The sequence below is a fragment of the Pteropus medius genome, unplaced genomic scaffold (genome assembly GCF_902729225.1).
Source record: "Pteropus medius unplaced genomic scaffold, Ma_sr-lr_union100, whole genome shotgun sequence".
In the NCBI taxonomy this organism is placed as follows: Eukaryota; Metazoa; Chordata; class Mammalia; order Chiroptera; family Pteropodidae; genus Pteropus; species Pteropus medius.
In genome coordinates, this window is record NW_024342471.1 from 5,689,250 (window position 1) to 5,743,561 (window position 54,312).

General features: G+C 38.1%; 1 protein-coding gene, 1 long non-coding RNA gene and 1 pseudogene across 2 annotated transcripts; 1 reads left to right on the plus strand and 2 right to left on the minus strand.

The window, feature by feature from the left end:
• The first annotated feature begins 10,701 nt into the window (after positions 1-10,701).
• Positions 10,702-22,115, plus strand: LOC120603509 (uncharacterized). The gene is made up of 2 exons (XR_005653030.1): positions 10,702-12,179; positions 21,997-22,115. It is a non-coding gene; the product is annotated as an uncharacterized LOC120603509 (long non-coding RNA).
• Positions 13,645-13,763, minus strand: LOC120604002 (uncharacterized; annotated as a pseudogene).
• A 13,098-nt stretch (positions 22,116-35,213) lies between the features above and the next one.
• Positions 35,214-37,563, minus strand: DEFB129 (defensin beta 129). The gene is given in 5 exon segments (XM_039863707.1): positions 35,214-35,293; positions 35,296-35,320; positions 35,323-35,548; positions 35,550-35,709; positions 37,506-37,563. Coding segments are annotated over 5 exon segments (549 nt in total).
• Positions 37,564-54,312: the final 16,749 nt, after the last annotated feature.

The following is a 54,312-nucleotide window of genomic DNA, read 5'->3' on the forward strand; positions in this document are numbered from 1 at the left end:
GACTCACATAGACTTCATATAGACACATACAGACTTCAGAATTGACCTCTTTGACCTGAGTAGTGAAACCAGAAAGCCATCCAGTCACAGCAGCTGCTCTGTCCGTGCATATCCTGACGAAATGACCAATTCAGTTTTGTGACTCATTAATCCTCTCTAACAATTGTGCCTCAGTATCCTCTGCTGTTTCATCAATTTGTCTAGTTATGGTGGTAGCAGAAAGAGGAACACGTGCCATCTTTTGAGCTGCAGCCTCTCCTAAAAGTTGATGAAAAATGTCTTTAGCACAGGCAGGATCAACTCTTCACCAACAGTAAAGGATTCTTAGCTTTAGCAATGCAGTTAGCCACTAAGAATGATGCTCCCAGTGCAGACATATTTGATGAAGTGGTAGCCTTAAGTAATTGCTTCTGTTCTTCGTGTTTACTTTTTTTTTCTTTTGAAAAACTCCAAAGGCTTGTCTTTTAATGCAGGGTGCTTGGTCTCCATGTGGCGAAGCAGTTTTGAAGGTTTCATGGCTTCGTTGGATAGCCAGTCACCACATATTATACAAAATTAACTTGGAGAATGTGAATCACCTGTTGCAATGAACCCATAATTTAAGTAAGATTCTTGGCATTTTCTTTTAAATGCAGCTTTCTTTTTGTCTTAGAAGTCTTAGAGTCTTCTGCTGTTTCATCATTTACCCCTTTTCAAAGAAGCTTTCCAGTGATGTTTGTTTTTCACTCATTTTGGCTAGAGTTAGCTTGTGGGCTTACCAAAGAGGCGTGGAGGGAAGTGGTCAATAAAATAATGTGTGGGCATGCATGGACTAAAATAAGTGTTGGATTCTGACTTAAAGCCTGCCACCAGGTGCAGCTGAACAATTGAAGTACATCAACTCACTTGCCACTATAAAGCCTGCCACCAAATGCAGCTTAATTGTCACTTGTCATTCACTGACAGGGTTTTGATATGAAGTCTGCAAGCAGTTGATTTATTATGGTCTCTGTGCAGTCAGACCTCTCTGCTAATGTTAATCTGTACTTGCAGCCGCGCCCCAGCACTAGCATCACCGCCTCAGCTCCATCTCATCGTGAGGCATGAGATTCTCATAAGGAGCGTGCAACCTACAAACCTGTGTGCACAGTTCACAGTAGGATTCGCGTTCCTATGAGAATCTCATGCCTGATGATCTGAGGTGGAGCTGAGGCGGTGATGCTAGCAGGGGGCTGGCTGCAAATACAGATGAAGCTTCGCTCGCCAACCCGCTGCTCACCTCCTGCTGTGTGGTCCAGTTCCTAACAGGCCACAGACCAGTACTGGTTTGTGGCCTCAGGGGTTGGAGACCACTGCTCTAGAGCATGTTTCCCTATCTGTGACTCTTTTATTAGCACCCTTTGTCATTTGAGTAGCTTGAGTATTTCCCAAACCTTCAAGTCCTGGTGCTTTTGGGTTAGTAGCTCTTCCCTCAGTTTATCTCGCTTTTTTTTTTCACATTTTGCTATAAGCAGCAAGAAGAAATCTGGCTTGGCCTTCAACACTTTTCTTGGATATCTGCTCAGGTGAATATTCAGGTTCATCACTTGTAACTTGTACTTTCTACATAGCAGGGCACAATTCCCCTAAGCCACTAGATTACACGATCTCTTTTCCTCCAGTTTCTAATAGCATGTTTCCCATTTCCTTCTGAGTCCTCACCAGCAGCACCTTTAACATCCACATTTCTACTAATGGTCTGTAAATGAAAATGTAGTATTCTTAAGGTGATTTAGGTTTTCTTTGCTTCCTCCCTCTTCTACTTTTAAGGATACTTAAGGATACATCAGGCCCACCTGCATAGTCCAGGATAATCTTTCTGTCTTAAAGTCAGCTGATTAATAACCGGAATTTTGTCTGTAACCTCAGTTTCCCTCAATTTGCCATGTAACATAAGATATTCAGTTTTCAGGGAGTAGGATATTCAGTTTTCGAGGGTATTCTGTCTGTCACACTCCCTTTCACATTGTAACTTCTGAGAAGCCCCCTCTTCTTGACACCAGTGGTCTTGTCCCTAACGCCCTCCTAGCACTCAGGCAACCTCTGGGGGACCTCAGGGCCCAGGCTTACTTGTTCATGAGACGTTGGACCGTATCTGGGGCACCCTTCCCTCCTCTCGTTCTGCAGCAACCCTCATTTCCAACATGGTAGAAACAGGAATTCACCCCAGATAGACCATATTTAGACAGCCTTGTTGGATGGAGTTTGTTTTCCAGAAGCGTCAGTCTTACACATCTTCTGACACAGAACTTTCTAGTGTGGGTGAGAAGAGCCCATCTACCTGGTAGATTTGGTTCCAGAGGGTGGCAGGCCCAATGAAACCTGATGACCATGAGGATGAATAATGGCCCCATGGCCTTGGAGGTTGGGTTGGGAGTATCCTATTCCCATCCCAGGAGCCAAATGACCCCCAGTACAGCTAAGCATAGCAAAAGGGCCGTACAATGGCATTTTCATGTCTTGGCCATTATGGCTGAATCCCACCATTGTTGCTGTGTAGGAAGGGGGCAGTGGGTGACGGGAGTTGCCCATGGGTTACAAGGAATGTAGATCCTGGGTGATATCATTTTATGGGGAAAGTCCAGACCATATTATTTAAGGATATTTCTTGTGTGTCAGTTTTAAATTGCTTTGCCCACCAATCACTATCCACACCATATTGTCTGCTGAGCCAAGTAGAGTTATTTCCACCTTCTGTGAAAACATCATTATATTGGCTATGAGTTGGCCCTTGTGTCCATGGAATTTAGACAAAGCTATTGCCTTAGGCAAATTTGGATCATCAGGATTCCAAATCAGTGTATTTGGGGCCAAGAAGGGGCCCTTGATAATGAGAGGTTCCTGCCCTATTATCTGTCCTTAGTGCATTCACATTGGAGGATGGCAGGGGTGACAAAGAGCAGAGTTATGGGCATGTGGAGGAGGAGGGGAAAATCAGCACTTGGTAGCACCTTTAATAGCAAGAACAGGTGTTGCCAGAGCATTTTGCTAAGGTGTAGAAAGCCCCAAAGGTGAAGAATTTAGCATGAAAAGGATTGTGGGCAGGCATGACCTAGGCATTTTTATGTATGATCAGGCATTATTTTTCAATTTTAGTAGAGGCTGTTTGAAAAGATTTATTCTGGCATTCAGTCCAGCTAATCGAGTAAATGAAAGTGTCCAGTTCTAAGGCTCATCTCTGTGTATCTCGTGAAATGCATTGTGAACCTTGATCTAGATCTAATTTATGACAGCAGTAAGAATTCGGAGGGCTTTGGTAAGGCCCTGGACAGTAGAGTCACTCAGCATCGGGTACATGCCTGTATCAAGCCAGTGTGTCGACCTTGGCGTGGGCATACTGAGTGTCGCCAGGAGATGGCGATAAAGGGCCAATAAAATTAACCTGTCAATAACCTTAAGGGCTGGCGCCCAGCGAGTGGATTCCCAGCTTGTAAATTCCGAATGGCGCGTTTTATGGTAGAGGTCACAATTGGAGACGATCATTTTGGCCATTAGTGTGCAAGTGGGAGGCCTTTGTTGTGCTCCCATTGGTATTTCATGCTCCTTGCCACCCTGAGCTGGCCTCCAGACTCATCTCTCACCATTCTTTTGTTCTATTTCTAATCCCGTGGGCCTTCCTTCCTCCTGCCAAACAAGCTCATTTCCTGCTCAGCCTTTGCACTGGCTGGTCCCTTGCTCTGAATACTGTTCTCCAGGTCTTCGTGCAGCTGGGTCATCATGCTCTCTAAGTTCAGTTTTTTGTTTTTCGTTTTGTTTTTTCCTCAGTGAGGTCTTGCCTGACCACCATTTCTAAGGTAGTTCTCCTTCCCCATTTCTTTCCATCGCATTACTCTGTTTTATTTTCTTTATAGCAGTTATTACTGTCTGATATTACACATTCATTTTGGCTATTTATGTTTGTTATTTGATTCCCCCAACCATAATGTAAGTTGCAGTCTGCTTCCCGAGTGTGGGGCGTGGTTCCTGACACACAGTTGGTGCTCAATAAATAATTATTAAATTATTGAATCAATGAACTGGCTCTACCTATTTTAAAGCTAGATTTCAGCAGTGACACTTGTATCACCATGGAAACGAAGCCCCCACATAAGGAAAATGATCTAATGATGGGGCAACATGGAGCATATGGCTAACATACTGCATGTAAGACTCTTGCCAGCCTGTGAGCTTGTGATGACAAGCCATGGTGCTCGGCCATGCCCTCTCATTGTGCTGAGGCAATAAACAGACCACTTGTGACCCTGAGTTGTTCTTCATCTTCACAGAGGCACGTCTCTGTGTTAAATATTGCAGCATCTTTTTGTGCAACTTTTTTCACAAAACCTGCAAATTGTCTTCTGAAAATTGTCTTCTCTGTGTTAAATATTGCAGCATCTTTTTGTGCAACTTTTTTCACAAAACCTGCAAATTGTCTTCTGAAAATGCAGAAGCTAGTACCCCATCTTCTCCTCCCACCCACCTGAGCAGTATCCATTTACCTGTTTCCTGTGAAAGTTCATCATTATTAGCTATGAGTTGGCCCTAGCACCCATGGAATTGAGGCAAAGCTTCTGCCTTACGTAAATTAGGATTTGTGTAAGGGAAATAAAATAGAGGAGATAACGTAAAATGGAAGGTCAAAAGGTACAAGCTCTCACTGCTTGAGGTTGTGGTTTGGCTATTATTAGTCAACATCTTGGGACTGGGATGGATTTTTTTTTAGTAGAGGCATATTAAAATATAGATTAAAAATAAGTTTAAATAGCTATATAAAAGTTTAGATTTGCATAGTTATGGGGAGAGTCATTTTGAACAAGTCGATGAGAACACTGGTATAACATAACTAGACAATTTAAAAAAATATTTGCTGTAGAAACAATTCTAAATTAAAAACAAATCCGAACAAATAGCACTCACAGTCCTGAATCCTTCTTGGGAACTGTGGGGTGTATTCCATCACAGTACATCTCAGTTTGACTCTAGACTCGTGTCTCTAAGGCTGGCTTTTGGCTTTGATTTCAGTTGTTTCATGAAAGAAAATAAAGGTGCTTTCAAAAAGTCAACTGGGCTTGAGGCCCAGGACGCTAAAACAGCCAGAAATTTCAGGATAGTTTTTGATTTCAGATCTCACCTCTAATAAGTTTCTGGGGACACAGTATGTTCTTGATAGGGGCAGCTTGCTCTTTGCTTATGATAGGCATGTGTTGCTTTTGCTATAGAACATCCACTCTACTCTTTCGATAACATTTCCAAATTTCCATTTTGGGAATCCATCCAGCCCCATTCTCAGTCTGTGAAGAGCTGATTCTATTTCTGGATTAGGGGGTGGGGTTTGTGACCAAGATTAAGACAATCAGAGCATTCTATCCTCGCAGCCACTGATTGGTTCAAAGATGGGCACATGACCTAAGTCAGGCCAATCAGGGCTAGTGGGGAGACTCAGGTCTTGGACTTCTATTTGTGCTACAGGGGAAGTGAGCTGTCTTTCCCACTGGATTTGGTGTTGGAGTTGATGTGTTCTTGTAGTAGCTTGAAACATGGTGTATAGCCTGACAATGAATCCAATACAGCTGGAGGTAATGTATTATCACTGGAGGTGATATGAAGATGGGTTCTAATGATACCATGTGAGCCCAGACCAGTTGTCCTTGAACATTGTCCCTGGCCTTTCAGTTGTATAGCCAATAAATTACCTGAAGAGCTCTGACTGATCCATAAATCACTTGTTTTTGTAATTAAGCCTGCACTTTACTCTGAAATACATACATCAAGAAAATGAGATGACTTGATAATGTAGGTATTTCTAAGGTTTGCATTCTTAAGAAAGGAAGATGCATAACTTTAAAATGTTATTCTTACCAAAATGCATGAATGAATTCTGGACATGTACCTTCATGGCTGTTAAATTCTATGATTAAGTCAACCAACATGGCATGCCTACTCTATGACAGTAGTAGGTGCCCATTCCAGCAAGGTCAGGCAGCTCAGCCTTGAGAAATAAGTGCAATCCCTAAATGTTTCCATTGGGTCAGTTGGCATGCCTACCTCACTCAAGTGAATGTCAGTACTCCCATGAAGAAATCAGCAATTCTCACCACTCCAACAGCTCTGAGTTCAGCTTATTCTGATGTTTTGTCCCATTAGTGAAGATAATTACCTTGTTAACCATGGGGGCTAGGGCTGGCTTCATGGCTGTGTGATCTGTGCAGTCACACAGGTCCCCATACTCAAAATAACTCTCTGTTGGGTTTAATATTTTATCATAGCCACCTTGAAATTTTTAATAATTTTTGAACAAGGGACCCACATTTTTATTTTGTACTGGGCCCTGCGAATTATGTGTCTTGTACAGACTGGAATCCAACAAGTTCGAATCTCATATTCCTTAAGTCCCCCAATTTTTGGATTTGCAGAAGGGGCTCAATGCATTCTTCATCAGATTTATGTCACCAGCTTGCATTTCTACTGTCTGATTCTATGAGAATGAATTTCCGTGTCGTGTATCATAGCCTCAGGACGCAAGAGATGATGATTAAGGGTACAAGCATGGAGAAATATCACATCTTTTACTTATTTCATCGTGTTTGACTGATAAATGATGCTGTGGGAGAAGAGCTTGAATAACTGCTGGAACATTCTCTCCTGGCTTGCGTTGCTCTAGTGAACTCAGCTTTTTAATGTTCATGCCAAATTTAAAAATTATTTACTGACATGCCCAAAGAGTTATGGGTGCTAAAATTATGCCCCAAATTTTTGTTAAAAATATCAAGAGGGACACACTGTGTCCATAGGTAACACGTAGGATGCTTCTCAGAGGGACTCTTTGTCTGAGTAAGAATGGCACCAAGTATGGGTCCTGGGAGAAAGGGTCTGTCTGTAAGGTACACAGGAGGAACTCCCCAGGCATCCTCCTCTTCAGAGTTGTTTTGGCAGTCACGACATCCTCAGATTAAACAAGGTTTTGTAGGGAACAATGACCAAAGGCAGCTGCCCAGGAGGCAGAGGGAAAGCACTTGGAAGTGCCTTAATAGACTTCAAATTCCCTTTGACTTGAAAGGAAAAGGTACTCTTGAGTGAGAAAAAACCTAAGTGATTAGTCATTCAAAGCCTTCATTTAATACCAGACTCTTTTTCTCCAACATTTTCTTTTGAAAATCATCAAACACACAACAAAGTTGAAAGAATTTTACAGTGAACACCTTTCCCCCAATCACCTAGATTCTACTCTTAACAATTTATTATGCTTGCTTTCATGAGTCTCTCCATTGGTCCATCATCCATTCATTCACCTTATTTTCATGATATATTTCTATAAAAAGAAATAGTATAAAATTAAGAATTTTATTTTTTAAACTGTGAGAAAAATAACAAAATTTACTATTTCAACCACTTCTAGGTGGATAATTTAGTTTTAAGTATATACACATTGTTGTGCAACTAACATCCAGAACTTTTTCAACTTGTTAAACTGAAGCTTGATACACATTAGGTTACAACATTCCACTTTCCCCTCCCTCCAGCCCCTGACAACCACTATTCTACTGTTTCTATGAATGTGACTAGATATCTCAGTTAAGTGGAATCACACAGTAGTTGTCTTTTCTATAACTGACTTTTTTCACTTAGCATAATGTCCTTAAGGTTCATCTACATTGTAGCATGTGTCAGAATTTCCTTTCTTTTAAAAGATGAATGACATTCCATTATGTCTGTATCACATCTTGGTTAACCATTTATTCATTGCTGGACGTGTGGGTTGCTTGTGAATAGGGCTGCTATGAAAATCGGTGTGTAAATATCTCTTCAAGATCCTGCTTTCATCCCGCCCCATCATTTTATTGAAGAATAATTGGTAAGTACAATTGTATATGTTTAAAGTATATTAAAGTACTATTTCTATTTCCTTCATATATCCACCACTTTATCTGGAAGGACCATGGCAAAGACCATGGCAAAGACTCTTTTCTTAGTAACAGAACCTCAAATTTTAGCTAGACACATTGGCTTTAGGAATTAAGACGTTTTTTAGCTTCCCTTGAAGCTGGAGTGGTCATGTTACTATGTTCTGGCCAGTAGTATGTAAGCAGAATTGTTGTGTGGGAATTTGGGGAAGGTCTCTTAAAGGGAGTGGGAGTGAGGGCCCTTTTGTCCTCTCTCATTCCTTCTGTTATCTGGAAAAAAAGCATGAAAGCTGGAGAGCCAGCTCCTATTTTGTGCCATGAGGTAACCCTGAGTTTGGAGGTTATTCGCTAGGGATAGTGCAGCAGCAAAGTAGCAACCTGTGTTGTTAATGACATGGTGGGTTTGTCAAATTATTCTCTCAACTACTTTCTACATAAGAGATAAATAAATTTTTGATTTTGGATTTCTTTATTATATGAAGCTGGATTTAATCCTAACAAAGGAGCTTTCCCACATTTTATCTATATTTATCTTTTTTCTAGCCTCATTTTTTTCCAAACACAAATCTGTAACAGATTCCATGTTTTAAAAATCTAAGGTTTAAAACATCATTTTTATTTTTTATAATGTCCAAGATTTTGGTATGTGAACCTTATGATAGTAATTATTGTTGCTTCTGGGTACATGGTAGGTTTTTACTTAATTTTTCCCTTGTGGTTGAGTAGAACCATGTGACTAATTCTGACAATGCATTGTGAGAAGAAGCACGTGCTGTCACTTGAGCACTGGAGCATTTAATTGCCAGTGTGAGTCCCTGCAGAGTTGCTTTTACTTCTGGAATGGTAGCTGGCAATATTAACATCCAACCTGGGTCCTGAGGACAACGAGGAGTAGAACATCCTATCGACATGTAATGGACAGGTAGCGTGAGTGAGAAAGAAACCTTTTTTCTTTAAGACCATTGAAATTTCAAGGTTGTTGTTCCTGCTACATACCCTAGCCTAGCTGTCCTCAAAGTGTGTCAGAGGACTCCTGGGGGCCCTCTAAAACCCTTAAGGTGGTCCTCAGAGGGAGCAAACTTTTCCTAATGACACAAGTACGTTATTTGCCTTGTTTGCTGTGTTGACATTTGCCCTCATGGTGCAAAAGTAATAATGAATAAAACCGCTAGCACTGTAGCAGGAATCAAGATAGTGGTACCAAGTTGTAATCTTCTTCACCTTCCTCTCACAGTAAAAACAAACCAGCAAGCAGAATGCCCACATAAAACCCCAAAACTAGTTTTACTTAAGACTATCCTTGCTTAGAATGATAATTTTTATCAAATTTCACCCTTTGAGTACATATCTTTTTGATATTCTGTACGACGAAATGGGAAATACATCAAAAGCAATTTTGAAGTGTAATGGTCCTCTTAAGGAAAAAGAACTTGTGTCACTGAGTTGTGAGCTGGACCAGCCACTCCTTTCATGAAACAACATTTTTACTTGAATGAATGACTTATAGACAAACTATGGCTATCCAGACTTTGGCATTTGCTAAACATTTTTTTACAAGTGCTCCAAGTGAGTCATTCAGTTAAAGGTAAACAACTGATAGTATTTATGGCAACAATAAAATTCAAAGCGAACCTACCACTATGAGTTTGAAGCTTCTCAGATATTAAAGCCTTTTCTGATAAGTGGTTATATTAATGAATATGGTATTTTTGTCTTGTATAATGAAACATGTCAAAATGTGGAAGGTCTGTACAACTGTGAACCAGTTTTTCTAAGGGATCAGTGCAGGAAGTGACCAAATCATGCATGGGTAACAGATCCGTTTAAAGAACAAAATAGACCAATGCATTTTAATGTAACAGAACACAAGAAATTTCTTTGACGTGGTTTCAGATTCCATCTTGCAACTAACCTTTAGGAAACTACCATTTGTTGAATTTTGGTGTAATATAAAAGAAGACTATCCATAACTATCTAAAAAAGCTATTAAAATATTCCTTCCTTTTTTAACTATACATATTTCAACAAAAACAACATATGGCAGCAGAATGAATACAGAAAAAATACGAAAATTCTGCTGTCTTCCATTAAATCTATGAAAGAGATTTGCAGAAATTAAAAAGAACACATTTTTCTTATTTGATTTTTTCAAAATATACTTATTTTTCATAACAAATATATTTATGTTAGCATATAATGAGTTTATTATTGCTATTTTTAAATCAATAAAGAAATACAATTATTTTAAGCATCTTTTATTTATTTTTAGTTAGAAAATTTTCAACTAGAGATGACAGTTAATATTATTTTATATTAGTTTCAGGTGTACGGCATAGTGGTTAGACATTTATATAATTTACAAAGTGATCCCCTTGGTTAATCTAGTACCTACCTGGCACTATACATGGTTATTACAATATTATTGACTACATTCCCTATGCTGTACTTCACATCCTCATGACTATTTTGTAACTGCCAATTTGTACTTCTTAATCCCTTCACCTTTTTCACCTAGACCCTCCATTCTGGCAATAACCAGTTTGTTCTCTGTGTCTATGTATATATGAGTCTGTTTTCGTTTTGTTCATTTATTTTGTTCCTTAGATTCCACATAAAGTGAGAACATATGGTATTTGTCTTTCTCTATCTGACGTATTTCATGTGGCGTAATACCCTCTAGATCCATCCATATTGTTGTAAATGGTAAGATTTCATTTTTTTTATAACTGAGTAAACATTCCATTGTATGTTATTAAAAATTTCTTAATTTTAACTTCAAATGTAGTAATTATTGATAAATATACTCCACATAAACAAAAGCTCTTTTAGGTCCTCAATAATTTTTAAGAGTAAGAAGGGGTCCAGAGACCAAAAATATTTGAGATCTGCTGTTCTAGCTTATCCTGACTGATAGAATTGTAATATTCAGGTACCTTTTTTAAATATTATTTTATTTGGTCGTTTATATACTCATTGAACAAATATTTATTGAGCACTACTACATGCCAATTATTCTAAGCCCTGGGGTTTCAGCAATGAATTAAAGACACAAGACTATTTATCTTTATGGAGTTTACATTCTAGTGTGTAGCAGGGAACAAAAAATAATCAAAATAAATATATAACATATCTAACATGTTAGACAGCATTACACCTATGGAGAATAATATAACAGGAAAAGGGAATAGGGAATTCCTAGGCTAAAGGTGTTTAATTTTAAATAGGGCAGTCAGAAAAGACCTCACCAAGGTGACATTTGGTCAAAGACCTACACAAAGCAAGGAAGATTCATTTCAGTAACAAGGAACTGTTACTGTGCAAAGCTCCTAAGAGCATGTCTGGGATATTTTCAAGGACTATCCAGGAGACCAATGGCAGCTGGATCGGTATATTGTGCTCAGCATTACAGGATAATTACCAGTATTACTAATATACTTTATGCAATTTTCCCTGGTCTTCCTAATAATCTGCTGGTCCTAGGGATGTATCCTAACTTTTTCTCTGGGGTAGTTAGGTGGATGTAAGCTATTTTGCTGAAGAATTTTGCTTGGCGTCATCTTTAGAATGTGACCTATAATGTTTATCTCTGGCTATTTAATTATTACTCATATTATCTTAGAAAGCAGGTACTGTCCTTATGAGGATTTATCCCGTAGTTTTTTTGAGGCAAATGAGAGCAGATCCAACATTTAGAAACATTGAAAGCAGTTTCTATACATATATTACAATTGGAACTCATTCATTCATTCATCTAACAAATACTTACTATTTGCAAGATCCTGTTCTAGGCTCTTTAGATATATCTGTAAACAGAACTAAGATTCCTGCCCTTGGGAAGCTGATTATTAAGTAAGGGGAGGTAGAGAATAAACAAACATCACAAGTAAGTAAATTATATGCTATATTAGAAAGTACTATGGTGGAGAAACATATGGCCTTGATTGTGGTGATAGTTTCTTGTGTGTATACTTATCTCCAAATGCATCAGGTTGTACACATTAAATATCTACAGCTTTTTGTCTGTCAATTATACCTCAATAAAATGATTTTTAAAAAGGTAATAAATGCCATGGTAAAAAAGCAGAGTAAAGGATTCTAAGTTACGTCTTTGTAATTTTTACATATAAGTACATAATTAAATAAAAATACCTTATTCTTGTAGTGATCAAAAATTTTTTGATTTTTGTGGCAAATACTTTTTTACTTTTAAATTTATAGGCTCACAGAATCTACCTACGTAGTAACCTAGGAAGATGCATGTGGCCACTGATGATCATCGAGGTAACTCTTTTCTTTTACATCTGGATTATCTTAGTGCCTGTTATTTGAAGACTCTCTTCTTTGACAGAGGAGAGGTTAGTATTGTAAAATATTTTGTCTCTATTTCTTGTCTTTTTTTTTTTGGTATTAGTCGTGGCAATGTTAACCCATTTAACAAACTCCCCAGTTCAGCAGTTTAACCTAATTTACTTCTCAGTACATCCCAATCCGTAGTGTTAGGTGTGGTTTGTTCCTTTGGGTAGTCAGTCAGGGACCCAAGCTGATGGAGGCCCTGTTATCTTCAACATGTGGCTACCAAGGTCACCTGGGGTATCACAATTCTCCTGAAGGATATTTGATGAAAGAGAGTGGGATACTCACAGAAGGATTTTACAGGTCACCAAGAAGTGGCATAATCACTTCCACTTACATTCTGTTGGCCGGAACTCAGTCACATGGCCCTCTTAACTGCAAAATAGTCCATGAGATGTAGTCTAGATTTACCGAGGAGGGAAAGAAATTCGTTTTGATGAATAGGTAGTTTGGTTCTGTCAGTTTTCCCATGGAAAAAGATAACTGTCATTTCTTTAGTAGGAAAAAGGGGCAGTGTGTTCTTTGTGTTCTAGAAGGTATAATCTCACATTCAGCTGCCTTGTGACCAAGGCCGTATCTGTAGAAACTGAGATATGGAGATGGTATTTCATGTGCTCAGAAGCTTCAGGTGGCTGTAGTTGTCCCATGTAAAAGGCTTGTCATTTTTTCCTTGAAAAAATGAATACTCAGACTATTGGTTACAGTTAAAAATATATTATCCAAATATTAAAGCTTTACTATTACTTTTTTCTTTTTCTGATTTTTCTCATTCTTCTTCTAACTCAAAACTTCTATGACAATCTTAAATCTTAGTTATTATCATATTACCATCTTAATATTATCTGTATTTTCATATCAAAGAATATGTTTAAGGTGTAACATTATTGAAACCTTGAAAACAATCTTAACTAAAAACAATTAAATCTAATTTAAGCATATTATTAAGATAATACTTACAATGCACTATTTCATTTTGGACTTTAGAAAAGTTAGAATGTTTACATTTACACTATAAGTATTAATAAAGCTTACACAAAGACTATGAGGTGACAGTATGTCCTTTTTTAACTTTTTATAATTTGATAGCTTTAGATTCCAATTTTAAAAAGTCTTTAGATATACATGGGTACTTATCATTGTATTAAAGTCTCAAAAGGCATTTTAAAATAGAAAATATAACATCAGTGCAAATAATATTAATGTTAAGGATTACTAGAGAGATTTTATTCTGTTAAATCTACTCAGAAAATATATATATATGGTTTTTTTTTTTTTTTTTTTTTTTTGTTTGTTTTTTTGTTTTTTTTTTTAGGGGAGGCAACTCTTGGTTGACCTCACAGATTGCAAGGACCTTGTCAGCTTAAAATCATTTATTTATTATTATTATTTTTTATGCCTACAGCACCTGGTCTTCCTAGGTAGTCTCCCATCCAAGTACTAACCAGGCCTGCCCCTGCTTAGTTTCCAAGATCAGACAGGATCAGGCATGTTCAGGGTAGCATGGCTGTAGACTGCAAATATTTTGAATCTATGAAAATCTAATAGATAAAAAATGAGATCTCATTGTAATTTTAATTTGCATTTATTTGATTACAATAAGACAGATTTTTTTTGGGGTGGCCCATGTTTTTGGCCATTCTAGAGGTTGAGTTGCTAGTTCACGTCACTTATTCATTTTCTCCTAGAGGTTTCATGTTTTCCTTGTTACTTTATGTTAACTTGCTGTATATTTTAGGGTATCAACACTTCATTATATATGTTTCAGCTTTTGTCTTAACTATTTAGGATACTTTAATTTTTCAGTTTCACTTTGAAATTTATTTTAATAGTTTTCTGAGGTACAGTTGACATACATAAACTGCATAAATTTAAAGTGTACAATTTGGTAAGTTTTCGACTTATGTATACTTTTGTTAAGCCATTACCACAATCAGATAATGAACACATCCATCACCCCTCAAAGTGTCCTCATGCCCCTTTGTAATTTCTCCCACTAGTCCTCTCTGCCCACCCCTCATATCCCCAGGCAACCACTGATCTGCCTTCTGTCATTAGAGCTTACTTGGATTTTCTGGAATTTTATATAAATGAAATCATACAGAATATATTTTTTGGGGGTAATTAGTTATTAAAGAAATACAAATAAAAAATACAATGAGTTATACTACAGCCTGTTAGAATGGTTAAAATGAAAAGGACTGATGATACCAAATGGTGAAGATGAGGAGCAACTAGAATTTTTATATACTGCTCGTGGGAATGTATAATGACACAACCATCTTGGAAAACAGTTTGGTATTTTCTTTAAAAAGTGAAGTATTTACTTATGATGTGATTCAGCCATTCCACTCCTAGGTATTTACCTAAGAGAAATGAAAACAGTTCCATACAAAGACTTGTGCATGAATGTTCACAGATACTTTATTTGTAACATCTCCCAACTGGGGACAACCCAAATGTCCATCAACAAATCAGCGGATAAATAAATTGTGGTATATTCATACAACAAAACAGTACTCGTAAATTAGAACTATTGATTTATGCAATAATATAGATACATTTAAAAATGATATCTTTTGACATTTTATGCTATATAATCAGTTTATTTTTACATGAGTTTTACCTTTATTGCCATACTTAGAACTTCCTTGCTCCCAAATTAAATATTAAACTATATAATCTTCTCATACTTTATTTTTCACTCTGTCATTTTTAAAACATCTGTAATTAATTCAGTCTAAGATATAAGGTAGCGAATTGACATTAAAATTTTTTTGTATGGGTAGCTAGTTTCCAAGATTGCTTTGAATTGTTTAGGCCCAACTGTTCTGGTTTGTTCTCAGGTCAAATTTGATACCTGTTACATAAATGTTATAAACAATTAATGGACATCAAACTGTATGAGGAAATTTATGTATGATCCTGCTTTCTAACCAAATAAGAAAGTCATAATTTTCATGAGAGTTTCATAGTATCATTTCAAGAGTCAATTTTGCCATAATAGCAACCATAGTATAAATGCTATTTTGAATAATGTTATTAGTATGTACTATTATTCTGTAAGCATTTTCATTTGTCCATAATTATACATGTTGTTAATATACAATATTTCATCATTTAGAGTGTTCTCATTTTCTTGCCATTTAAATAATATTGTATTGAAACCCTTTGTGCCCATAACATTTTGCTTCTTTGGAATAGCTTATGATGGATAGATTCCCAGAGGTACTGTTAACTGGATTAAACAATTAGAAGTTCTGTTTCTTTGTACTTATTTCCACTTGACTTTCCAACAGGGTTATGCCAATTTTATGTTGTTGGTGGGCACATTTGAGTCACCATTGTCTTTGCAGCTTTACTTTCAGAGAGTATTGCCAGTGTTGGATCTATGCATTTTCACCATTTTATTACACAAATGAGTAAATGAATACCTCATCAGTCAATCTATCTGGCTAGCCAAACATACACTTTCAGCTCCTTTCTATCTCTCCTAACAATTTGTGGCAGCCATGGGGTGCTCCACTCATATTTCCCTTCAAGAGAACCTACTGCCAGAGGAGAAAAAAATGGCATAGATGATAGAAGCTCTGTTCACTCCTCTGGTGACCAAATCAAAGTTGTGATAGAAACAAGGAGCAAGGAAAAATGTCCTGAGATCTTGATGAACAAGCCATACAACTAGGGAGAAATCCAAGAAATCACCCTGTGACAGCAGGAGGTAGGACAGGGGAGGACGCAGGGCTGCCGGGTCTCAAGCAGCTGAGCAGGATGGAGGCTGCGGCAGCGGCAGCAGCAGATGCCTCTTAAAGGGGCCACATCCAAAAGCGGACTTCTGCAGTGACGGACTTGCTTGCTCTGAGCACCAGTGCCCATTCGGCTGTGTGCAGGGGGCACCAGGGACTTACAGGGAGACATTGTCAGAGTGAGGGCCAAGGCGAGACTTGCTGGGTACAGAAGTGCCGGTGGTATCCATTGTTCCCTGTTGAGCCCTGCCCCCTACCAATGAACCAGACACAGCGCCGCTATAGCCCTGATGTCATCAAACTGGATAACAGAGGTTGCTCCGCTCAGGCGATTCCCTGAGACTCTGCCTCCCCCAACTTGTGGCCCCACCCAAGCCACATCCAGGTATATCCTCAGCGAGTCAGGTGCTCCTTGCTGAGCAGCGCCTAGACTCACACTGGAGGCAGCTGGCCTCAGTTTCTGGTGTGGCCTTGTGAACAACTGTAAGCACAGCATCTGTGGATTGCTTGTTGAATCTTAACAGGTGGCCCTGGATGGGTAGAGGCTTGGACTAAATTTAGCCTGCAGCTGAACCCCTCTCAGTGGCACAGTGACTGTGCCACTGGACACCTACTTCATAAATCCACACTAATAAGACCGGGAGACTTAGGAGCTTTGCTTAGTACATAGAAACAGACACGGAAAAGCAGCCAAAATGGGAAGACAATAAAGCAGAAACAATACGAGAGAAGAGAACAGGGATCCAGATATAAAGGAGTCAGGTAATCTAAGAGATGCAGAGTTCAAAACACTGGTTATAAAAATGAACTCAATGAACTTTTAGGAAATGTAGATGAATTCAGTGAGAACTTCAACGAAGAGATAAAAAACATAAAAATGGAAATGAAAATTATAAATGGGAATCAGTCTGAAATGAAGAACACATTATGTGAGATGAGAAGTATATTAAATGCAATAATCAAAGGAATAAACAAAGTGAATAAAGAAAAGGATTAAATGACCTATCTAGAGGACGGGAAAGCTAAGGACACTCAATCAGAATGGCAAGAAAAAAGATGCCAAGGCTATAAAAATAATTTAAGGAGCATATGGGACACTATTAAGGGTCTAAATATCTGTCTGATTGGCGTACCTGAAGAAAATCAAGATGTCGAACAGCTGTTTGAAGAAATAATGATGGAAAACTTCCCTAACCTGATCAAAGAAATGGACATAAACCCCCAGGAAGCTCAGAGAATCCCCAAAACCAGGGATCCAAAGAGGCCCACACCAAGACACATCATAATTAAAATGCCAAAGGTTAAATACAAAGAAAGAATATTAAAAGCAGAAAGAGAAAAGTAGATAGTTTCCTATAAGGGAACACCTATAAGATTGGCAACTGACTTCTCAAAAGAAACTATGCAGGAGAGAAGGGCTTGGCACAAAATATTCGATGTGATGAAGACCCAAGATCTACAGCTAAGAATACTTTATCCAGCAAAGCTATCATTTAGAGTTGAAGGACAGATAAAGAGCTTCACCACCAAGCCAGTATTATGGGAAATGTTGGAGGGGCTTCTTTAAGAAGAAAAAACATGTATCAAAAACAGGAATAAAGAATAGTAACAACTACATTCCTATCAATAAGCACCTCAAATGGAAAATAATTAAGTGCTCCAACCAAACGATAGAGTGGCTGAAAGGATAACAAAACAAGACCCCTACATATGCTGCCTACAAGAGGCTCACTTTAGATTAAAAAACACACAGATTAAAAGGAAGAGGATGGAAAAAGATATTGCTTTGATGGACCTAGAAGATATTTAAGTCAGACAGAGAAAGATAAACACTATATGATTTCACTTATATGCAGAATCTAAGGAACAAAAAGAACAAACTAATCAAAAACAGACTCACAAATACAGTAGGCAATTTGGTGACAGACAGAGGAGAGGAGGTTTGGAGGGCTGGGAGAATGGGGTGAAGGGTTAAAGAAGTACAAATTAGTAGCTGATGGATGGTCACAGGGATGGGGAGCACGGCATAGGGAATACAGTTAGCATTAATACGTTGGCGAGGTAGAGGGTCAGGGGACAAAGGGAGCAATTGGGGGGATTGTTTTATGAACTATATAGATGTCTAACCAATGTACTGTATACTTGAAACTAATTAAAATAAATTATAAAAAGAGAGAACCTACTGCCAGGATGTAATTGGTGGACAGCCTCCAGCTGCCATACCTCCAGGTCTATAGCAGCATTCATCCCAAGGCCATGTTCTCCAGGGGTTGCTCCAAGCCAGTGACTAAAGCCAGTGGGATGTAGAGCCTGTACATCATTGCTTCTGTGGTAGGGTTCCTCTGAGGGGCAATTCTTGCTTTGGCCGCCCCCCATCCCCAGTCTCATGGCTGAGACTTCCTTAGGTCTGTAGTCTCAGGCTCTATCTATCCAGCCCTCCTTCTATCCCTCTCTCATTATACAAGTATAAGACCAACATTGCAGTCTGAAGGCTCTCTCTCCTCCTCCTGCTCCCTTTCACCTTCGTCCATCATGGGGTTTCTCCTCAGTAAATTTTTTCAGGTCTAATTCTATCTTGGCATGGTTCTTGGAGGACCTAAACTGACACATAACCCATGGATGGAACCACATGGCATTAACTCCTGTAGGACAGATACGAACTCCAAATTATTTTTTAAATGAATGACAGACTGATGTAGAAGACAAGAGCTTGGTCTTAAGTTGAAATCCCAGAAGAAGGAAGCCGCAACAATTTATGGGGAGGCAATAGTGCGCTGAATCTTTGGAGATGATAGTGGTTTTGGTGTTATAGGTGTTACTGTCTTTTGTCTTTTTGTAGTTTTTCTGCATGGGTCCTTAGATTTATGGACAGGTGGTGGCATGATGGGCTCTGGTATTACATAGTTCTTGACACAGCATTGTTTGTATCTGTCACACATGAATATAGATCTTTCAAAGGAGCCACAGTGCAGTTTGCAGTGTCCGGGGACCTTAAGCCTACAGCTTGTCCTGCCCCCACTGGCTGCAAGGGAGGGGAAAAGACCAGAGAAGTCAAGGTTAGAAGCAGCAAAAGGGACTGCCAAATGGTCAGGGCCAGGTGGGAACATTTGGCTTTTTATTTTGAGATGTATGCTTGAGATGCTGGCAAATGAGACTTGAGAAGGATAATGAAGCACAGACACTATCTCCCTTAAATGACAGCCTCTGGGAACTCTGAGGACCGCTTTCTCTTTGCCAGTATCTGTATCTTTGCAGCTCTAGTGAAGGCCTGTAATTTTGCTGTAGTTGGTACTGCAGAATGTTTGAGTAAAAATAGGACGGGGAGCCAGGTCTTCATTGCATGAACACTCAAAAGGGGGAATTGAGGCTATTATTCTCTCCACAGCCTCCCCTTTTATGGTGTTACTGCTTCATTTGTTCTCAGAGAATTTAAAGCTGTAGATAACAGTGAACACAGGCAAAAAAAATTGTCACATCATCCCCCCAAAGTATTATTAACTAATAGTTGCTACCTACAGGATATTTTTTCATTCAGGCACTGCCCAGCACCAGACGCCATCTTCTGGTTAAATCTGGGGGCTTTATCTCGGCTCTGTGTCTGCCATCAGCTCACAGCACTGGAGACATCTGAGCATCCTTTCTTCTCGGGCTTTCTTCACACCCACTGCCTGCTACTCTGATTTCTTTCTCTCTCTGGTTCTTCATTCTCTCCTCCACTGTAGAGCTAAATACCTTATTTGCCATCTCGTGTGAACTTGCCTTCTAAGAGGTCTCATCACCCTGTCTGCCAGCCCTATGTTGGGCATGGGGATGAAACACCGACTCCTAAGTCACTTCCTCCCAGGCTCATGCTCGCCTCTGAGCACTAACCCGGTGCTAATCTCAAAGGATGAAAATGGTGAAGAGAGATGCCTTCTCAGCATCTTAAAGACTAAGATGTAGGGAGTTCATGTAAAATGACGGGAAAATATTTTGGACCAGGTTGAGGCTGACTTTCATTTTAGAACAGAAAAAAAATTTTTGGAACTGCTTCTTGTATATGGTTGTTTAAGGTGGTGGTTGTGTATAGGGTACAAGGCCAGTGGTAGATGTGGGAAGATCCCTACCTTAAGCTGGAATTCAGTGGGGGTGAGCCCTGCCGACTTCCAACCTGACTTGTCTGTCACCACAGTGACCAGATCTGCTAGTGTTTCTGGCCCATAGCTCTACTTTCCCCTTCTCCATCCAGTTTACCTGGGGTCACCAGAAATCCCAGGGCTGCAAAGACCAGGAGCAGGAGCTTCATGGCTGAAGGCATAGCCTGGGGTGCAGGTGGTGGGTTAGTGGAGACAGGGGACTCTGTGAAATGTGCTCGAAGCTGCTGCCTTTATAGGATCCACATGACACAGGATACTTGGCAGTGAATCAGAGGAGGAGTTCTCTGCCACCCGTATCAGTTAGATTAGATCAGAATGTCTACTAGACTGAAGCCTGGATTGATTATTGAGCACCTGTATTCTAGGCTGTTAGGAGGAAGAAAGGCATAACGAAGACAACATAGATTCATAGCACCCCATCTTTCCAGCCAGTCTTGGTGAGGGTGTAGGAAAACAGTTGCTGGGGGTGTTAATTGGTATAGTTTTGCTTTTGGAGAGCGATTTGACAATATACATCAGGAGTCTTAAAAATGCCTGCTAGAGGTTATTATGCTGAGTGAAATAAGTCAGAGATAAATACCATATGATTTCACTTATATGCAGAATCTAAGGAATAAAAAGAACAAACTAATTAAAAACAGACTCACAAATATAGTGGACAATTTGGTAACAGACAGAGGAGGGGATGGTTGGGAGGCTGGGAGAATGGGGTGAAGGGTTAAAGAAGTACAAATTAGCAGTTGATAGATGGTCATGGGGATGGGGAGCACAGCATAGGGAATGCAGTCAGCAGTAATGTAATGGCTGTGTGTAGAGCCAGAGGAGAGAAAGCGCAATGAGGGGGATCATTTTATAAACTATATAGATGTCTAACCAATGTACTGTATACTTGAAAGTAATTAAAATAAATAAATAAATTTATTAAAAAACCCAAACATTTTAAACACTTAAAAAAAAATGACTGCCTTTTGATTCAGAAACTCTGTTCCTTGGACTTTTGTCTATTAGAAATAATTGAACAAGTACATAAAGAAGTTTATCTCAACATTGCTTCTAATAGCAAAATATCAAAAGCAACATGAATAATGATAAAACATGAACACGATAAACTATAGAATATAATAGAACACTATGTAATTAAAAATTATCATAAAATAGAAAAATAGACTATAATATTTACATCTAGTATGGTATAATCTTTGAAAAAGAAACATCTGTTTATATGTCTGTATATAATATCTGAGTTTAGGGAAAGATTATGTGTACTTTGATTATTAGAAAAAGAGAAAGTATTTCTATAGGAAAATTACTTTTTGTTTGAGTTTCAATATGAATACTCTCATTCCCAAATATTTGCATTTTTCTCTTAGCTTAAGGTTTCTGGAGGATAGGAATTTGTCCTCTCCACATTCATCTCAAGGAATTTTTTTTTTACATTGAATGCATTCGAAGTCCAGGTTCTTTCTTTGTGTCCAAGTGCTAGTTTTCCTAAATCTTTTATCCAAAGAGGTGCCTATAATTGAAGAGAATTATTTGGTAAGTCCTGATATGGGCCAGCTGAGTAAAGCAGCTTTAGCATCACTTTTTCCTGATCAGAAAGATCCAGAATTTGGTAAGAAAATGACCCCAGACTTTAGAAGTTGCTCAAACTGGCAAATATCTTTCAGATTCTATAATTTCTTCAATTGAATATCATAAATTATAATCCTAAAATGCCTTTAATCCCCTTCAAACCCTTGATAAATCTATAAATATAGAACCAAAGATTTTGTGGGGTTTTTTTGTATGTTTTCTCCCACAAATTAATTGCCTTTTAATCTCACTTGTTAAGCAATAATGACACTTTTTTTCCTTGTTTCTGTTTAGCATGCAGAATCCATTGGATCTCATCATTCATTTGAGCCATCCCACTTTCTGCAACCCATTGAAAAATCTTTTTACTTGGGAATTATTTAAAGCCTACAATAAATTGTGAAATACAAATATACAAGGAACACTTTCTTATTATCTTCCCACTTTCATCTATGGTTAACATTTTATCTCTTTCGCTTTTTCATCTGCTCTCTCTCATTTTAAATTTTCACTTACTGGATTACTGATTTATTATTAAAAGGTATAACTCAGGAACAGCCAGATGAAAGAGATGCATAGAGCAAGTTATGTGGGAAAGGACACAGAGCTTCTATGCTTTCTCTGGGTGCACCACTCTCTAACGCAAAAGCTCTTTGAACCTCATTCTTTTAGGTTTCTACGGAGGCTTCATTACATAGGCATGGTCGATTAAACCTTCCACCAGCCTCCCTCTCCTCCCTGGAGTGGCCGTTGGCCATTGCCCATGAGTCAGTAAAAACTCAAACATGGGGGCTTTTGCATTGTTCAATTCTTCCATAACTGTGAGGAAAACAGCATGCAGTTCAGCCCCTTGAGCTGATTATTTATATGTTCTTCCCTGAGAATGGAGGATTTCCAAATGGGATATTGTTGTCTCACCTTGGAACTGCTGTCCACAAGCCAAGCAGCTCTTCTTGGTCAGTAGAGGGCTCTTCGTTAGGCACTGTCCAAGTGATGCTAGAATCTAGCGGCTCCTCACACAGCTCCAGAATCAGAACTAGAGGCAAAGAGGCTCCCTGCTTGTATCTCCTTGCATTCCCCAGGCAGCATGAATCTGTATAAACCATTTCCATTTTACTTTGGAACTCTTCTGAACACTGCCATTTGAGTGTTTCTCTGACATCGTCCTAGACATTATGATTTTAAGATCGCTTTATGTCCTTCAGTCCTAGTGGTAGCATCAATTAGTAATGTCCAGTAGCAAGGCAGCAAGTGCCCCTCTATTGGAAAATTTCTAGTCTGAAGTCCTGGTAAGTCTCTGTTGGGAGGGGGGAATAGGGTTTTGCTATAATCCCTAGTCTACTTTCCACGTAGGATTATGGCACAGAGAGTTTGTTCCGACCAACACTCCAGGTTCTTTTCTACACTGTGTGGGCTTGGGCAACAGTTCACAACGGTTCGAGTTCAAACTGACCAATCAGCTTGTGTAAAATCCTTGTATATAAGGAATGTTGCCACTGAGCACACTGCCCAGATCTTAGAGCACTGCGTGTAATAAAACTGAGTTCTCTTTCTCTCCAAGTTACTGCTTGGGTTTTTGCTGGACTGGTTTTGGGATTTTTCTGCAACAACAATAGGGAGAGACGAGGACAGTGAGAGAGACAGAGTCAAGACACTGAAAGGGACCCTGAGTATTAGGAGAATTCAGTTATAAATCATTCTTTAGAACCTGTGAGTTATAGTTTAAAAGACTTTGTTAATCCATTTCCTTTGATATGGACATATAGTGAGGAAGGGGAAGAGTGTATAGTGTGAAAAGGTAAGATTCTGTAGAGTGAAAGGCCTGCTGGCAGTTCCCAGCCTTTAATTCATAAGTTCCCCATGGTTTTAGCCATAGGGAATGACTCTTGGTTTCTGTTTCCCCTTCTCAGCTGTGGGGAATGGGTTGTTAGCAATCCCAGCAGAAATCTTCCTTTGTTCTGCAGGTGTCCTCCTGGCCTGGCTGCAGGGCTGATCAGTATATTTCAGTCTCTGAATGTGGCTTGAGTAACATTTTTAATTCTCTTGCCTCCTCCCTACATTAATATCATGGTTGACCACCTGGCCACCCAGGAGTCAAAGGTTCCTCATTCCCCATTCCTCATTCTTTCATGCTTTTTCTTTTAAAACCACATATGTTCATCAGCTAGGAAAATTCTAGCAAATCCTGATTCTGACACTGAATGTGTGTCTACCAGCATCACCAAGCAATCAACTCAATTCTGACACTATCTACCTAGAGATAGTATCGGATCCCACAGTTTAAGGACTCAGTTCTACAAGATTGCCCCTCCACACCCCCATCAGACACCAAACACAAGTCTAGGTTGTCACCTGTGCTTCTGTTCAACTGAGTGTACAGCAAGGGTTTCCACAATGACCTCCTCTGGTTCAATTAATTTGCTAGAGTGGTTCATAGAACTCAGAAACATTTTACTTACTAGATTATCACTTTATTATAAAAGGATACAACCCAGGAACAGCTACATGAAAGAGATACACAGGCAAGGAGAAAAAGTATGTAGAGTTTCCACGCCCTCTCCAAGCATATCACTCCGTGAATCTCAATGTGTTCCCCACCTTGGAAGCTCTCTCTTTCTTTTTTAAAAACAGAAATTAATTTTCTCACAGTTCTGGAGGCTAGTAGTCCAAGATCAAGGTGCCGGCATGGTTGGTCTCTGTTTAGAGTTTGTTCTCTTCCTGGCTCGTAAATGACTGCCTTCTCACTATGTCTTCACATGCCTTTCTTTATTTGGTGTGCATGCATAGACAGTGAGTGAGCTCTCTGGTGTCTCTTCCTTTTTTTTTCCCTTAAATGTAGAAATTTATTTTCTCACAGTTTGAGATCAAGTGTCTATAGGATTGGTTTCTTCTGAAGGGCCATGAAGGAAGAATCTGTTCCAGACCTCTTTCCTTGACTTGTTGATGGCTGTCTTCTCTTTGTGTCTTCTTATGATCTTCCCTCTGTATGTGTCTGTGGCCCAATTTCCTCTTTTTCTAAGGACAGCAGTCATATTGGATTAGGGCCTTCCCAAATGGCCCCATTTTAACTTAATTGCCTCTTTAAAGACCCTATCTCCAAATATGGCCACATATGAATTTTGTGGGGGGGACACATCTCAGCTTATAACAGCCTGTCCCCAGCGAATTCTGTTCCTTTGATATTGTAGAACCAATTCTAAACAAGTCTTGTAATAGAATAAGGACCACGGCCCTCTGATGTCTCTTCTTATGAGAAAATGAATCCCATCAGCTTAGGGACCTATACTTATGACCTCACTTTACCTTAATTACTTCCTTAGAGGTCTCGTTTCCAAATACAATCACATTGAGAGTTAGGACTTCAACATATGAATTGTTTTGGCCCTAATGCCACAGACTTCCATAATCTTACTGAGATTTAGTAGATTTTCTTGAATGAATGCTTCTTGATTTGCTGTATGCCCTTAGGTAAATTTCCAGACACTTTAAATGGTTGTTTTCAACCCCTCTCCTATAGCTGTCCATTTAAAAGTTTCCTTTTCTTTAAAAAATAGATATATCTAATACTTTTGTTTCAGTCTCCCCTTTCCTCTATCAGTCTCTTCTCAATATGGATGACTCCAAGTTATGTAAGGTTACTGAAGCCAGGAACAAGAGAACTGCAAAAGCCAGAAGCAAGAACTTCATGCCTGAAGGATGGGAACATGACTGGGGAGAGTGCAATGAGATGGATGGGACAGAGCTCCCTGTGTCACTTGCCTGGAGCTCCTATCTTTATTAGACTTCAAAAGAGATCAAAAGTAGAGCAGTAAGCCATATAGGATAAATAGATAAATTCACAAAGATATAAGTACTATATTTCCTTCTTAGCATTACTCATAACAAGGATTTGAAAATCTTAACGTCCATCAATAGAGAATTTGGTAATATATGGTACATAACACATCAGAATTCCATGATCTTTAAACAATGGTGATAATTGAGGATTTATGACATAAAAAGCCATCAATGATATATATATATATATATTAAGTATAAAAGGAGAATTATGAGAAAGTACGCATAGTATGAATAGTTTTTGTTACATATATATGTATATGTGTAAAATATTAAAAAATAATCTGGAAGGATATATATCAAAAATTTTAAGGGTCTTTATCTTTGGGAAAGATTATTTGTAATTTTAATTTTACCTTTCATTACTTTGTTTCATCTGAATGTTATAATATGACTGTATGTAACTTCATAATAAAAAAACTCAAGCTATCCATGTAAGGAAAACATCTTTTTTGAAAATTGTGAGATGAATATATGCACACAGAAGTATTGCTTTCTTTCCTGATTAACACAAAAGATTGATTAGATTCAAATCGGATTCACAGGATTCAGAGATCTTTCCCATATTAAGCTTTAGTAATAATTTCAAGGATATAAGTAATCGTGAAGCACAGGTAAAACATTCACACTGCTTCCTAGGTCTTTCTTTGCCTTTTTAGAATGATCTGTGGGTTGAGTTTAACTCCGGAGATCTCTAAGTGATGTCTAAGTGATACGTGAAAGCACATCACTTACAAAAACAAGACTACTTGCAGTGAGAACCATCTGCATTTTATTCTATAAAAATTAGGTAGCATGGTAATTACATGATATTTTTCAAGGAGCCGTGCCCTGTAAATCCATAGATTCTAAGTTTGTTTACCAGAGACAATTCTGAACAGAGCAGATGCATTCTGCTAAATAAAGACTATGCTAATATCATTAGTGAGTTCACCAGGAAGTCTGTCCTTAGAATGTTTATAAAAGGGATCTGATAGAATCAACTTTGTTTTTTTTTTTTTTCCTTTTCCTTCCAGGAGCATTCCTGGTAAAGGAAGAGAATCAATTGTAGGACTGTTATTAAACTTTTCTTTCTCATCTCTTAAAGTGAAAGCATTGAGAGGTATTATCACTGAATTTATGACTTATGAAGAATGTGTATGTTTCTTAACGGAATTTTTAAATACTTTCATTATCATGGCTCCTATTCTGTACTCTAATTCCATCTCCTCTAAATTTCTCTTACAGTGTGGTGGCCAGAGTAAAGGCAATAATCCAATTGTGAACTAACCAGGACACTTGAATTTGGCAATTGCAGTTGTCAAAGTCCTTAATGATAGGCATTTATTCCTCCTCCTCTTTACACTGGGTCACCAGCAGATGTAATAATCAAGTCTTCTAGAGCTTCTTTCAAACCATTGCTAAAGGTCTGAGATGGAATATCCATGTAGATGCCTTATTATATAATTGGCACTGGGCACAGGCTCCAAAGTTGTTGCAACTGGGAGTCAAGGTAGCTTGGCAACTAAGAAGCTTTGATATTTAATAGCCTTAGATTCAAGTCCTGGTTCTACTAATCTGTGACCTTCAGCAGTTCAACTTAATCCTTGGTTGTATTATTTATATAATATGTATGGGGGTTGTTGTAAGGACTAAATGAGATGTTATATTCAAAGTGCTCAGTACTGAACCTGGCACTTAAAAAATGCTCTATCACTTCTAAATATTCTTATTAATATTCCTTTTCTATAGATCTTCCTCCAGATTGCTGTTCTTTCTTTAATACTCTTTGGTATTGTGATGGAGAACTTATTAATTCATTGGGTTGCCTTTGAACTGAGCTTCTATTTATTGATCTGTTCAGGAGGATCAATTTTCAATTCTCAGATTCTCTGAGAGTTAGAATGCAACAGTGATAAGCCTTGGAGATACTGAATCCACTGTCATAAGAGGTTCTTTGTCGTAGATGCATAGAATTTCTGGAACCAAGGTGATATTAACCACTAGCATCAAATAGTACTTTCATTATGCTTACATGTTAATTTCTAGGATTGTGCTCAAAAGTTGAAATCTGAAATGGAGAACAGAAGGCAGGAAGCACAGTAAGTTATTTCCTTTCTTTGCTCAGACTCTCTCAAGAGAGGAAGCTGTCGCCATTAGTATCGATGATTACCCATTGTGTAGTTCTTAAGCAGTTTGTTTTCACCTAGTAGACATTGCAGTACACACGCATCATTTTGTCTTACAAGTCCTCTCTGAAATGTATTAAAGAGTAGAATTCTTTGGTCATAAGATAAATGTATGGTGAATATGACTAAGTAGTAACAGATTTTTCTCAAGAAAGATAAATTATCTATACTTCTACAAGAGGTGTTTAAGGTTTCCTATATTCTTACATCTTCCCTAACACGTACCATTCTTCAGCCTTCTAATTTTACCAATATTATTGTTGGTTTGATTTGTTTTTCTCTGATTACCAGTGAATTTGAGTATTTCTTCTTATGTTCTGTTGGCTATAGAGTCAACAGAATCCCTATTAAAATTTGAGCAGGATTTTTTGTCAGAAATTGACAAGCTGATCTTATCATTTATATAAGGCAAAAAATACAATAACAACAAATTCTTAAAAAGAACAAAGTGGAAGAACTTTCATTTTCTGATTTCAAAACTTAACTATAAAACAACAGTCATCAAGACACTCCTACCACACTAGGAATAGAATGCACCCTTTTTAACCTGATAAAGATCGGTCAACAAACTAAAACCATACAATCTTCTTGTTCCTTCCCCAAATAAAATTATTCTTAGTGTAATTCTTCCCCTAAAATATGTCTTGCCTCTCCTTTTCTTCTAAATCATTTCTTTAGTCTTTCTATGATCATTAAAAAAATCACCTATGTGAACATGTATAAGTTATCTAGAAAGACAAAACCTGCTGGGTGTTATCACGCCAATTCGAGAAACCTCAAGTTGATGATGACATGGACTTCAGATCTGTACAACAAACCCCAAGGCTCTGCTACCAGGGAGCCTTTTCGGAGCTTAGAGGAAGTCCTTTAAGTACCACTTACCAACATACTCTCTCTCCTCTCAAATTAAAACAAAATAAAGCTAAACAAAGTCAAAGCTGCTCTCTTTCCCAGAACAGGAGTTACTTAGTGGGGTCATCACTGCAGAGAAGGAAACTACTACTTACTAGAAAATGCTATTATGTGTGAAAATCAAGAGGAGTTTGGCTGGACCCATGAGGACAGTTCAGGGTTCTTTAGGTAGGTGGTTGCTAACTTTGGAGGGCCTGATGACACCTTTAGATGCTTCATCAGAGACATAGTTTTGGATTTAGGCCCATAAAACTATTCTGTAAATAAGCCTTTATGAGATTGGGCAGAAACAAATTACTCCTCAGCAGCAACAAATTCTTTCAGTGGGTAGTTAGATCATGGTTAGGATCACCCCCCTCTCTCCCATTCTTTGCTTGTTCTTATTCAGATATTTTTCTTACCCTAACCGAGCTTTCTAGGGCCCTGTCCAGAGGATCCGCCAAGATCGAGAGAGGAAGTTTTGTGTTGGAGCAGTGCTCAGAGAGACTGGACTCATGTGCATTTAGAGACACTTCAGCATTTATTTTTCTTCAGAGTTCAGGAGATCCATGGTTGATGGAGATACTGATTTCTTTTAGAGTGTGAAGCAGGTCAGCTCTGAACCCCTGTGATGTGGTCATTTATAGTAGGGATCCCCAAACCCTGGGCCACAGACCGGTACCAGTCTGTGGCCTGTTAGGAACTGGACCACACAGCAGGAGGTGAGTGGCAGGCAAATGAGCGAAGCTTCATCTGTATTTGCAACCACTCCCTAGTGCCAGCATCATCGCCTCAGCTCCATCTCAGATCATCAGGCATTAGATTCTCATAGGAGTACTGGTCCCTGGTGCCAAAAAGTTTGGGGACTGCTGCTTTATAGTACCCTGGAGAATTCTCAAGAGCACAGTGTCTTACATCTCTGAACTGAGAGTTCATGAAGGGAAGAAATGATATCTTTTCAACTGTGTTAGCCAACCTTGGCATAGAGTAAGCACATTTGACCCTGGGGAAAGAAGAAAGCTGTGTGAATCTGAGAAGGGGCCCCAGGCTACTTCTTACTGATGTAAATTGGAATGGTCAGGATGGCCATTGCTGGAGGGTCAGATACACTCCACTGGAGGACCAATGAACAGAGATGGAACAGAGAGTAGATGGAAGTGAACAGCTCCTTCCCATGGGAAAGAAATTCATGTCCAAGAGAACAAGGGTTCAGAGACCCAGAGACGGAAGGAAATGTTAAATGCTACCCTTCATAGTGTCATATTCATTATTTTATAATAGGCCTGCAGTAAACTGAAAACATGGGACCAGTTAAAGGACATACTTTATTTTACAACATATCAAACCAATTTGTTTTTAATTATGTCTGTCTTCTGTCTTTAGAATGCAGTCCCCATGGGGGCAAAACCTTGTTTATCTTGTTCACTTCAGAGTCCCAAGATTTAGCACTTACCTGACACATACTAGGTCCTCATTAAATAGTTGTGAAATGAGTGAATGAAAGGTCAGAAACTTGTAAGAGGAACACAGGGCTGACCTGATTTATGACATGAAAAGAAAAAGAACTATTTCTATTGAGTATAATTGTGGGCCATAGGTGTTTCAGTTATATTATTTAGTACTTTCAGCAATTATTCAAGGCAAAGAAAATTCTTGCCATTTTGTATGTTAAGAAGTGTAGGCAATGGAAATTCTAAGTAGAGGTCCTACAATGAGTCAGTGGCAGAGGTAAAATTTACACCTATGTCAATCTGACTCCAGGGGGGTTGTGTGTTTGAGAGGCTGGCACCTCAGCAGGAGGAATGATGTCAAGGCCATGATAGGGGCAAGAACAATAATGTTAGAAAGTGGTGCTGCAACCAGAGAATGAAAATCAGGAATCCTTTCTTATGAGGTAGCAGGAAGAGAAAGCAGAGTGAAGACCACAGAGGTAATTCATCTAGTTAAAGAAAGAACATGAAAAGCAGATCGCACCAAACAGAAAGGTAAGGTCTGCAGAGGAAGTGTGGACAAATGAGAGCCCCAGAGGCTAATGTGGGACATAGCGTTCCTAAAGATCATTTTAAATCAGGGGGAGATTGACATAGAATTTTAAGTATTTCCAGTCTTATTGGCAAGACAATCTTATTATAATATATGTTCTTTCATTCATTAATTCACCACATGTTTGTTGATCGCCTACTACTAGGCTCTGTACTAGGCACAAAATATATATCTACCCTCCAGGAGCTGACATTCTAGTGGATCCATAGGGCTATACTAAGCTCTTAACTAATTAAATTAATTTCCATTGTCCTGACTCAACACACTTCTAATTATGTCTGTCTTTCTGGATAGTCTTGGCTACAAGGAAAGAATTTGTTAATTATTTGGGATTCGAATACTTTGGTCTCTGTAATTTATAAAAGAGGAAGCTGATGGCTGATGCATATTTATTTCTCCTGAAATAGAGTCACTCTTAGAGTAATGACAGAATTGGGTTTCTGAGCTAATAGACTGGGATGAGACTTTGAGAAATTCATGAAGGAAATAGTTTCTCCTCCTCATCCCTGCCAAGTTGGGAGTCCTGGGAGAAAAAGGATGTTTCTCTTCTGTGTCTTTCTCTCTCTCTCCCTGCTGCTGAGGGAATAAGTCTTGTGCAAAGGGTTAATAGGTTTACTCAGGGGTCAGATAGCCTAAATAAGAGCTTTAGCTCTACCACTCTCTGGCTTTGTGATTTTAGGCAACTCAACTCCTTCAAGCCTCAGTTTCATCACCTGTCACATGGAGGTAATCGTGCCTTCATAATAGGATTGTTTAAGGATTAAATAAGATGATCTATGTAAATGATTTTTCACAGTGCTGGCTTATAGTAAGTGTGCAATAGTGATCACCTTTAACATTAAATCTTTTGTAAGATAGATAATCAATTGCAGCTGTCCCATCAACAATAATAACTGCTGTGATCTAGTCAACTCATAATCTGGAAGTAGAAGTTTGATTCATGATGCTGTCACTTGCAAAGTGTATGCACAGTACGCTGAGCGCAAATGTACTCTTTTTTCTTTTCCCCTGAAAATAGCAATTTTTGTATTTATTAGTAAATTCAAACTTAGTTTGTGTGCAAATATTCAAATTATTTGACAACAATTAAAAGTTATTCTGTGCTTGCTGCCTTCCACTCTGCATCTGTAGGTTTTATTCTCACGATTAACAATATATAGTGAAGGCTGACCATGACATCATATAAACTAATATCTTAGATTTGAGTATAAAAACCCTACTGTTTGCTCATCTTTTCCCAGGGCCAGTGATTGATAAACCCAGAACAAAGGCAGAGGCTCAGGGTGTTTTAGGAAGCGTCTATTGTTCTTTCCTCTTTTTACCTACAGCTCAGAAAGAGGGAGGAAAAGGATATCATCTCTTTTATGGCCTGTATTAATCTGCTGGGGCTGCTATAACAAAATATCACAGATCGGTGGCATAAACAACAAAAATGTATTTTCTCACAGTTCTGGGGCTGGAAGTTTAAGATCAAGGTATAGGCAGGTTTGGTTTCTCCTAGGGCCTCCTCCTTGGCTTGTAGATGGCTGTCTTCTCTGTGTCCTCACACAGTCTTTATTTCATGCACATACACCCCTGATACTTCTTCTTTTTACAAAGACACCAGTAACGTGGGTTAGGGCCCACCCATTAACCTCATTTAACTTTAATTACTCCTTTCAAGGCCTATCTCCAAATATAGCCACATAGAGGGTGAGGGCTTCAATTATGATTTTTTTTGAGGGACACAATTCAGCCCATAACATTACCCATGGTTCATTTAATTTGTTGTCAAAGGAAGTAGACAACCCTTATCTTCCACAGGAGCAGGACAGGCCAGAACAGTCTCTGGCTCTCTGAACAGATGAGTAGAGAACAGGGAAGCCATCAATGATGCTGTTTCTTGCTCACTCAGTTGGCTAGAGGCTGGAGCCTAGACAAGCGTGCCAGTACCTCCTTTATCCTCCAGGACCCTCCATACTCTATTCTTCTTTCTGAGACTCATCTATTGACAGATGGCTTTTTCTTTATTAAAATTAACATTTTTTTCTGGACATTATCTCCGGCTCCTATCTTTTAATCTATAGTTTTATTTAGTGCTCTTCTTCGTGTCATCTTAGGTTATTTACAAGCCAACTTAATTTATATATACTTAACAATTTTTATGGGACAATTCATGTTCACAAATAATATTTTCAGAGTAGTTCTGAATTGGAAATTGGGCCATTATAAGTAATGTGGATAGTAAAGGGAAGGTCTTCTCGTAAGTTAAGATTCTCCTTCAAACCTCTTTTCACCAGCTCTGCTCTCTTTTCTCCTCTGCCATATAAGCAGCAACATCATCATTATGTATGGGATTAATCTGCTACCTGGCAAAAGTAGGAAGGATTCAGCTTCATACATAGGGTAACAGTTTGTTTGTTTGTTTGTTTATACATTTATTTATTCATGGATGATTCATTGTGATGTGCAATACAGAAGCAGTGCTGGTTGGTGGAATGTTCATAGGTATCTAATTTGATTAGCCTGGGTTTGAATATTGGTTCTAAGAAGTTAAAAAATTCAGCGTCATGCAGCTTCTGACCGGTAGGGTTTTGGAGCAGCACTGTATGTACCATGGTGAACCTTAACCTCACTGAGTGGCAGAGTCTGGAAACTGCACTAAGATGTGCTAGAGTGAATCCCAAGGGAGAGCTTGTAGTCTCTGTGGGGCTCCCAAGGCTTAGACAAAGGTCCCTCTCTGCCTTTAAAATGAAAAATCTGATGTTTTCACCAAGTTATATTAATGCATAATTGCAAAGTTGGCCAATTGTGGTCTCTCTGCATTGAAATATGGCCAGTTCTATCTGGGAAACAAATGTAGCCTTTACTCTGGCAGGATTTGGGCCAAGCTGACATTAGAAGGGTTCTATTACTGTAGTGAAAGAGGAGAACATATATCAGAGAATTACCATATTTGTTATAGTGGATGTGAAATTTCTTTGAACTAAAAGGATATTCTTCAGTTTCATTCATCCTGAGAAGAGATGAATGAGATGAAGATTCAAAAGAAGGCCTTAAACTTAGGTGAGAAAGACACTTTCTCTTCTCTCTGTGCATAGACAATAAAAAGAGCACTCCAACTGTGGGAAGGTAAGCTGGACCTTTAAGAGTTTGGCAGATAGCTGTGTCAGGAAGAGAATCTACTATCCGTAAGATGTACTTGGGATTCTTTAGGGAACACATATATAGTAGGAATTGAAGTTATTCTTTGTGCAGCAACTCTTATCTTTTGTACTGAAACTTCCAGGAACATAATTTAAAAAGTTGTACTCTAGTGTCACTGGGAAAATCTTTGCCTTCCTTAGGGTGACACTGTAGTAAAGAACCAGTAGGTTAAGGAAAGATGGTCTTTAAATTGATGGAGGCGATATGTAGCAGAGAGGAATATGTTAAAAAACTAGAATAGGGGTCTGTGCCATTATAATTTAGCCAATAAAAGGAAGTGTGACCTGAAATATAAAGAAGTAAATTCTGGACTATAATAAAATGTTTACATTTCCGTTTATGAATGAATAAATGGATGCTCATATATGGATGAGTGATATGTTCAAGACCACACAGATAAAAAGCGCCAGAACCAGAATGCTAGCCCAGAAGCGTCAGACCTGAATTTCTATATTCTTAATTCTATACAGCCCTCAAAAATATGGCTGTCTTCTTTATATTAGCATTATCCCATTTGTCTAATAGTCCTATAGCTACCTGTGCCCTCAGAACTCTCTAACCTGGTGCTATCCACTATGCTAGCCACTAGCCACATGGGGCTACTGAGCACTTGAAATGTGGCTAGTATGAATGGAAATTATAGAACTGTTTGTAATTTATAACATACATATGAGATTTCCAAGTCTTAGTGCAAAAAAAAGAATACAAAATGTCCCAAATAATTTTTATATTGATTACACATTGAAATGATAATGTTTTGAATTTACCACATTAAATAAATGTATCATTAATATTCATTTCACCTATTTCTTTTTCTTTTTAAAATGTGGCTACTAGAAAGTTCAAAATTATCTACATGGTTTGCATTTGTAGTCTGCATTCTTTATCTATTGGAAGCACCTCTCTATTATACTTTTCCCCCTTCCCCTCCTCTATTCCCCCATATTCTTATCTTAAATGGCTCCATGAATTAGGTTATGTTCTTCTGTGGAGAAGTTAGATTGGTCTCCACATACTCTATTTTGCATATGGGCCTTTTCCCCTAAATCTAGGAAAAAAGAAAACATATCTTCTGATATTTTTCTTCCTGTTGCTCCAAGAAAAGACCACCATATGACAGCCGTAAATTCTTGTTACAGAGACCTAATCTGGATCATCCATGGGCCCAATTCAATGCTGTAGTCATCATTCCTGGTGCTTGCTTTCTCCTGGGCATGTAAACTAAAATTCCATCCCTTTCCAGCTCTATCTCCTCTGTGAGGCTCCTGTGAGAACATTATGTAAACTGTAGGTGCTTAAACAGTACTTATTGAATGACTCACGACTGAGGAAACAGTTTTATGTCTCATTTAAATAGATAACAAAGACAGAGAGGAACTTAGTGTTTTAAGAGAAAGACCCACATCCCTGCTCATCTCTTTCCTCCAGCTCCATTTGTGTTGTCGGCAGTGTCTATGGTGGTGGTACTGAGAGTCAGTGGCTGAATCTCTGCTTTTTCTTTGGTGTCACTCTTGGTAGAAGTAGCAGGGTATGTAATCTTCCCTGTGATCATAGGTTTGGTGGTAGCAGAGTTCACAGTGTTGGCATTTGAGATGATGATGGTGTTGATGTTAGCAAAATGGCTTTTGCTTTTTTTGAGATGAGATAAAATGTATTTTGTTTGTATTACAGCCCTAGATTTCTTGGTAGTTTTTAGTAGTTGTTGGGAGTCTTCTTCAAGTGTGAGACATTTCATTTTGCAGGTAGTTATTTATCAATTGAACCATTTTGGGCCCAGCACAACATTGTTTATTCTTGCATTTCTGTACCTCTTTTTCACCCACAGTGCAGTGGTCTTTGCATCTCCCCAAATCCATCAAACATCTTCTCAAGCCAAAGAATTCTGCACAAAAGAAATAGAAAACCACTGGGCTAAGGTTAATAACTAGATATGATCTTAAAACTGCTAGAGGGAGAGAAATAGAGTAAGAGAAACTTTGTTAATACTAAATTTTAAGTACAGGGTTTAAGGGTGTTGATGGAGGCACCTGGCAGGCCAAGAATATTTCTGTATACCTCTGAAATTCAGAATAATTCTCTCTAGTCTCCCTTCATTGAGTAACTTTAAAAATCTAAGGCACATAGAGGAAAGGGGAAAAGGGAACCCAGTTATTAGCTTTCAGATAGGATTTTCTACCTCCAACTTATCATCTTAGACACTTGTAGGGCATTGCTCTCTCTCCTGATGATTCTAGGAAGTACCAGTGAGAGTAATATCTGCCATAAAACAAATCCAAGAAAGAATTTCAAGAGAATCAATAAAACTTTCAGGAGTGCTGGCTTCTTTCCGAACCCAGTGGTCTATAACCTCACTCTCTTCAATAATCGCCTGACCTGTGGTTCCTGGAGCATGGTGTTCTATGATTCTCAGCCTCTCTGGACACTCTGTCCCTTAGTGGTCTTATTCATTATCATAGCCTTAACTTCATCTCTATCAAGAGAATTTCCACGCTGTCATCTATATCTCTGATTTCTCCGCTCAGTTTAGTACCTCATCTTCATCATCTGGATGATTTTTCTATTCCAGTGACTCACCTTTTTTTCTGAATTAAAAAAGTTCTCTCTTACTCATCTTAACAATTTGACTGATTTTCTAAAAATAACAGGAAATGTATGCAGCATCTAATGGTCACATACATTGCAATATTGTTTCTCACCAAAGACAAAACAGTAAACTTCTCATATTTTAAGCAGCAACATTGATTAACTCTATTACAGTCACGTGGAATTTGAGGCTCAAGGTGGCTTAGTGACTTTATGCAATATAATACAGTCGATGATTATTTAAAACAATTTTTTAAGTTAAATTTATTAGGGTGACATTGGTTAATAAAATTATATAGATTTTAAGTATACAATTAAATAATATATTATATGTATATTCCATTGTGTGTTCACCACCCAAGTTAAATTTTCTTCTGTCACTGTATATTTGACCCCCTTTACCCTTATCTATCTCCCCTCCCCCATTTCCCTCTGGTAACCACTTATATTCTGAAACAAGTCTCAATGCTTCTCTCTTCTTTTCAAGAAATGATGGCCATGCCTCTGGTTCAGCTTTTTGCTACAATGTATTCCTAGATGCTCTTATGGATCATTTAGGGGTTTCCAAGACAACAAAGGCTAATAGAAAGGATGAAACTCTGTAAAAATCTGAAAAAGTTTGAGATAGAGAACGTAGATCTGTTTACTGGATCCTAAAAAGAAATTTTGGGAGGCACAAGGGTAAAGACTTCTTCCTTATTACACCCAAGTACAAACTGACAGGAACCTTTGCTTCAAGAGATAGTTTAAATTAGAAATAGAGCAAAAATGAGGGAGACTTGGACTGAGTCCCAGATGATAGCTATGTAGAGGGTTGGAAAGCAGCTTTGTATGTTGGGTAGTTTCTGAGTGCACACACAAAAAGCACCTTGCTTTTGCTGTAGTGAGCTCTCGGTGTGTCTCTATCAGACAGTCTGGAGTTAGGGCCTATGGGGATGTATGGGGGATGATGCATGACTGATGCAACAGGTAGAGTCTTCAGCCATCTCTTTAGGCAACTCATCTTTCAGCATCTCTTTGGGTTCCCATTGTCATGGACAGCCAAGTCCTTGCTTCTTTACATTGACCTCTCTTAAACCCAGGATTCCACATTACTTGTGTTCACCTGGAACTGTGGCATGAAGCTGTCAAAGATTGGATAAAGGAGTTTCATTTCTGGGTGCCAGAGAGGAAGGCTTGGATCTGGGTTGGCATTTTTGAACTCCAGGCTTTATTGGCCTCTTCGCGGCCTTAGGCCATGATCAGTGAAGTATATCCAAAGCTCACAGCAGTGTGTTTCCTCTGATTCTATTTGAGAGCAATTTTTTCCTAAACACCTTTATCCAACACATTTCCTGCTCTTGATCCTGGGGAAATACAAGACATATAAGAAACGAAGAAGTGCAAGTCCTTTGCATCTCATTAAAGTTTGAGCAGGGCAAGAGTAATGTATTTTCTTCATTATTTGTCAGCTAATTATGCCTAAGACATTCAGTGTGTGAGAACCAGAAGAGCAGAAATTGCTATAACCATGGATTCCTGGAGTATAGAAACTGTTTTTTTTGTGCTGATGTCTCCAAAGGCCAGCATAGGTACTAGGTCAACATAAGAACTCAGTACATGCTTGTTGAGTGAGTTTGTGAAAGGCATCTATTGGCATAACTTTTTCTTTTTTATTGAGACGTAACATCTTTAGTTTCAAGTATGCAAATGGCGATTTGATATTTGTATATATTGTGAAATGATCACAATGTCTAGTTAACATCCATCACCACTTATAGTTGCAATTGTTTTTCCTTGTGATGAGAACTTTTAAGATTTACTTTCAGCAACTTTCATATATATAGTACAATATTATCAACTATAGTCACTCTGCTGTACGTTCCATCCCCAGGGCTTATAACTGGATGTTTGTACATTTTGATCACCTTCATCCATTTTGCCATCCACCTCTGGCAACCATCGATCTGTTCTCTCTATGAGTTTTTTTGGTTTTGTTTTGTTTTAAGGTGGACATATAAGTGAAATCATATGGTATTGTCTTTCTCTGTTTGACTTTTTTCACTAGCATAATGCTCTTTAGGTCCATCCATGTTGTTGCAAATGGCACAATTTTTCTTTTATGGCCAAATAATCTTCCAATATATATTTCATATTTTCTTTATCCATTCATTCATCAGTGGACATTTAGGTTGCTTTGATATCTGGCTATTTTAAATAATGGTGCAATGAACATGAAGGTGCATATATCTTTTTGAGAATGTCTTTATTTCCTTCAGAAAAATACCCAGAAGTGAAATTTCTGGATCATATGGTAGTTTTATCTGTAATTTTTTGAGGAAACTTTGTACCATTTTCCATAGTAGCTGCACCAATAGCATTCCCACCAGCAGTGCACAAGGGTTCCCTTTTCTCCACACATCACCAACGCTGAATATTTCTTGTCTTTTTGATTATAGCCATTTTAACAGGTGTATATCTTTGAAAAAATGTCTATTTAGATCTTCTGTCCATTTTTAAATTAGATTTTTCTTTCGCTATTGAGTTGTATGAGTTCTTTATATATTTTGAATATTAACCTCTTATTAGATTAATGATTTGCAAATATTTTCTCCCAATTGGTAGATTGCCTTTTCATTTTGTTGATGGTTTTCTTTGCAGTGTAGAAGCTTTTTGGTTTTAGGTAGTCCCACTTGTTTATTTTTGTTGCCTTTGCTTTTGTTGTCAAATCCAAAAAATTATTGCCAAGATCAATGTTGAGAAGCTTTCTACTTATGTTTTTTTCTAGGAGTTTTATGGTTTCAAGTTCTATGTGTAAGTATTTAATGCATTTTGAGTTAATTTTTGTGTTCACTGTAAGATAGTGGTTCAGTTTTATTCTTTTACAGGTGGCTATCCAGGTTTTCCAACATCATTTATTGAAAAGACTTTCATTTCCCCATTGTATATTCTTCGCTTTTTTGTCTTAAATTAATTAACCATATATGCATGGGTTTATTTTTGGGCTCTTTATTCTATTAATCTATGTGTCTGTTCTTATACTTGTACCATACTGTTTTGTTTACTATAGCTTTGTAATATAGTTTGAAATCAGAAAGCATGAAGCCTCAGCTTTGTCCTTTGTCAGGATTGCTTTGGCTATTCAGGTTCTTTTGTGGTTATATATAAGTTTTAGGAATCTCTTTTCTATATCTGTGCAAAAAGCCATTGGAATTTTGATAGGCTTTGCACTGAATCTGTAGTATGGACATTTTAATAACACTAATTCTTCCAATCTCAGAGCACAGAATATTTTTTCATTTATTTGTGTCTTCTTCAATTTCTTTCATCAGTGTCTCAGTATAGGTTATGAATGTATAGGTTATTTTTTTGATTAAATTAACTCCTGAGTATTTTATTCTTTTTGATGCAATTTAAAATGGAGTTGTTTTCTTAATTTGTCTTTCTGATAGTTCATTACTGATTTTGGTATATTAATTTTGTATCCTGCAACTTTACTAAATTTGTTTATTAATTCTATCAGTTTTTTGATGGAGTCTTTGGGGTTTTCTCTATGTATTATCATGTCACTTGTAAATAGTGACTGTTTTACTTCTTCCTTTATGATATGGATGCTTTTATTTCTTTTCCTTGCTTAATTCTCTGGCTAGGACTTCCAATATTATTTTGAATAAAAGTGGCATACATTATGTCATTTGATGGTGTCTCATAAGTCTCATAGGTTTTCTTCATTCTTCTCTATTCTTTTAAAAAATTTTTCGTTCTTTTGTCTGGGTAAATTTAAATTACCTGCCTTTGAGTTTGCTAATTCTTTCCTCTGCTTCATCAAGTCTGATGTTGAAAATGTCTACTGAATTCCCTAGCCCTACACAGGTGTAGTTTCTCTATTATTGACATACTCCACCAAAGCAGTTCTCTTGCTACAGTTGATGAATGTATGACATATTATAATCACCCAAGTTTATAGTTTATATTATGGTTCATTCTTGGTGTTGTGCTTTCTATGTTTAGACAAATGTATTGTGACATAATGATGATATGGATTCATCATTATGATATCATAGAAATATCCACTGTGTCCCACCTATTAATCCATCCCTCCACTCCAATCCCTGACAATGCTATTGTCTCCATAGTTTTTCCTTTTAACGAATGTCATAAAGTTGTAATCATACAGTTTGTGTCTTTTTGAGATTGGCTTCTTCCACTTAGTAATATGCATTTGCATTTTTCACGCTAACTGTGCTCCCTGGCCAAAGGGACTGCTGATTTGTTTTCACAGGTGGGAGGAGCCACTGACTGGCCTCTCTGGGCAAGGTTACTAGCTGGGATGTGCTCCATTGTCAAGATCCACTCACCGATTACTGTGAGACCTGCTTCCTTTTTTGTTCCAGTTGCCTTCATGTGGTCTACGTTTGTCAATTGCCCCAGGGTTCTCCAAGACAGAAGTGGGCCTACAAAGAGTGTTCAAGAAATGCTGGGAAAACTGAATGTCTTCCTTGGGTTCTTTTTTCTCCACTGGAGAAATTGTAGGCCCAGGGGATCACTCTTGGTATGGTGCCATCCTGGCCTGGGAGGGTGGGAGTTGTAGTCAAAGTGAACCTGCCCCTCTTACCCTTTTAATAAAGATTTTCTTGGTTTTTATACTCTATGCCTCACTCCATCTTCTGAGATTTAAAAAAAAATTTTTTTTCTGTGCATTGTTACTAATTTGTATTTCTGTGAGAACTAGATATAGATATAAGGACCTCCTATATCACCATCTTGCTTACTTCAACAGCAAAAGTGCATTTTGGGCATATCAGTATGGTTGCAAAGTAGAGACTGAATCTGAGTGGGTTCATAGGAGTGACAGTGGGCTGGAGAGAATGGCAGACCTTTGAGTAGAAAGAATATTCAGAACAATTCTGTGTAAGGTGTAAAGGAAGGATCATAGAAGTGCTGTTCAGTTTTCCTTTAATACTTTCCTTTCCACCTTCTCTCATGAACTTACTCCTACTTATCTCTCAAGTCTCTGCTTAATTGTAATTTCTAAAGCAAGGCTCTTTAAGCCCTGGATTACTGTTGATCCCTTTATTTTAAGCATTTAATTAATTAGTTAATTAATTAGATATTTATTGAGCATGTATCATGTTCTAGAAACTGTCTTAGGTGCTAGTAATATAGCAAATACCATAGGCAGTGTCTGCCATCATGGAGCTTACATTAATTGGTCTTTAAAATATGAGCAAAACCAGATAGTCTTATCTTCATAAAACTTTTGTTGAAGGAGGCATATAGGGAATCAAATCTCTGTAACATTTAGGAAGGGGGCATATAGGGAATCAAATCTCTGTAAAATTTAGATGCCACTAATGTGCACAGTTAGGTGATTTTCACCAGCATTGATGTTGGCCTTTTTCCATACAGATGGGCTCATAAAATAATAATATTTGGGCTGTTAAGATATTGACAAGAGGGTAGACGAAGTGATGAATCATGGAGTTGAGGTTCATAAAGAAAAGTGAGGAAAGATCTGTTTGGCACATGGAATGTATTTGAGTAAGGGAGTATGTCTTGATAAATTCAAAGAGAAGCTGTTTTATAATAACAAAATGAGGAAGCTGAACATGTGTGTGGGTGTAATCAGGGTGGTGTTAGGCAGAATGGGTTCAATTCAGCTTACACTGCTGACGCATTAATGAGACTCTCGAAAAGTTATTTCATACCTCTGAGCCTCACTTTTCTAATTTTAAAAAGGCTGAAAAAACAAAATTGTGGCATATTTATACAGTAGACTACTAATGAGCAATATAAAAAGGAGCTACTGATACACACAACAACAGGGATGAATCTCAATGATGCTGATGAAGGAAGCCATACGGAAAAGCGTACATACTATGCAATTCCATTTATATTAAATTCTTGAAAATGTAAACTAATCTCTAGTGAAAAAATACAGGCTATTCGTTGTCCAGGGCTAGAAGTCTAGGGTGGAGGGAGATGTGGACCGCAAAGGTACATGAGGAATATTTTCAGAGATGATGGAAATGTTCTGTACCTTGATTGTGGTGGTGGTTTTGTGTGTGTATACAGCTGCCAAACTCATCCAGTTGTATACTTTAAATGGCTGCACTTCAGTGTACATAAATTATACCTGAATAAAGTAGATATTTTTTAAGTCCAAAAAAGTGCTAGTAATGACACCAAACCCAAGTGTTATAAGTTTTAAGTGTGGTAACTTAAGTGGAAGTACTCAGGACTTGGTTGGTGCCCACAGAATATTAGCTCATCTCTCCTTGATGCCACCTTGCTTTCTGCCTTTATTCAGTCCCTTTCCCCGTCCCTATTGTTAGAGTCCTAACAGGGTTATTGTCCCATGGGGAAAAAAAGGAATATAAAAGTGTCCTGAAAAGATAGATTAAGGAACTAAAAGATAAGAGACATTAGAAGAAGGGCTTAGCAGTAAGGTCAGTTCCTTCCTTTAGGTTATACGACTCTAGGGTGATTTCAGTGATCAAGATAGTCCAGTGGAAAGTAAGATGAACTCTTTAAGGAGCTTCTAATAACCTTTCTTTCTGATTGGACAGATCTTAAACTACTTAACCTGTGACTTATCTCTCCTACTAATGGGCCCTCATCCTGGGCACAGCATGATATGCATGTAACCACTTATGTTTATACACTTCTGCTTGGTACAGAGAGCAAAGTTTTAGAAAAGATTTCCCCTAATCCCTCCAGCAAAGACAGTGGAGCATGTCTTATATGTGTTACTGAGATTATGCATAGGTAATTGTAGGATGGATGCAAATATAAGTTCCTGTAACTTCCCAGAGGAGAAAACTATGTGTATGTCAGAAACAAGATAGATTAATTTATAAAACTATGCAATAGCATCATAAGCAGTTGAATACATGTAATAGCTCTATTTGTTTTGGAACAACAAACTAGTTTTTTGAATTGCAATAGCAAATATAAAGAAAACATAACATTTTAGTACAATACAGTATATATTGGTACTTTAGTTCCAAACAGTTGGAGTCCTGATAGCCTAGCCACACAATTACTTTTTCATTCAGATTCTTGGATTACTTTGGTACAAAATGTTTTTTTTTTTTCTTCTCATTGAATGCTTGGGTATATCCAACAGAAATTGTTGTTCTTTCTTCTTGGAGATTATTTGTGAAACAACAAAAGAGTGTTTACTCATATATTTTTTGGTGCCTATTCCCCTTTGTAATAGACAATGGCACTTTTTAAAAAGCTGTCTAGCACCTTTCGACTCCCTCTATATTTTCAGAATGCTACATCTGTGGCAACTATGATCAATTTTCCTTTCAAATGCATGCTCCCTTTCCATAGTATAAAGTTGTCACTTGGAAGCAGTTGCCATTGTCTCATTCCTCTTGTATCTAAGTGTGATTATATGATTTGTTCTTAATAATGGAACATGAGGTGAAGTGATTGGTATTACTTCCCGGAAGAGGCTTTTATTTATCTTATTTATTTGTATTTTTAAAAATTATTTTTATTTATTTTTTAATTTTTTTCAATTATAGTTGACATACAATATTATATTAGTTTCAGGTGTACAACACAGTGATTGGCTGTATAACTTTTGACGTGATGACCCCAATAAATCCAGTACCCATCTGACACCATACATAGTTATTACAATACTACTGACTATATTGACCATACCATCCTCTACATCCCCATGACTATTTTGTAATTACCTATTTGTACCTCTCAATCCCCACCCCCACTCTCCAATTTGATAGCCATCAAAATGCTATCTGTACCTATGAGCTTGTTGCAGTTGTTCGTTTGTTTATCCTGTTCTCTAGATTCCCCATATGACATTTGTCTTTCTCTGTCTGACTTACTCCATTCAGCACAACACCCTCCATGTTGTTGTAGATGGCAAGATTTCATCCTTTTTTATGGCTGAGTAATATTCCATTGTGTATATATACATATATATATATATCTCAATGTGTGTGTATATATATAAATATATGTATGTATATATCTATATCTACATCTATATATGTGTATATAGATATCTATGTGTGTGTGTGTGTGTGTGTATTGTGTGTGTATATTTATATTTATCTCCAATCATCCATTGATGGACACCCAGGTTGCCTCCATATCTTGACTACCGTAAATAATGCTGCAATGAACATATGGATTCACATGTCCTTTCAAAGTAGTGTTTTGGATTTCTTCAGATAAAAACTCAGAAGTGGGATAGCTGGTTCCTGCTTTGTCTTCTGTTACAGCCTTTGTTTAAAGTCTATTTTGTCTGGCATAAGCATTGCTACTCCAGCTTTTTTTTCCTGTTTGTTTCCATTTTCATGAAACATTTTTTTTTCATCCCTTTACTTTCAGTCCGTGGGTGTCTTTTGATCTGAATTGAGTCTTTTGTAGGTAGTGTACTTAAAGGTCTTGTTTTCTTATCCATTCGGCCACCCTATCTTTTGATTAGAGCATTTCATATTTTTACATTTAAAGTAATCGTTGATAAAATGTTGGAGAGGATGTGGAGAAAAAGGAAGCCTTATACACTTCTGGTGGAACTGTGAATTGGTACAGCCACTGTGGAAAACAGTATGGAGGTTCCTCAAAAAACTAAGAATTGATCTACCATATGACACAGCAATATCTCTACTGGATATTTACCCCAAAGATTTGAAAACTCATATCCTAAAAGATATTTGCACACCAATGTTCATAGCAGCATTATTCACAGTGGCCAGGACGTGGAAGCAACCAAAGTGTCCTACAATAGATGATTGACTAAAGAAGCTGTGGTACATATATACAATGGACTATTACTCAGCCATAAGAAGAGATGAAATATTGCCATTTGCGACAACATAGTTGGACCTCAAGATAATCATGCTAAGTGAAATAAGCTAGACAGAAAAGTTGAAAATCGTATGATATCACTTATATGTGGGATATAAACCTAAAAACAGCAAATGAACAGTACAAAGAAACAGAGACTCATGGATAGGGACTATAGACTAGTGGTTACCAGAAGGTAAGGAGTGGAGAGAGGGGAGAGATAGATGGGGTAAAGGAGGTCAAATATGTGGTGACAGAAAGAAATCTAACTATGGAAGATAAACATACAGTGTAAACACATATATGCCTTACTGTTAAAGTGTACAGCTGAAACTTATTGAATTTCGTTAACCAATATCACTATAAAAATAACTTAATTAAAAATACAGTAATCATTGCTAGATATGTAGTTATCGCCATTTTGTTATTCATATTTTTTATTTTGTTTCTTTCTTAAAAAAAGTCTCTAACATTTCCTGTAATACTGATTTGGTAATGATGAACTCCTTTAGTGTTTTGTTTGTTTGTTTGTTTGTTTTGTTTTGTTTAGGAAGCTCTTTATCTGTCCTTCAATTCTAAATGATAGCTTTGCTGGGTAATCTTGGTTGTAGGTCCTTGCTTTTCATCATTTTGAATATTTCTTGCTAATCTCTTTCAGCCTGCAAAGTTTTTGTTGAGAAATCATCTGACAGTCTTATGGGAGTTCCCTTTTAGGTAACTAAACTGCTTTTCTCTTGCTTTTAAGAGTCTCTCTTTGTCTTTAACATTTATCATTTTTATTATGAAACGACTTGATGTGGGTCTCTTTGGTTTCATCTTGTTTGGATCTGTGCTTCCTGGGTTTGTAAGTCTATTTCTTTCACCAGGTTAGGGAAGTTTTCAGTCATTATTTCTTGAAATAGGTTTACAATTCCTTACTCTCTCTTCTCCTTCTGGTTCCCCTATGATGCAAATGTTGTTACACTTGATGTCCCAGAGGCTCCTTAAACTATCCTCATTTTTTGAATTTTTTTTCTTGTTGCTGTTCTGAATGGATGTTTTCTGCTACTTTATCTTCCAAATTGCTGATTTGATCTTCTGCTTCATCTAATCTACCATTGAGTCCCTCTAATAAATTCTTCATTTCTGACTGGTTCTTTTTTATGTTTTCTATCTCCACTTTTATGTTCTATCTCTTTGTCAAAGTTCTCATTGAGTTCATAAACTCTTCCTCTAATTTCATTGAGAATGCTTATGTGAAATGTTTTGAACTCTGCATCTGGTAGATTGCTTGTCTCTGTTTTGTTTAGTTCTTTTTCTGGAGCTTTGTTCTGTTCTTTCATTTAGGATGTGTTTTCTTGTATCCCCATTTTGTCTGCCTACTTGTGTTTGTTCCTATGTATTAGGTAAGGCTCCTATGTTTCCCAGTCTTAGTAGAGTGGCCTTATATAGTAGGTGTGCTGTAGGTCCCAGTTGCACAGTCTTCCCTGATCACCTGAGCCAGGTACTCCAGGTATGTCCCTTGTAAAGATTGTGTGTGCCCTCATGTTGTAGTTGAGCCTTGGTTGCTAATTGCTTGTAAATGGGAGGGACTGACCCTTGGGCTGATTGGTTGTGATGGCTAGCCGTGACCAGTGGAGAAGCTGTTGTGCAAGGGCTGACCCTATAGAGCAGGATTCAGTTTAGCAGGCTCTGGTGCCTGCCTTGTCTGCCCTTTGAGTGTGTCATCCTCAGATGTGACCCTGGGTGGTGTTCCTAGTGTTTGGCTCAGTCTGAAGCTGGACACCAGATGTTCAGGCTGAGGCCTCCTTGGGGGTGGGAGGGGGCCATGCTGTAGGCCAAGTTCAGCTACAGCCTGTGCCCTGCCCAGGGCCACATGGAATGAGCCACCAAGTAATCTGCAGATGGCTACCACCCACACTGGGCTTGGAAGTGCCTTGAGAGACCAAGCCACAAACCAAGGCCTGCTGCCACTAGTGCAGGGCTTGGGGCTGCTCAGCAAGGGGTACAGGGCACACCAAGGCCAAATGCTGCTTGTTTAGTTTTCATGATCCTTTGAGAGATTTTAGGAAAGTCTGCAGCATGAGCCATGATAGGCTATTTGTATGAAAAATTCACTGAAAGTAGCTCGGTGGCCTGCGTGTTGGGCGGGGTGGGGTCTCAGGGAATCACCAGGCAGAGTAACCAGTGTTAGCTACTTTGATGGAGACTCAGATATGGCAGCCACCTGGGTCTGCGAGCCCAGTTGGGGAGGGCTCAAAAAAAGAATAACGGCCTTTGCCAGCACATCAGTCTGAGAAAAAGCTGCCCCTCCAGCCCTTGCCCTGAAGCCAACAACTTGGTTCCTCTCCATATGTCCATGGCACCTTTCAAGCTGTCTCCCCAGCGCTGGAGCTTGGAGTGAGTGAGTCTGTCACCAAGTAAGTTCGCGTGTGGGCCCTTTAAGAGGAAATTCTGTGACTATCTCAGTTCTTCATCTCATTCAGCCACAATCTCTGCTGGTTTTCATAGGCAGAAGTTGTGGGGACTTCTTTTCCTGACACTGTAACCCTGGGTTGGGGAGCCTGGTGTGAGGCCAGGACCCCTCGCTCTTTTGGCGAGAGCATCTCCACAACCAAGATTTTTCTCCCAATTCTCAACCACCACGTGTGGGTGTTGGACCGGCCCATTTCACATCTCTGTCCTTCCTATCAGTCTCCAGATGGCCTATTCTGTGTGTCCCTGGTTGGACTTCTGTTCAGCTAGACTTTAGGTGACTCCCAATAATGGCTATTTTGTAGTTTAGTTGTAATTTTGATATGGTTGTGAGAGGAGGCAAGCTCAGCATTTACCTACTCCACCATCATGACTAAAAGCTGCTAATTTTCTGGGAAAAAAAGCTTTTAAAAATGAGAGATGATTTTCTTATGTTTCCATACATTTGCACCAACAGTCTGGACCACATTGATCTGTTTATGAGTGAAAAATAAAGCAAGTGTATGAAGTTATTAAATGATCAGGATTGAGGTCTAGCAGTGGGAGATGTGGATCCAGGTGGGAAGGCTGTACATATATGATGGTGATCTCTACAAGTGAGATTCTCGCAATGTCTTTCTGCAATGTAGCTAATGTCAACCCAAATCCCTGTGCTACTGCACATCATAACAGTCCTTGTTAGGCTAGATCAGGAGAGACTCTTATATTAGGTAGTAGAGTGGCATAATGCATTTCACAAGAACATAATATTTTACGATAATCTACCACTACATCAGGGAGCACATGAATGTCCTAGAGCACCCTCTAGGGGTGTCGCAGGATTTTTTTCAGGTCTACCTTGTTTCTTGAAGGATGAATCCTAGTCTTTTCTTTATTGTAGATCTTATTTTCCTAAGTGCTATGGGCAGTGTGTTTGGCCTTCACTTTCCTAGTTGTATACTTCTAGATTAGTTCAGTTTAATTTTTATATACAATTATATAGTGTTTTGTCATTTAAAAAAAACACAATGGATTATATGTAAAACTATGTCAAAAAAAATAATCACTCTGGTTGTTGGAACACACGATTAGTGGTAGGGAGGCCAGGAAAGAGAGATCTGCAAGAACAAGCAGGAGGTAATGAAGGATGAACCAGAGAGGATAAAGTGGACGTGGAGAGTGGGGCATGTGTGTGGAGAGTCTGGGGGTGGCCAGGAGAGAGAAAGCTGAGGATGAAACTTTTAGGTATCTGGTTCAGTCACTAGTGTATGTGGTAGGGATACAATTCACTCCCCCTCCCAATGATCATTTCTGATGCTCCTGTTCCTTTTGGGAAAAGCTGTCTTCTATCTGGTATCATTTCCCTTTAGCCCTTTGACATTTATTGTAGCATAGGTCTGCGGGTGATGACTGATAAAATAATCTCAGAATATATTTATTTTATTTTTAATTCTTGAATGATATTTTTACTGGATGTAGAATTCTGAGTTGACTGTTATTTTTTTCTTTTAGCATATATTGTCCTGCTCTCTTCTGGTTGCTAAGTTTACTGAAGAGAAATCAGCTATTAATCAGATTGTTATTCCCTGTAGAAATACATCAGATTTTTCTTGCTGTTTTCAAGATTTTCTCACAGCATCTGTGAGTTACAACATCTTGTCTATAATGTGCTTCAGTGTGGGCTTCTTGGTGTTTATTCTACTTGGTGTTTGATTAACAATTATATCTGCAAATTTTTATTTTTTATTAAATTTAAGAAAATCTTAACTTTTTTTTCCTGCCTCATTCTTTCTCTCTCCTACTTCTGTCATTTCAATTACATATGTGCTTCACTTTTTGGTAACTAACAGGTTCATAAGTTCATTCATTTAAAAAAAATCTTCATTTTTCACCTTGGATAATTTCTACTGATCTATTTTCAAATTCATGTCTTTTTCCCTCTCATATTTGTACACTTTTTAGATTCATCCAGGGAATTTTTTTAATTTCAGAAATTGAATTTTTAATTCTATAAATCCATTTGGTTCTTTCCTGATCGTTTCTATTTTTTCTTTGTTGAAACTTCCCATTTCTTGGCTGAAAATTTTCATTAAAAACACATTATGTTTTGCTTCATTATGGTTAGTTATAATAATTGCTTCAAACTCTTTGTCTATTAGTTCTAATGTCTCATTTTCTCATGGTTGGTTTCAGTTGATTTTATTTTCTCTTGATAATGTGTTTCATTAAAAAAATTCTTCACATGCTGTGCAATTTTGGATTGTATTCTGCGCTTCATGGGTGTAAATTATGGAAAGTTTGCATTCTGTTATATTTCTCTAGTATTTTTCCTTTATTTTACCAGTAATTTTCCTGGCTGTACTTGAGCTGCAAACTCTGTTTCTTGTGCAAGAGCTCTAGTCTCATGTCTTCTCCTTCTCCTTCCCCTTCCCCTCCCCCTCCCCCTGCTCCTTCTCTCTCTCTAATGTCCATCAAGAGATGAATGGAGAAGTAAATTTACTCCTTTGTATTAAAATGAATTATTGATATATGTTCCAATATGTATGAATTTGAAACTAATTATACTGAGTTAAAGAAACCATACTAAAAAGGAGTATATACTATACAATTTTATTTATGTAACATTTTACAAAGCAAACTAATCTATAATGACAAGATGAAAATCAGTTTTTGACTGGATGAGAGGTGGAGAGAGTCGGGAGATTGGAATTACAAAGGGTCAGGGGGAAATGTTTTAGGGTGACGGTATATTCATTATCTTGATTGTGGTGATGGTTTCACAGATATATACATGTCATACTTATAATTTTGTACACTTTAAATAAGTGCAGTTTATTGTTTACCAATTGTACTTTTGAAAACTCTTTAAAAAACAGACCACCACCATTACTAGCAGCAACAATAAACAGAACTTAGTGCATTAAAATTTTTCTGAGAGGCATCTTTAGTGTCTGTTTTCTAAAGGACTTACATTATTGTGCAATCACATTAGCTTTGTCCTTTATTTTGCTTTCATTTATTAATTTCCCCCTAACCAGTTCTTGTAGAGTATTTTTGTTGTTAATTTTTAGTTGCTTTGTTTATTTGACATCAGATAGGTATTTCTTATCTTCAAGTAAAATGTCTCCAATATAGACATATGTCTAATATAACTTGTGGTCCATACATGGTGCCCAATAAATATTCTATTATCTATAACACTTTTAGTGCTATGATGGATAAGAGTTTATTAAAAGAACAACATTCTTAAGTGGTAGGCCAATATTTCAAAAAGAGTTTGGCTCTTTGGAATATTTTTCCCCCTTCTTTTTAGAACTCGTGTTATTTTTTGCTGAAATATTTTAAGTTAAATTACAAACACCATGATATTCATTCCTACATATCTCAGTAAACATTTTTGAAAAATAAGAGTATTTGCCAACATAGCCAACATAATATAATCACATAATATAATCACATTCGGCAAAATTAATAACATTTATTTGATAGCATTTACTGCTCATTTCGTTTACAAATATATCCAGTTGTTCCCCCCATTTTTTTTTTTTTTACACCACTGGTTTGTTCAAATTAAGATTCCCTCCAGGACCAGTCAATTTAGACCTTTCTTGTAACATAGCATTTGCTTGACGTGGGTGTGCTAGGGGTATGTTTGAGACAACTTACCTCTCCATTGAAGTGATTTTTAATTTCAGAAGATATAATTGTGTATACAAATTTGTTGACAGTTGCCTGCACAGGGTAAAAAATATATATAATAGTCTCTAGATCTTTTGAATTTTTTAAAGTTTTCTCCAACATTAGAGAACTCTTTTGTTAATATTTTTAAAGTCTCTTGATGTCCATGGACACCTGGCAGCACAACTACAGGAACGTGATGTTCATCACTTCCAGGGAGCTCTTTGACGTTTTGGAATGTCTGGACAGCTAGAAAGAGAATTTGCTTTGACCACTAGGTGGTACTTGAAATCCAGAATACCTGAATTTGACACTTGAATGAAAAGCACTGAAAACTGGGGCTAGCTATTTAAGCGATTTAGATGGAAGAAAGAGGAAAGACGCATGATCACAATGGGTTTTGCAAGGATTGCAGGAATGTTGAATGAAGTATTTCAACTGCGAAAAATATTTCTAATATCTTCTGTTGCCTCTTGGTTTGACGGGAAGAGGATGGATTAAGAACACAATTTTGGCTAACCTGAAAGGTCATCCGTACTTTTTGAGGTATATTAATTTTATTGCTCCAAAATTTTATAATTATCTTACAATTATTTTACAATTATTGTTTTATACCTAAAGTAAGCATCAGTAACTCTAGATGAGGTAGGTATTATGTTGAGCTTTTACCTACATACATAATTTTCTATTAATACATAGATGGGTTTTCAAAATAACATTTTGACACCAAAATTATTTTGGTAGAAAAAATTCCTTCATTTTTCTGAACATATGAAGGTATATGTGGAGTCCTTCTGTGAACACATGTTTTTTTCATTCAGTAGCTAGGTGTAAGTTGGCCTAGAGATATCTCTGATCTCTCTGGGATGTCCTATCAAAAGATAAAATATATCTCTGGTTTTGATTTTAAAACCTTGGAAAATTCTCAGAGAAAAAAACCCTGCATCTGAGTTATCACCAGGTTTACTTTCTGGACTAGAAGATACCAATTGTCCTGTGTGAACAAAGTATTAGTTCAGATTTGGCAGCTTGTTGGCAAAGTATGCATATCCCTTCTGACAGTACATGCTTATTGTGATGACTTGGCTCAATCTCCACTTTTATGTTTCCTATCGCTTTGTTGAAGTTCTCACTGAGATCACTGAGCATCCTTAAAACTAGCGTTTTGAACTCTGCTTCTGGTAGATTGCATGTCTCCATTTTATTTAGTTCTTTTTCTGGGGTTTACCTCTGTTCTTCAATTTGGGACATGTTTCTTTGTCTCCTTATTTTGGCTGCTTCCCTGTGTTTGTTTATATGAATTAGGTAGATCTGCTTTGTCTCCTGTTCTTGGTAGAGTGACCTTATGTAGTAAGTGTCCTGTGGGGCCCAGTGGCTCAGTCTCCCTGGGCACCTGAGCTGGGTGCTCCCGGTATGTCCTCTGTGTAGATTGTGTGTGCCCTCCTGTTGTAGTTGAGTCTTGATTGCTATTGGCATGTTAATGGAAGAGATTGACCCTTCAGGCTGATTCATTGTGACTGGCTGTGACTACAGTGGAGTAACTATTGGACAGGAGCTGACCATATGGATCAGGGTTCACATTAGTAGGGCTCTGGTGCCTGCCAAGTCTGTCCTTTGGGTGTCATTTGTGGACGTGGTTGGGTGGTAGACTGGTGTGGTCTGGAGCTGGCCACTGGATATACTAGTTCTGAGGCCTCTTGGGAGGAGCTCTGGTGCAGGCTGAGGTCAGTCACTGCCTGTGCCCTCTCCAGGGCCACTTAGTAAGAGCTACACAGTGATTTGTAGATGGTTGCCACTTCTGCTGGGCTTGGGGCTGCTTAGCAAAAAGTACGGGGTATGCTGAGGCCAGATGCTGCTTATTTGGGATTTGTGAAACTTTGAGAGATTTTAGGAAAGTCTACAGTATGAGCTCAGACAGGCTGTTTGAATGAAAAAGCCACTGGAAGTGGCTTGGGTGGGCCCACAAGCTGGTTGGGTTGGGGTCTTAGGAAATCATCAGGATAGGGAGAACATTGTCAGCTAGGTTGATGAAGAATTAGATATGACACCCACCTGTGTGTGCAGGCTGGGTGAGGAGAGGGCTCAAAAAAGGAGGAATGGCATCTTCCAGCACTTCTGTCTGGGAGAAAGCTGCTTCTCTAGCTCTTGCCCTGAAGCCAGATAATTCAGTTTCTCCTCATATGACCCTGGCACCTTTTGAGCTGCTGCTCCAGCATTGGAGCTTACAGCGAGTGAATCTGTCAGTGACTAAGTCTGTATGTCAGTTTTTTAAGTGGAATGCCTAGGACTCCAGCCCCAGTACTCCACCTCTCACTTAGCCACCATCTCCACTGTTTTTCACAGCTATGGGCACTTCTCTTCGCAGAATTGGAACCCTGGGCTGGGGAGCCTGATGGGGAGCTGGGATCATTCACTCTTTAGCAGGGACTTCTGATTTTTAACTAGATATCCCTCCCGATTTTTAACTGCCACACGTGGATATGCAACTAGCCTGTTCCTCATCTCTGTCTCGTCTACCAGTCTCGACGTGGCTTCTTCTGTACATCCCTAGTTATAGAACTTCTGTGCAACTAGACTTCAGGCAATTCTCAATGATGGTTGCTCTGTAGTTTAGTTGTAATTCTGATGTGATTGTGGGAGGACGCGAGAGCACAGCGTTTACCTACTCTGCCATTTTGATAGCAAGACCTTTACTTATAGGTTCATGCTGGCCTGCGTTGATCCTAGCTCATTCTTTACTAGTTGTGTGACATTGGGCACATTACCAGTTTCCTTAATTGTGGTTTTCCAATTTGAAAAAGAGTGGTATTAATTTCTATTTCATAGTGCGTTTAGGTAATATAGAGGACTTAAATAATATAAATATATAGAATGAATTTGTCATCTAATAGGCACATATTAACAGTTCACAGAGCTGAGACCAGTGGCCTAGTGCAAATCTAGTGGGGCCATCAGTCAATTCTCATCCCTCTCTTGACAT